Raw genomic sequence first — 72,089 nt, 5'->3', positions numbered from 1 at the left:
TGCTCACCGCTTGTTTTCGCCAATCGAACATGTTCAATTGCATGTTCAATCGTCCAAGTCGGTGCAGTGTGAATTGGACTTACATAGAATGCGTTTTTATGCACTGTGCTGCATTACTGCATGCTCATTGGCTGATTCGGTGCTGCGCACGCTACTTCAGATGTGCATCTACCGCCATCAACCCGGAACTAAAGCTCGATTCAGTTTGATTCTGTGAACCGGCTCAAATGTTTACCAGCTTCAAAGAATGATTCTTTCAAGAGTCGAACATCACTACAACAAACTACTGGAGACACAACAGCAATAGACACCTACGCTGCCGAGCGCTTTAAATGATACGCGCAAATCTAGTTTAAATCAGTACAAAGATATGTTTTCGCTCATAACTTCTGGAGAGAAATAAAGCAGACGTTGGACAAGGAAGGAAGTTTCTAGTGTGCATGTGTGACACACCTGTTCACGAATTATATAAAACTTTGAAAGGCTGTACTTATGCTAAGTGTGTGTGTCAAAACTGAAGCATGCTTTAAGCTTAAAAGAAAACTTTTAGGAATTCTGTAATAAATAAAACTTGAATCCAATAAATTGTCATGATTCTGCCCTCTTGTCATTCTCTTTCTCTACTCATGGGGCAGGATCATGACAGACCCATGTTACATGTGCAGGCACATGGCCTTGTGTTTGGGCTGTGTGCTTGCGGTGTCTCGTTCTCTTGTCCCGCCCCCTTGTTATCCTCGTTTTGTCATTATTGCTTCATCTGTGTCACCTGCTGTCAATGCCTGTGTCTCCCTATTTAGGCCATGTTTACACGGAAACGATCTGAAGAGAAAACGCAAAAGTGGCGTTTCGTTTTCACTTTTTATTCTGCGTTTAGACGAGCGTTATGGGGGGGAAATCTGCGTGCATATGGAGACGCAAAAGTGTTAGAAATGCGATGTAGTATGCACTCCAGGCGGCTAGGTGGCAATGTGAAGCACTGCCACACAACAACAACAAGTCCGTGCGCCTGCGTACAACCTTCCTTCTACTTCTCTCCCTAGTAGCGCGAAATTGAAAAGACTCTTGGACGTTTATCAGAGCTGCTAGGGCAACTTGAACGTCCGACGCAGTCCGACGTATGGAAATAATCCGACATGTTGGTTGTTATTTTCCTGTACTGGCGCATGCCTGTGACGTAAATGCGTACGCGACGAGAGCCGCCATGAGCAGATTTGCGTTTTTACCCGTTTAGACGGAAACGCGACGGTGGAGCGTTTTTAAGATTTCCACTTTGGAGGGTGGTTTCACTTTTTTGCATTTTTAAGCCCCAAAAACGCCGTCGCCGTGTAAACGAAAGGCACATCCGATAAAATATTATTACGTTTTCACCCGGAATCGTTTTCGTATAAACCGGGCCTTAATCCTCTTGTGTTTGCTGTCCTGGGCTGGTTCATTGTCATACATTGTGAGATACTACCTGTGAGTACGCTGTCTTAGTAAATAGTCTTGTATAGGTTTTTATCTTGTATTTGCTGTCTGTTTAAAGTCTAGTCTTTGTCAAGTGTAGTCTAGTTTAGTCATCCCTCGTTCGTCTTGCCTTTGTTTTGCCCCCTCGTGGGTTTTCCTCGTGTTTTCTGTTATCAATAAACGTTGTGTGATTGGATACCGTCTGCACTTGGGTTCATCTGCTATCCTCATAACATAAATATGTTTATTAAGCAGCCTCAGGTAGTTTTACAAGAATAAAGGCCTGTTCACACCAAGAACGATAATTATAATGATAACCCTATTAGCGTCTACACCAGCGCATTGTTCTGTTTATACGAAGCATGCGCTGCAGTTTTATCGCCTGTCGCTTTACATGCTTAAAGTCCCTGTGGTGAAAATCAATTATTAATGTTATTTATATGTCTATGTGGTGTTTTTAATATGCTTTAAGACAAACCATGTGCAAATTCATAAGTCGACAGCATTGCTGAGTATTTCCTCCTTAAAACTGCAGTGAACCAAAGACAGTCTCAAAAACTCGGTTTGACATCGCTGGTGTTTCTGACGTCACAAACGACCTTGTAACCAATCACGTCACGAGAGGGGCACACTTAAGCATATCATTAACTATGACCGCTCTATAGCAAGGGAGTCTCAAGAGAAGCCAGGTTATCCTGGTATATTTTTCTGTTGATATGAAAAATGGGGTACATTTAGCAATATAGCGGGTATATGATGAATATGACGATGTTATTATGAACTATATGCCTTTCTCCACTGACGTTCTCACGAGTTGTTCATCCTGATTGTTAGAAGGCAGACTGAGATGGCCAACGGGAACATGGTTTGTGTAACATTAGCATCTCATTATTAGCTGTTTGATAATGTAGTCAAGAAAAGGCTAATCATATTAATTACCGCTGTGTGTCCAAAGTTGTAGAGAGCGATACATAAAATGCATTACCATTCTGATACATCGACTTGAATACGAGTTGAGCGAGTGGATCTCTGAGCCGCTGTATCTGTGTCGTTATCATTATAGTTGTGCTGTGGACTCAGCTATTATTTTATGTTTAGAAAGAGTTTTAGAACTATATCTTTATCGTTATGGTTATCATCTTTTAAGAGATGTTTATATGAAAAATGCTTTAGCCGTTAGCATCGTATAGAAAAGCTACAAATAGTATATTTCCCACTTCATTCTATGAAAACAATCCACATATCATCATTAAAAGTTGGTTTTTACACTCAGTTGGTTGTTGGAGCAAACTTTGAGTAGTGTAAATAGTAAATTGTTTAAATTGTCATCAACATTTAGCTTTATGCTAAGCTAAAATGCTATTTCTGTGGGGTTTTTTAACGAAATCTGTTTTATACAAAAGCTAATATGTCTTTAAAAACTATATTCTTGCCTGCAAGTTTTCGTCTCATTTTACAGTAAAAATAAAATAAAAATTCCCTCAGCTAGAAACATTTGATTGAGAAGCAAATCCAAATGGATGCAAATGAGTCTGCTAGTCACTCTGAGCAGCACTGGACGAAAGGCAAATTGCAAATGTAAACTTAGTGGCTTCTCTTTCATTCTCTTCTTTCTAGTGGCCAGACCGTGGGCTTTGCATGCCGGCCAAAGATTCCTCGCACCCCTGACAGTGACGCAGGCAGCACTGGCAGGTCTCGCCTGGCCCCCCAGTTCTCCAACAGCGAGCCCCAGCAGAGCGCCAGCCGGCCCGGGTCCACGGGGGGCTCCGGGGGGCGGCCCAGCCAACTGAGTGAGTCATGCACACAACTTCCCCATCAAAATCAACACTCAAATTGTCTCTCAAACAAAACTTGTGTGCATTTATCTTATCTATGTGATCAGCCACCAATCCCACCCATGTTTGAAGACTATTCCTGTGAATCCCTTTTTAATGTAAATCATGTAATGTAAATGGCTACTTGACATTTTGTATGTGTGCAGTATAAGTGCAAACGCCTTTGTTATATACTTTTACTCTCATGTGTACCATATGTTGTGTAACATCATTGCGAGCTCTTATGTATAAAGCAAATACGCCGATGAGAAGCCATTACTCACAGTGATTTTACTATGGTCAAAGTGTGTTAACATTTCCGGTTCAGATTACCCTATAATTCTTTAACGGGCGCATTAAGTGGTTTCCTTAATTTATTAGGTGCGTTAACGATTATTTTAATACTTTTAAGAACTGTTAAGGGAAAAAATTCAATTTGAGAAATGCTGTGTTTTTAGATGCAAAATAAATGCAATCCAGTAACTGGCCTTTACAATATATTGAATGATAAATATTTAAAAGAAAAACAAGCTAAACAGTTTTTCTTTAAATGTAATGTAACATATTTCATTCATTAATTTTATTTTTTATAAAATACTACGGACAAAATGAATCATAATGTGTGTATTTTGTTTAGGAATCAAACTGCACAGGTTGCAATAATGAAAAAGAACCAGATTATAAGATTAATTTGTTCAGATTAGATTACACTGATGGTGCTGAATGTGTTTGGTTCATTAAACAGAGCCGGCTCATAAGAGTCATTCTTTGGTTGTGCTGTACACTTGTGATTCACTGAACTGCCTCATAACACTATATATTAATTACAGTATATATTAACTATTAACTACACACACAAACTTGTTTTTATGTAGACTTTCCATAGACGTAATGATTTTTACTGTTAAAAATACTGTTAAAACTGTATATTTTATCCCCCTACTATACCTCCTCACCACAGAAAACTTTCTGCATTTTTTTATTTTCAAAAAGCATCACTTGTTATGATTTATAAGCAGTTTTGCTCGTGTGGGCCGACCAAATCCCTCCACAATGTCAACATTTACACATTGTACTATATTTGTAAGGACATTTGGTTCTTTCAATGTTGGTTAAACAAGAACACACACACACACACACATACATACATACACACACAAAATTGTTGAAAATAAATATCTTTTTTTTTATTAGTATTGTGATACACAACATTCACTTAAAACTATTTACAAACAGAAAATATGCAATGAAGTTTAAAGTGCCACTTTGTCTGATAGACAAAACCTCTATTTTTCTTGCTAGGTATTTTTTCTCTCTTATTCTGTTCTGGAACAAGTTTAATGGAACAAGTTTAATGCAAATCTAGTAGTTTAGGTTGACCGGTGTTCCCAGAGTGTTTGATTTCAGGAGAAAAAGCTTAGTTTACAAAGGTTTTTTACTGTTTAAGCTCAGTTTTTTTACATGAAGTGATAAATTAAAGTACAATTATGAACAGTAAATAATAGAGTGAAGTAAATTATTGAAGGACAGTCATTGAAGATTATATTAGAAAAAAGAGAAATTTCTATAAATGCAAATATGGAGATATTTGACTTGAGGTAAGGGAACACTTAAAGTGTCTTTATTTATTTACTCTCTCATTCAGTCGTTTGTTCTTGTTTTTGTTGGAACAGATGTCAAGCAGTATGAACCACAGCTGCAGAACAGCTGAGTGTTTTATGACGTCAAAGGACAGTGTGTCTTGGAGATTGACAAAGGCGTCCTTATATTAGATATGTTTGCTTTGTTGGTATGTTGTTTCTTGGGCATTCTGGGTGATTCATACAGTGTTCTGGGTGGTTGCTACTTGCTAGGTGTTTGAGTTGTTGGTAGGTGGTTTCTAGAGAAATATGGTTGATTTATAGTGTTCTGGGTGATTTATAGAGTGGGTGATTTATAGAGTGTTCTGGGTGATTTATAGAGTGTTCTGGGTGGTTGCTATGTGTTTGCGTTGTTGGTATGTTGTTTCTAGGGCATTCTGGGTGATTGATATGGCGTTCTGTGTGGTTGCTAGGTGTTTGGGTCGTTGGTAGGTGGTTTCTATGGCATTCTGGGTGATTGATATGGCGTTCTGTGTGGTTGCTAGGTGTTTGGGTCGTTGGTAGGTGGTTTCTAGAGAAATATGGTTGATTTATAGTGTTCTGGGTGATTTATAGAGTGGGTGATTTATAGAGTGTTCTGGGTGATTTATAGAGTGTTCTGGGTGGTTGCTATGTGTTTGCGTTGTTGGTATGTTGTTTCTAGGGCATTCTGGGTGATTGATATGGCGTTCTGTGTGGTTGCTAGGTGTTTGGGTCGTTGGTAGGTGGTTTCTATGGCATTCTGGGTGATTGATACAGCGTTCTGGGTGGTTGCTAGGTGTTTGAATTGTTGTCAGAACGCTCTATAAATCAACCAGATTTCTCTAGAAACCACTTAACAACAATTTAAACACCTAGCAACCACCCAGAACGCCGTATTAATCACCCAGAATGCCTTAGAAACAACCTACCAACAACCCAAACACATAGCAACCACTCAGAACACTCTATAAATCAACCTGATTTCTCTAGAAACCACCTGAGTGGTTGCTATGTGTTTGGGTTGTTGGTAGGTTGTTTTTAGGTCATTCTGGGTGATTGATAAAGTGTTCTGGGTGGTTGCTAGGTGTTTGGGTCGTTGGTATGTTGTTTCTAGGGCATTCTGGGTGATTGATACGGCGTTTTGGGTGGTTGCTATGTGTTTGAGTTGTTGGTAGTTGGTTTCTAGGGAAATCTGGTTGATTGAGTGTTCTGGGTGGTTGCTATGTGTTTGGGTCATTGGTATGTTGTTTCTATGGCATTCTGGGTGATTGATACGCCGTTCTGGGTGGTTGCTAGGTGTTTGGGTCGTTGGTATGTTGTTTCTAGGGCATTCTGGGTGATTGATACAGCGTTCTGTATCGTTGCTAGGTGTTTGAGTTGGTGGTAGGTGGTTTCTAGAGAAATATGGTTGATTGATAGTGTGTTCTGGGTGGTTGCTAGGTGTTTGGGTCGTTGGTATGTTGTTTCTAGGGCATTCTGGGTGATTGATACGGCGTTCTGGGTGGTTGCTAGGTGTTTGGGTCGTTGGTATGTTGTTTCTAGGGCATTCTGGGTGATTGATATGGTGTTCTGGGTGGTTGCTAGGTGTTTGGATCGTTGGTAGGTTGTTTTTAGGTCATTCTGGGTGATTGATACGGTGTTCTGTGTGGTTGCTAGGTGTTTGGGTCGTTGGTAGGTTGTTTTTAGGTCATTCTGGGTGATTGATACGGTGTTCTGGGTGGTTGCTAGGTGTTTGGGTCGTTGGTAGGTTGTTTTTAGGTCATTCTGGGTGATTGATTGGATGATTGTTGAATTGTTGATTGGTCACTGTTCTGGACGGTTGCCTAGGTATTCTGGATTGTTGCTAGGGTGGTCTGGGTGGTTGCTACAGTGTTTTGGGTGGTTGCTAAGGTGTTCTGGTTTTTGCTAACACATTCAGAGTGATTGATATGGTGTTCTGGGTGTAGGGTGTTTAATTCCTTGCCTTGCGGTTGCTATGGCGGGTTCTGGGTTATTAGGTGTTATTAGGGTGTTCTGGCGGTTGCTTGATTGCTAGGTTGTTGATACTGTGTTTTGGGTGCTTTAGGGTGTTCTTAGTTGTTGCTACAGTGTTTTGGGTTGTTTTTGTAGGTGTTTTGTTAGGGCATTCTGTGTGATTGATAGGGTGTTATGGGTTGCTGGGCAGTTTCTATAGTGTTCTGGGTGATTTATAGGGTTTTTTAGATTGCATCTGCATTCAGTGTTCTGCTAAGGTGTTCTGGCTTGTTGCTAGATGTTTACAGGGTTATTAGTTGGTTGCTAAAGTATTGTGGATGGTTGCCAGGGCGTTGTTGTGTGGTTGCTAAGGTGTTCTGAGTTGTTTTTGTCTTTATTTTAACTTTATTTTAACAGTAGTGGTTATGTGTAACTAACTAAAACCAAAGTAACTTACTAAACCAGTCATTCTGTCTTGACATTACAATGTCATAATTTACTCTTACTGTAAATGCATGTATTATTACTGTATAAAGGTACTGGGTTACACTATTTTACAGTGTCCTTGTTGCAGTGTAATTATACATTTATACATAATTGTTTTAAGTTGTATTAACTATGCAACAGACTTTAATTGCAGTGTTCTCAATATTTATAAGTTAGTAGTACTTAATAAATTAGCAGCGGACAGAAATACTTTTTTATATATATATATATATATATATATATGGCCATATCAAACATTTTATACCCATTCCACTATGAGGTCTATCTTTCAGAAATGAGAATGGAATTAGACTTGCCAATAGTGTATTTGATGGTGACTCCTTCCTGCCTGATGCATTACTGGAAAATCAATTATCCTCGATAATGCACACATGGTCAAAGCTCCACATTATGTTTAGTTCCTGTTAAGGGCTTTAAGATCTTTTTATTGGAAAAAGACAAATTGGAAAAGGGCACTCAGTGTGTCTGTTCCGACCACAATCTGATCAGTTAAGACATCAGGAAATATGGCTATTAAACTAAGAATACAACATAAGATCACTGCTAGAAGCGTGAAGCTCACAAAACCTTTCAAGATCATTTATGGGTCATATTTTGTCTCAAAAATATGGATTTTTTTATTTTTAATCAAATTAATTACATAAAATGCCAATTCAAGTCACAAAATAAACACATACATTTTTATTAAGAAAAGCCCTCAGATAAAAATGATTCAAAGACATTGCATGGTTGTAGCAGATGAAAAAAAATATCATTAAATAGACAATAAAATAAACAAACAAATAGTTCAACTTGGGGAGGGAAAACTGTTGTGGTCCGTTCTGTCATTGTTTCGATTGTAGAAAAAAAATATTATTACCTTTTTTTATATGTACGGGTCAAAAAGCATAATATTTGCGTACATTTGAAGCTCTTTTTTAATGAATTGCATCAAATTTACATTTGATATTGACAAACAAAAATGTTAGCATTTATTTTTATCATTTCAGTCTTTACGCTATGTGCTTTTGTCATTTTATTAGTTTTTTTAATATATATTACTATTTAGGTAAAATTTATTGCATTTCAGTTTTAGTTTTTATTTATTTCCAGTTAATAATGTTTGTGCTTCAACTTATGCTTATTTCAGTTTATTGCCAAGCCAACATTTCAATTCTCAATGACATTAAAACAGTGATAAATTATTTAAATTAAAAAAAAAAATATATATATATATAGTATTTATTGAATTTATAATGATTTAAATAAATGGAAAATAATGAGAATTTTTGGTTTAAAAAAAATAATGCTCTTAAAATAATTCTCTATAATGTAATGTAATTTATTTTATTTGTTGTTTTTGATTTTGGGTATTTCTTATGCATGTTGTATTTCACCGTATGATCCTGATTCCATGCTGTTGTGCATTTACCATAGTATGAAAGACTCTGTATTTGGTATTTAAATAACTGTCTGAAATATGATGATGATTTATCTCTTCACAGCCCCGTCTAGGGGTTTACCCAGAAATCCAATCGTCTTTTACGTTTAATTATGTTCTTATTCTTATCACCTGAAATAATAGATTTAAAGAGATGACAAAATTGCAAAAGAATGCATTAACGACTAATTAAAGTGAATAGTTATAAACATGACACACATGTGTATTATACTCCACACCTTCTTTTCACCTTCCAGGCAGCCAGTTGAACAGAAAGTGAAAAGGGGAAGCTTTCAGCAGAAGCCTATCGGCAGAGGAGCATCCAGCTTCCTGTAACAGCATCCAAATTGCTTATCAGGCCGTGGGCCTGTGGAACAAAGCTGAGGATTGTGGCTCCTAAGGACCTTTCAGCCCCTGCCACAGAGCGCCTCTGTAACACAACACACTTCAGCAATCATCACAACATGTACTTTCATTATCCCACAACCTTCCAAACGCCTGGTGCTCCACGCCGGCTTTGTTACTCGTGAACCTCGACCACCCTCTCTCAGAGGAAGCAGATGTATTTAAAAACATAGAAGAATGAAGGTGTTTTCGGTCAATGTTGATTGTGTTTTCTGTATCGCACTCGTTTGTATCGCAGCTCATGTAACCTTGTTTCAGCTAGCTTGCAGAGTCGTAAAACTTTGAATTCACTTGTAGTTTGTTTTGCATGATTGTGCTGTGTAAAATAGACCTGATGGAGGAAACTAACACAGGTAACTTTGAACAACCAGATTGATGTTTGGATATGTATTTTGCCATTTAAAAATTTGCTTTGCGCTTTAAAGTGTTTTGAAGTCATAGATTGTGAATATTTTTTTACATTAAATATAATACATTTTATATAAAAAGAAAAGTCCTTTTGTGTCATATTATGTCATAATATAACCAGCAATGTAACACACACACACACACTCACTGGACACTTTATTAGGTACACATGTTCAGCTACTCAGTAACGCAAATATTTAATCAGTTAATCACATGCCAGCAACTCAGTCCATTTAGACATGTGGACATTATCAATAAGATCTGCTGAAGTTCAAACAGAGCATAAGATTGGAGAATAAAAGTGATTTAAGTGACTTTGAACGTGGCATGATTGTTGTATTGTTGGAGTACTTCAGAAACTGCTGCTCTACTGGGATTTTCACACACAACCATCTCTAGGGTTTACAGAGAATGGTCCGAAGAAAATATCCAGTGAGCGGCAGTTCTGCGGGAGAAAATGCCTTGTTGATGCCAGAGGTCAGAGGAAAATGACCAGACTGCTTCAGCTGATAGAAAAGTAGCAGAAACTCAAATAAACACTTACAACCGAGGTGCAGAAGAGCATCTCTGAACACACAACACATCAAACCTTGAAGCAGAAGAGCATCTCTAAACACTCAACACATCAAACCTTGAAGCAGAAGAGCATCTCTGAACGCTCAACACGTCCAACCTTGAAGCAGAAGAGCATCTCTGAACACTCAACACACCAAACCTTGAAGCAGAAGAGCATCTCTGAACACTCGACACATCAAACCTTGAAGCAGAAGAGCATCTCTGAACACTCAACACATCAAACCTTGGAGCAGAAGAGCATCTCTGAACACTCAACACGTCCAACCTTGAAGCAGAAGAGCATCTCTGAACGCTCAACACACCAAACCTTGGAGCAGAAGAGCATCTCTGAACACTCAACACGTCCAACCTTGAAGCAGAAGAGCATCTCTGAACGCTCAACACATCAAACCTTGGAGCAGAAGAGCATCTCTGAACACTCAAAACATCCAATCTTGAAGCAGAAGAGCATCTCTGAACGCTCAACACACCAAACCTTGGAGCAGAAGAGCATCTCTGAACGCTCAACACATCAAACCTTGTAGCAGAAGAGCATCTCTGAACGCTCAACACATCAAACCTTGGAGCAGAAGAGCATCTCTGAACACTCAACACATCAAACCTTGAAGGACAAGAGCATCTCTGAACACTCGACACATCAAACCTTGGAGCAGAAGAGCATCTCTGAACGCTCAACACACCAAACCTTGAAGCAGAAGAGCATCTCTGAACGCTCAACACATCCAACCTTGAAGCAGAAGAGCATCTCTGAACGCTCAACACACCAAACCTTGGAGCAGAAGAGCATCTCTGAACACTCAACACACCAAACCTTGAAGCAGAAGAGCATCTCTGAACGCTCAACACATCCAACCTTGAAGCAGAAGAGCATCTCTGAACGCTCAACACACCAAACCTTGGAGCAGAAGAGCATCTCTGAACACTCAACACACCAAACCTTGAAGCAGAAGAGCATCTCTGAACACTCAACACACCAAAACTTGGAGCAGAAGAGCATCTCTGAACGCTCAACACATCAAACCTTGAAGCAGAAGAGCATCTCTGAACACTCAACACATCAAACCTTGGAGCAGAAGAGCATCTCTGAACACTCAACACGTCCAACCTTGAAGCAGAAGAGCATCTCTGAACGCTCAACAGACCAAACCTTGAAGCAGAAGAGCATCTCTGAACACTCAACACACCAAACCTTGGAGCAGAAGAGCATCTCTAAACGCTCAACACATCAAACCTTGAAGCAGAAGAGCATCTCTGAACGCTCAACACATCAAACCTTGGAGCAGAAGAGCATCTCTGAACACTCAACACGTCCAACCTTGAAGCAGAAGAGCATCTCTGAACGCTCAACAGACCAAACCTTGGAGCAGAAGAGCATCTCTGAACGCTCAACACATCAAACCTTGAAGGAGAAGAGCATCTCTGAACACTCGACACATCAAACCTTGAAGCAGAAGAGCATTTCTGAACACTCGACACACCAAACCTTGAAGCAGAAGAGCATCTCTGAACACTCAACACGTCCAACCTTGAAGCAGAAGAGCATCTCTGAACACTCAACACGTCCAAACTTGAACCAGAAGAGCATCTCTGAACACTCGACACATCAAACCTTGAAGCAGAAGAGCATCTCTGAACACTCAACACACCAAACCTTGGAGCAGAAAAGCATCTCTGAACACTCAACACATCCAACCTTAAAGCAGAAAAGCATCTCTGAACACTCAACACACCAAACCTTGGAGCAGAAGAGCATCTCTGAACGCTCAACACATCAAACCCTGAAGCAGAAAAGCATCTCTGAATACTCAACACACCAAACCTTGGAGCAGAAGAGCATCTCTGAACACTCGACACATCAAACCTTGAAGCAGAAGAGCATCTCTGAACACTCAACACACCAAACCTTGGAGCAGAAGAGCATCTCTGAACACTCGACACACCAAACCTTGAACCAGAAGAGCATCTCTGAACACTCGACACATCAAACCTTGAAGCAGAAGAGCATCTCTGAACACTCAACACACCAAACCTTGGAGCAGAAGAGCATCTCTGAACACTCGACACATCAAACCTTGAAGCAGAAGAGCATCTCTGAACACTCAACACATCCAACCTTGAAGCAGAAGAGCATCTCTGAACACTCAACACACCAAACCTTGGAGCAGAAGAGCATCTCTGAACACTCGACACATCCAACCTTGAAGCAGAAAAGCATCTCTGAACACTCAACACACCAAACCTTGAAGCAGAAGAGCATCTCTGAACGCTCAACAGACCAAACCTTGAAGGAGAAGAGCATCTCTGAACACTCGACACATCAAACCTTGAAGGAGAAGAGCATCTCTGAACACTCGACACATCAAACCTTGAAGCAGAAGAGCATCTCTGAACACTCAAAATGTCCAACCTTGAAGCAGAAGAGCATCTCTGAACACACAACACATCAAACCTTGAAGCTGAAGAGCATCTCTGAACGCTCAACACATCAAACCTTGAAGGAGAAGAGCATCTCTGAACACTCGACACATCAAACCTTGAAGCAGAAGAGCATCTCTGAACACTCGACACACCAAACCTTGAAGCAGAAGAGCATCTCTGAACACTCAACACGTCCAACCTTGAAGCAGAAGAGCATCTCTGAACACTCAACACGTCCAACCTTGAAGCAGAAGAGCATCTCTGAACACTCAACACGTCCAAACTTGAACCAGAAGAGCATCTCTGAACACTCGACACATCAAACCTTGGAGCAGAAGAGCATCTCTGAACACTCAACACACCAAACCTTGGAGCAGAAGAGCATCTCTGAACACTCAACACATCAAACCTTGAAGGAGAAGAGCATCTCTGAACACTCGACACATCAAACCTTGAAGCAGAAGAGCATCTCTGAACACTCAACACGTCCAACCTTGAAGCAGAAGAGCATCTCTGAACACTCAACACGTCCAAACTTGAACCAGAAGAGCATCTCTGAACACTCGACACATCAAACCTTGGAGCAGAAGAGCATCTCTGAACACTCAACACACCAAACCTTGGAGCAGAAGAGCATCTCTGAACACTCAACACATCAAACCTTGAAGGAGAAGAGCATCTCTGAACACTCGACACATCAAACCTTGGAGCAGAAGAGCATCTCTGAACACTCAACACATCAAACCTTGAAGGAGAAGAGCATCTCTGAACACTCGACACATCAAACCATGAAGCAGAAGAGCATCTCTGAATGCTCAACACATCAAACCTTGAAGCAGAAGAACATCTCTGAACACTCAACGCATCCAACCTTGAAGCAGAAGAGCTGTGGTTCCCAAACTGGGGTCCGCGCTCACCTGAGGGGGGCACCAGAGTTTGCAGGGGAGAGCTTAAATGCTTTGAGGTCAAATATGGACACAAAAAACCTTTTCATATAGTTTATAAGAATGCACCAAATGATTGGCCATGGATCGGAACCAGTTGATAGTTACTTCCTTTGATTCTAGAGGTGGTCTTTCAGCTCGCCGATCACATAAATGGATCACATTTCCATGACGCAAAAGACATGAGCTTGGCGCGAGGAATATGAATATGGTCTCCACCAGGCTAGATTACAATAATAACGCAGTGAAAAGGTATGTATAATTTCCAACCAATCGCCAATAACTGTAGCTGTACACTGTAACTGTACATCAGCATACATGTGCTGCTCTTCTGAACTCTCTTCTGAACTCTTTCCCTCACAGTGAGAGCGTGTTCTCCTCATTAGAGCTTCAGGTGAAGGGTTGCCAGTTGTAGAGATGCACTGGTCGACAGACCATCAATCAGAACCGGCCAGTTCCCTTTTTTCCCTCAGGTTTGAGAATCACTGGCCTACACATAGTGACACTCCTGTCAGCTCAGAACAGTAAACTGAGGCAACAATTCACACTGACTCACCAAAACTGGACAATAGAAGATTGGAAAAATGTTGCCTGGTCTGATGAGTCTCGATTTCTGCTGCAACATTCAGATGGTCGGGTCAGAATTTGGTGTAAACATCATGAAAGCATGGGTCCATCCTGCCTTATATCAGCGGTTCAGGCTGCTGGTGGTGTAACAGTGTATTGGATATTTTCTTGGCACACTTAGTACCAATTGAGCATTGTTTAATCGCCACAGTCTGAGTATTGTTGCTGACTGTGTCCACCCCTTTATTACCACAGTGTATCATCTTATGACGAATACTTCCAGCAGGATAATGTCGCAAAAGCTCAAATCATCTCAAACTGGTTTCTCGAGGATGACAGTAAGTTTACTAAACTCAAATGGCCTCAACAGTCACCAGATCTCAATCCAGTAGAGCAGCTTTGGGATGTGGTGGAACGGGATATTCCCATCATGGATGAGCAGCCAACAAATCTGCACTTTTGACTGCTTTTTATATTGTTTAAAGATATTAAAGTCCCACTCCGATCATATTTTGAGCTATTTTTTAAACATTCCCAGTGGTCTTTAAATTATGATTATGCCATTTTTAGCCAAAATTACAAAACCTGTGCCGTTTTCTGGGACTTCGCTTCAGCAGAGCGGCAGTTGCTCATTAGCAATTCGCCTCTGCGTTGTGGGCGGAGCCGTTGGCAGGGAGACGCCCCTCCCCCTGCCCGTTGCTGAGAGCTCTGTCTCTCCCGCTAGCTTACACCCCCAATACCGGTGGGGCAACAGTATTATATACACGTTAATTATTATTATCCGAAGTTAATCAAAGTTATCACCGATCACCGATCATTATTTCACTCCAAGACGTCGCGTGTGGAGACGCCCAGTGGAGTTACTACGTCACAACTCCAGTCGATTTTAGCCAGTATTTTAGCGTCTGCTACTGATTCACAGCCATTTGAATGTAGAAATACTCAGAAATACAACTTTGAGCTTATTTTTCTCAAGGTATGTCTTCTAACATCAGAAAAATGCCACAAGAACATGTTAACACCTAGAAAAACATTATTTTCATCGGAGTGGGTCTTTAAAGGCAAAAGGCTTATTGAAGTGTCAAAATTGTTATATTGGTTATGTTGTGTAAAACGTTCCTACCAGACAGTTTTTTTTCCCATAATATTTTTATCTCAACTGGCAGCAGATGAGAAGTCCTACTGTGTGTCACGTCTTTCCCCAGTTGGTCTGAACATCTGCGCAAATCATAACAGTGTTGAAATCTCAAGCGAACACTAACACATGTCTGTAATGCTTCTATTTTGGGTTCATTAATCCACTTTCTGTCTTTTCTTCTCTTATTCCACATATTGAGTTACCCGTTTGCCCTTAAAATATCTTGTTTATGAAGTGACTTTGAGACTAGATTACTGTAATGCTTTATTAGCTGGTTGTCCTGCATCCTCAATAAACAAGCTACAGTTAGTGCAAAATGCAGCTGCTAGAGTTCTTACTAGGTCAAGAAAATATAATCATATAACACCAATTTTATCATCTGGTTACCTATTAAGTTCTGTATCAATTACAAAGTATTACTACTGACCTATAAAGCCCTAAATGGTTTAGCTCCTGTGTATTTAATGGACCTTCTATCGCCCTACAATCCATCGCGTTCTTTAAGATCACTAAATTCGAGGCTTCTAGTCATTCCTAGGATATCTAAGTCCACTAAAGGAGGGAGGGCGTTCTCACATTTAGCTCCTAAACTCTGGAATAGCCTTCCTGATATTGTTCGAGGCTCAGACTTGCTGTCCCAGTTTAAAACTAGATTAAAGACGCATCTCTTTAGCCAGGCATTCACATAATGCTCACCTTTTTATACCACTGTTGAATCAGATCGAATGCATTAATATTATGAACAGCAGCTATGCTAATTATTTCCCATCTGCTTTTCTGCTGTTATCTCAGGACGGTAGTCCCGAGGTAAGTGGCGTTCGTCAGCTCCAGTTTGTATCCAGCCTCTCACGGAGACTTCAGATGCCCCAACACCTGCGATGAGACGACTCGACGCCTGTGAAGAGACGACTCAACGCCGGCAATATGTTATGCCCTAAATTAATACATGATTAACTAACTGTATTTTTTCTATGTACATTTCTGAAATGCACTTTCTGTAAAGCTGCTTTGAAACAATATGTATTGTGAAAAGCGCTATACAAATAAATTTGAATTGAATTGAAAAGTGTGAGTAACAAAAGTACCTGATTTGAATAAATGGTAAGTGAATGTTAAGCAGCCTTCCCTAGAAGAGAGGAAGGTACTAACAATAACTGGCTTGTTTGAGTATAACATCAAAGGTCCACGATGACACTGTCATTTCCTGAAGTAAATGTGAGTGCTTAGAAAACATGCAAAAAGTCCATTCGACATAGTCAAGGAGGGACCTGAACCATACCTAGAGACTTCACTGTGGGCTCTTTTGACATGGGCCAATAATTTTGACACGGGCCGGCAACCATTCAGAACACTGGAGCAAATGTAGAGCAACATGTTAAAATCCATTCAGAGCTAACAGACTGATGGGTTGTTTATAGCAATCACCTAGGACACCCTAGCAAATGCAATGCAACGCTCTTGGCAAACACCAACAACTGAAGTTGAGAGTGGCAGTGAGTTTCAAAGCATACACCACTCATATTTTCTTCAGTAAATGTAGTTTAACTAAAGTGACTAATGTGTTTTATTTGGCAGTGCTTTGCTATCTAACCGTCCACACGTGTAAACCCGACAGTTCTGACGACAGCACTGTTTCTCCAGCTTCCTGCATGGTGCGCTACACAAACTGGGCACAAAAACAGCACTGAAAAACAGGAATTATTTAATCTAACTTCAGCTGTGTCCCACAATCCTCTCTTCCTTTCGTTCTCCCTCCATTTCCTGCTGTATTCTGTCTGTCATGGTCTGTCCATGTGCATCCTGTGCTTCAGGGGGATTTTTCCTGTATCCCCCCACCCCCCACTTTTGACCTGAAAAAGGACCATATTTGGACCACAAGTCCCTCTGTTTCTGTCTCCTAAAACAACAACTCCTTTGCCACCAGTTTTTGGCAGACAAGTGTGCCCTACAGATTATATTGTCCAATATGACCTGCGGCCTCTTGGGAATGAGGAAGTCCAAATGAAAGTTATTTGTTAATGATGGACGAAACTGGGCTTGTCTTAGCAGATCCCAAAGCAAGGTTGCAGAGTTACTAGATCAGGAGATGACAAGTTAGGGTAAGAATGGCAGTGTCCTTTTAGCGGAAACTGTCCTGCTTACGGAGCGCTATGCTCTTTGAAACAGAATTCCTGGTGAGGTTAGACTTGTCCACAGGAGACGAGCCCTCTGGACATGTTTTTATGAGCTCAAGCTGAGCTCGGCATGATGGAGTACCAAACATCTGAATCCTCAGCTGTGTTGTACCTTACATTTGCAGATTTCCTGCAGGCCTTGGCATTGTGACAACCCTACAGACAAAAGCTAGAAAAAAAATTAAGCAGCTGAATCCCTGTTCAACCTGTAATTCTGAACATTTATGTAAAGTATTTATTTAAATATTAAAGTCCCTGTAAAGGCAATTCTAAAAAAAAATTCTAAACCCATTATAAATGTTAGACATGTATTGCTAAAACATATTACAAAGACTGAACTGTGAATTACTGAATTGTGGAGTTAGACCGTTTAACAGTTTTTCACCATTGATATTTTCCGGATTTTTTGGGCGGGGCTAAAACGGGGCTCGATGACGCACTGGAGCCCTTGAGCTCCTGGACACGCCCCTACTTGATGACGCACTGAGGCCACTCAATCGCGACTTACTGTCAGTACTATTAGTTACTACAGCCTACAGTTTGCTAGCTAGCTATGCCTTCGACACGGAAATGCGTAGGCTACTACCTGGATGCGATCATGTACAAAACAGATCGTGTCTTTATTTAAATTTCCTAAAAACGATCACATCAAGAAGAGGTGGATTAATTTTGTGAAGAGCCAACCTTGATGGAGAGCTGAGGATCACCGCCAACACCCGCCTCTGTAGCGATCATTTTACACGGGATAGTTTTATAAACTTTCGTCGGAGACAACTGGGATTCACTGATAATCCGCTGTTACTGGTAAATGGGGCCGAACCGACTATCTCCCGCCTCGGTCTTCATCCTCCCGTCGCGAAAGTATCACCTAATATCAGCGTTAGCAAGATTTTGATAGCTTATTTTATGTACTTGCCGGCCTTTTTGATCATTCAAATTTGTCTGGGTGGCTAATAACACATTTTTCTGTGGTGTGACAAACTCAGAACACATACTTAATTTTGACTTTACAGGGACTTTAATGGCAGTTTCATCTTCCAAAAAAGTGTTATAGTAAGAATGGAATCACAATTTAGGGATTTTCACCCTGCACTTAATCACAGGTTATTATCATTCCAAACCTCGCATTGAACCCCAGGTAAAGGAACATTTCACACTTGTAATCCAGAAGTGGGGTTAGCAATGTTTTTTACCCAGAGTAATGAAACCCAGCTCTGGAGCAGAGTTAGCACCGCTTTTTACCCAGGGTAATGAAACCCTGCTCTGGAGCAGAGTTAGCACCGCTTTTAACCCAGGGTAATGAAACCCTGCTCTGGAGCAGAGTTAGCACCGCTTTTAACCCAGGGTAATGAAACCCTGCTCTGGAGCAGAGTTAGCATCGCTTTTAACCCAGGGTAATGAAACCCTGCTCTGGAGCAGAGTTAGCATCGCTTTTAACCCAGGGTAATGAAACCCTGCTCTGGAGCAGAGTTAGCACCGCTTTTTACCCAGGGTAATGAAACCCTGCTCTGGATGCCAGCCGAACTTAGCCCCGCCCACAACATTTGAGGATGGGAAGTTCAGTCTGGACTTGATCCGTTGTAAAGCAAGTATGCCCGAACCAAAGCTGTTCAGACCAATCAAATTGTCAGGCCCGGCTTTATACGATGATGGACAGATGATCAACAGTAACGTAATCATCACGTCACCAAAGAGAGCTTGGGTTGAATTCATTTACAACAAAGAATGGCTGCCGCTGGAGAATTTAGATCTGTAGATTCAGCCATCGCGTTTGTTATAGAAGATGTAGAAAGCGAATTCATTTTAAAAGAGGAAAGGGAGAACCGCGATCAAGGCATTTGTTGATCCAATTGAGTGCAGAGGCATTTTCTTTCCTGGTTCGGTTGAAACGCCCCATAATCACAGCCCAATGGAGCAGTTTTAGACTCACATTCTGACTAGAATCTGAGTATGACGATGTCAGGCTAATGAAACCCTGCTCTGGAAAAGAGTTAGCACCGCTTTTAACCCAGGGTAATGAAACCCTCCGCTGGAGCAGAGTTAGCACCGCTTTTAACCCAGGGTAATGAAACCCTGCTCTGGAGCAGAGTTAGCACCGCTTTTAACCCAGGGTAATGAAACCCTGCTCTGGAGCAGAGTTAGCATCACTTTTAACCCAGGGTAATGAAACCCTGCTCTGGAGCAGAGTTAGCATCGCTTTTAACCCAGGGTAATGAAACCCTGCTCTGGAGCAGAGTTAGCACCGCTTTTAACCCAGGGTAATGAAACCCTGCTCTGGAGCAGAGTTAGCATCGCTTTTAACCCAGGGTAATGAAACCCTGCTCTGGAGCAGAGTTAGCATCGCTTTTAACCCAGGGTAATGAAACCCTGCTCTGGAGCAGAGTTAGCACCGCTTTTAACCCAGGGTAATGAAACCCTGCTCTGGAGCAGAGTTAGCATCGCTTTTAACCCAGGGTAATGAAACCCTGCTCTGGAGCAGAGTTAGCATCGCTTTTAACCCAGGGTAATGAAACCCTGCTCTGGAGCAGAGTTAGCATCGCTTTTAACCCAGGGTAATGAAACCCTGCTCTGGAGCAGAGTTAGCACCGGTTTTAACCCAGGGTAATGAAACCCTGCTCTGGAGCAGAGTTAGCATCGCTTTTAACCCTGGGTAATGAAACCCTGCTCCGGAAATGAAAGGTTTAGCATAAGTTCTTCCGGGAAGACTCAATTGTTACGTCACTTATTACCTTCTCATCTATCCAATCGTGTTCGAATACTTGTAGTATAAAAGATCAGTACTTACACATGTCTGAGTTCGCAGATGCTGATGCTTTCATTCCCCTCCATCCTCCCCACCTCCACCAGGATGGTCCCTACCTGTACCTCACAGGGGGTCGGCTGCGCCCCTGCCTTCGTCTTCAGGCACGAAATGCAGAGTCCGGACCCTCCGATTGCGAGCTACGGACGGGGCCTACGCCAAAGAACTTTATATCATTATATTGCTTGCTGGGCTGTTAATAAAAGTATAATTGTTACGGTATTTATTCTCCCGAGTCTTTCTGGTTGAACTGAGTTAGCACCGCTTTTTACCCAGGGTAATGAAACCCTGCTCCGGAACTGAGTCAGCACCGCTTTTGCAGTGTTAACCCCGCATCGGTGTGCCAAACTTGTACAATGTGAAACAATGCGGTATTAGAATCTTATTGACTAGATGCTTAGCAACAGACAACCAATCGCATGCCTTATATTCAAGTGTTTTGGACAGTGAAGGAAACACAGCACGTTGTATAAACAGTAATGTACTAATAGTACAGTAATGTAGTATAGTAATCACTGTAAAGCTGCTTATTACTGTAAAGCTACTTTGAAACAATATATTATATAAAGCACTATAAATAGAGGTGACTTGACTTGACTTAATGTCAGCATTAGAGGGGAAATAATATCAAATGGTGACAAAAGGCGTGACAATTGGGGTGAAGAATAGATATTTTCATTCTCACCTTTATAGTCTGAAAAGAGCATTCTGGTGCCGGTTGCATAAACATAGCCATTTTGTTCAGCTTTAGTATGATCCACTAGTCAGGGGCAGTCAGTCTTACTTTTCTGTATGAAATTAGGCCAATCTATGTTTTTATGTAACTGATTTAAAAAAGCTATGAACTAGTCTTGTAAGACTAGTCTTAGCGATTAATGCAACCATCCCCAGGTTAAACTTGATAGTACAGGCGGTAACATATAATATGAGTATTCAAAGCCTTTATGTAAACATACCGTCTCCAGTTACGCACTTCTGTTCCCTAAGATGAGGGAACGAGACATTGCGTTTGCTAATGCTAATGGGGAAACGCATGCCGCGTTCGTCCAGTCAGTGACACTGACACAGCAAATTAGGACGTTAACACAGGGTTTAGAAATGTACAATCATGTTAACCCCAGGTCAATTACCTGCAGTGTGAAATGTAAAGCGAGATAACCCCGGATTCTGTGTAGAATGGCCCAGTGTTAACTGTTTAAAGTGTGAGAAACCCTCTTGTGTTGTTTAAAGACTGGATGTTTAATGGTCAATGAATCATTTCAGTCATACTAATTTACAGCTATCATGTGAAACATATGTGAAATTAATTATTACTGTTTGTCATAAAATGTGTGCATTCTGGGAAAAACAGACAATTCTGCTTTAGATTTAGGCTTTCAGGCTTAATGTTGCTTTGTACCATGACTGCAGGACATCTATATCTCTGAAATATGTGTGTGTGTGTGTGTGTGTGTGTGTGTGTGTGTGTGTGTGTGTGTGTGTGTGTGTGTGTGTGTGTGTGTGTGTGTGTGTGTGTGTGTGTGTGTGTGTGTGTGTGTGTGTGCGCGCGCTTACGTCAGCCAGAGACTGCACAGGAAGGAACAGAGGAAGGCATCCATGTTGTATTAGTGCAAATGCCAAATGTTATCTTCTTCCTTTGTGAAACACAGACCAAAGTCTTCCAGATGACCCAGATGTTCTCACAGCATTGCACTGTGTCTGTAGTTTGTCCACAGATTCTCTCTTACGAGATGGCAACCTCTGCCTCTGTATATAACATCTGTATAATAGAAGAAAGTGTAACAGTTGCCTTGAATCACATGCACCTTGACTATTTTACGCCTTGGGGCGAATTCATATGAATTTGTACAATCTGATTTGCAGATGTTCGTATGATCTGCTTATACCCCACTGATGTTTAGTTTTAGGGGTAGACCTTCATGCCTACTTTATATATACACACACACACACACACTCACCGGACACTTTATTAGGTACACCTGTTCAGCTGCTCATTAACGCAAATATCTAATCAGCCAATCATATTGCAGCAACTCAATGCATTTAGGGAAAATACACGAAACCGATATGCTTAAAACTGAGAAGTTTTTCCTTTGAGTTTTCCTCGTACAGACGACATCATTGTCCAAACGATCCTCATTCACACGGATCCGCGAAAACGACTAAAAACGCTGTATTCTGCTCCAGGCCAGTAGATGGCGATGAAACGCTATAGACTGAACACGTAATACACATGTGCATGACGTCATCGTCTTCAGAGATCCACGTTTTTGCTGTTTACACGGAGACCGTTTTCAAAAACTCGCACTTTGAAACCCATTTTCAAAAGTTTGCCAAAACGGCCAAAACGCATATTTTTTTTTAAACGTTTTTAGTTGAAACCGGTGTCGTGTAAATTGGCATGTAGACATGATCACGATGATCCGGTGAAGTTCAAACTGAGCGAGATGAGTCTCGATTTCTGCTGCAACATTCAGATGGTCGGGCCAGAGTTTGGTACGGTTGTTACAGCAACAACAACAACAAAAATGATGAAGGCAAAATATTCCAAGTGTTAATGTGACCTTCGCATAACGAACAGAAAAAATGGACATCATCCAAGGAACACAAAAGCACCCAAAGAAACGTTTGGAGAAAGTAAAGCCACGTTGGGACGTGTGTGTGTGTGTGTGTGTGTGTGTGTGTGTGTTATCAGTAAAGCACACCGCCGGCTCAGATAAACACGGCTGATGGATTGTCCTCCACCACACTGACATTGAGGGCCCTTCCCCGCGACACTGAGACCTGATCTCAAGCCTGCAATGCACTTCAGTGAAAACACAATGACGCTTGATTTGTAAAATGAATAAAAATCTGATCACTGTTGCATCTTGTACTCTGTTGCTGCCTCTTTCCCATGCCAGGCAGCTCTACGGACACCTGCACAGTGACTCATTATGTGCAGCTGGTTTCCTCATATTGTCTTTCGCCTTTATTTCCATGACTAAACAGCTAAACGCACTTAATGCCCGGAGGTCAATCTTTGCTTTAGCCAAGCCATTGGATGCACTGTTGCCTTGCGTTTAGGGTACTAGAAAAACACGCTTTATGGAGGTTTTTTTCTCATTATATCAAAATATATGATGATCAAAAAAAACAATTTTAGCAGAGAACAGGAACATACAAAAGAGTAAGCATACATCAGATAAAATCAACCACAACTATAATAGCAGGGGACAACAGCAAAAAAAGAAAAGGAAAAAAAGAGAAATAAAAATAAGTACAAAAGAAAGAGAAAGAAAGAGATAGGGCCATTACATCACATAAAAATGTCTTTTGAAGAGATCAAGGGCAGAGCGAATCCTAACAGTCCTTAGCTTTCTTATTACTGATATCTTAAAATAAATTGTTTAATGTGATTTCAGTATCTACAATTTTCCATTTCTTTTAAGAAGAAGTCTCAAAAATGACAAAGTTACTCCAATGTGCCAGAAAAAAAAAATGACGCAGGATTTTGCATCAGAGTAAGTGTATATATAGCCTAACTCGTTTATTATTCTGTTGTTGATTCAACCATTTGGATTTGCACACACACAAAGCCTGGAGGAGGAAGGAGTGTTTGACGCACAACTGCTTGCCAATTTATTGACATAAGTCAATTCATAAATCCAGACCTAAGCATGGTGGATATTAGAGAAATGTTTGTAGTTTTACATCAGACCGCTGGGGTTAAATTTGCACAGGTTCGGATTAAGTAGCTATATAAACACATATCAGATGTAAAATCCACATTTGCATGTCTTTGTTTAGGACTTCCAAGAAAAAAGTTGACCCTTGAGAGTTGTATATAACAAATTGAACTTCTCATCATGTTGAGCTATCTCAGTTGTGCCTGAAGTGAAAGCAAAGATATTTTATTTTCAATGTAAATCACGTAAAGGTTCTGCTGGCTTTGCGCGTGGGCGTGGGCGTGCGCGTGCGCGTGGGCGTGTGCGGTGGGCGGAGTCATCCATGCCCTCATTTGCATCAGAGTCACGCACGCTTTAAAAGAAACGGGCTGCGCTTCGGGGATGTCGTGCTTGCTCTCGCATCTTCATGTGAAACTCCTTGCTTCGGAGTTTTTAATCGTCTTTTGTCGCGTTTCTTTTCTGTCTTTATTGAAACTATGTACCGGATCTAAAGAAACCCTGTCATTCATCTGAAGAACAGCAGACCTGTTTCACATAACATACCCTATAATATACGACAAACTCTCGAAATGTGAGTATTTGTTCGTTAAGTGTTTGTTTGTAACACTTTACAATACGGTTTCATTTGTTATTAGATAACACGAACTAAAACTGAGCAATAGCAGTTATTAATCTTAGTTAATGTTAATTTCATCATTTACTAATATATTAGGCTATTATGTCAAACGTTGTATTTGTTAACATTAGTTAATGCACTGTGAACAACCGAAGTACAATTATATGTTAAATAACATTAACAAAGGTTAATAAATGCTTTAAATCGATATTGCTAGTTTTTGTTAACTGATGCATTAAATTAACCAATTAAACGTTATCGTAAAGTACCGTTTTGTTAATATTCTATTTGGTTACACTTTATTTTAAGGTGTCCGTTTTACAGTGTGATTATACATTTAATTACTGAGTAATATTAATTAACAACTCGCACTTATTTTAGAGTTATGGGTTTGGTTTATGGCTAGTTGTTATAACTAAGAACATGTTACTAACGAGGACACTAAAATAAAGTGTTACCTGCTTTTTTTAGATAAAGGTTTTCTTTAGAAATCGATATTATATTTAGAAAACAATATTAATATTATAAAATTTAGGCTATGGCAACGGAATATGGGTTAGCAACAGCATCTGTGGTTTGCCATAATATTCAAATCACACCTCATTCAGTTGTACTGCAAAATATTATGATATATGTAAATACACTTCATTCAATGATGTTATGACATGTTACATTAACATGTTAAACAGTGACCATTATATGATATTCAAATAACTGATTGACCCATGCCTTATGATGTGTTGTATATAAAAAACATATAATGTTACATCTTGATATATATATACAGGATATAATGTGAAATAAACGTTACACAATTGATTTTTATTGTTACACATTTCAGTCATAGTGGAATTCAAATATTCAGATTACATTATTGTGTTTTTTACATTTTTTAAAACTGAACTATCAAATGATCACATGATTATAAATGTTTTCTCCTTTAATCTGTAATAAGCCTGAAACCCTTTGAAAAAACAAAGACATAATCTAATTTCACGGAAAAGAAACTAAACATTTGTTTATGCCAAGCACTTGATCATATAATACGAGATAACAATATTTCCATTGTTTGGATGTAAAGCTATTTCAATGGAACTCAATATAATTTGCTCATGTTTCAAGGCTTTGAATATTGCTTTATTTGTATGTGTCATTGTTACAGTGTGATTATACATGTAATTACTGAATAATATTAATTAACAACATGCACATTTGGTTTATGGATTTTATAATATTAAAATACTAAATCTAATATAATTAAACGTTCATCTAAAAAAAAAAATGAAGCAGGCAACACTATTTTAGTGTCCTTGTTACATTTGTAACATGTACTTAATGAAGCTATAACAACTTCCCATAACCCAAACCCTAACTCTATAATAAGTGCATGATGTTAATTAATATTACTCAGTAACTCCATGTATAATAACACTGTAACAATGACACCTTTACACTTTATTTGAAGGTGTCATTGTTACAGTGTAATTACATATTTAAGTATTGAGTAATATTAATTAACAACATGTAGGGTTAGGGTTTGGTTGAGGGTTTGTTGCATGTAATTATGCATATGTTATTGCTGTGGTAAGTACATGTAACATATATAACAAGGACACTGCAAAATAAAGTGTTACCAAAACGGTAAAACTTTATAATAAGGTGTTACATTAAGGGTTTGCTTTATGCCGAAGCCGTTTGTCCATTGGAAGGAGATCACAGTTCTCGTTTTCTCGACTCTAGGATGACGACCAGAGAGCGATGGCGGGTTTACAAGCGCGTCAGCCTGATGTTCTTCCTGGCCGTGGTCACGCTCACCGTGGTCCAGAGAGGGAACCTCACCTCGCTGCAGGACCTCCAGGCGGACCGCATCGAGAGGCAGACGCGCATGGAGCTCATGGCGGACGGCGAGCTGCAGAGAAACGCCTCGGTTGCGGGGAAATTCTGGAAGAGCGTGGAGCGGCTCGGGTCCAGCACCGACGGTCCGAGCACAACCCAAAAGCAGAGGCCCACCACATGGGACGTCACCTCCTCCAACTGCAGCATCAACCTCAACTTCTCCTCGTCGGACTGGTTCACGGGTCTCGAAGCCAACTTCAAGCAGTTCCTGGTCTACAGGCACTGCCGCTACTTCCCGATCCTCATGAACCACCCGGAGAAGTGCGCCGGAGACGTGGACCTGCTCATGGTCATCAAGTCGGTCATAACGCAGTACGACCGGCGGGAGGTCATTCGGCAAACTTGGGGCAAAGAACAAGTGATCAACGGAAAACGAATCAAGACCATTTTCCTTCTCGGGGCGTCTTCCAACGTCGAAGAACGGGCGAATCATCAGAAGCTCCTGGAATACGAGGATTACATTTACGGAGACATCCTGCAATGGGACTTCATGGATAGCTTCTTCAACCTGACCCTCAAGGAGATCCACTTCTTGAAATGGTTCTCCACGTACTGTGGAGGAACCCAATACATCTTTAAAGGGGACGACGACGTGTTTGTCAGCGTTCCCAACATCTTGGAGTATCTGGAAGTCAGCAAAGACTTGAAGGACCTCTTTGTTGGAGACGTTCTCTTCAAAGCCAAGCCTATTCGCAAAAAGCAGAACAAGTATTACATCCCGCAGGCCTTGTACAATAAGACGCTGTACCCGCCGTACGCCGGCGGAGGGGGTTTCCTGATGGACGGTCCTTTGGCACGGAAACTCTACGAAGCCTGCGAGACTCTGGAGCTTTATCCCATCGACGACGTGTTCCTGGGAATGTGCCTGGAGGTGCTTCAAGTGACTCCGGTAAAACACGGCGCCTTCAAAACGTTCGGCCTCGTGAAGAACAAAACCAGTCGGCTGAACAGGGAGCCGTGCTTCTTTAAGAGCATGATAGTGGTACATAAGTTGCTCCCGCCGGATCTAATAAACATGTGGAAACTGGTCAACAGTGACTTGATCTGTTCGAAGAAATCGGAGTTCCTATAGTCTGAGACTTTGCTGTCGTTCCTGAATCCGCCATCGGAGGAAAGGAACTGAAGGATCTGCGGAGAGAGGACTTTGAGGCGACTCGAAGATAAAGTACTCCTTTTTTGAGGAGATTTCTGGACAATTCTTTAATTTATGTACCAAATGACATAGTGTGTACTGTGGATAGTGTAAATAATGTGTAAAGAGGTCTTTTTTTGGGGGGGGAACCTTTAGGCTACAGAACCAAAAATGCAAACCATTTACAACCCTCGTTTGACTCGTCTGTGGAACCCAAAATTATTTATAAAAACGCCAAAGTGCTCTAATGTTTTGGACCCCATTGACATTCAATGTATAGACAAGAAAAAGGACATCAATTATGGCAGAATTTTCATTGTTAAGTGAACAATTACTTTAAGTCATACATCAAAGACTAAATGTAATTGTCCCAAATAGAAGGAAACTAGTCTCTACCTCGGCGTTTTTGTTTTAGTCTGCCCCTCTGTGGATGAATGTTACCGTCACGTGTTTTCAGAGTGGATTCCTTACATAATGTATATTACATAATCATTACAAATAACTGTTATTTGTTACTGCAATGGTGTACATTTTTAATATTACATAACATAATTTACATATATCTTGCTGTTCAAGAGGTTGCATCATTTAAAGCGTATCGTTGTGTGCTTTACACATGGGCATTGTTTGATTTGCCCATACTTGAGATGCATTTGGTAGAGGGTTTACTTTAAAACTGTGAAACAGCAAACTGTCTGGTACATGTGCTTGTCGACTGAAGTTATGAAGTACCTCCTTGAATACGGAGGGGGCGGAGTCTGGTGGTGTGTGATATTTAATTGTACTTGAAGGTTACGCAAAACACTTACATTTGTAATCAGAACTACAAGGTCTGATTGTGTAGAATATGACTGAAGGTGAACACGGATTATTATTTGTAAATAAACATTTCTTCAAAAAAATGTGTTTCTAGTTTGATCTTTGAAGTGTCCGAAGTGAACTTGAAGGGGGAAAGTAAGCATTTTTAGTCTTCTTCAAGACTTCAAGTTAAAAAAATTAGCATTAGTTAGAAAATTGGGTAACACTTTAGAATAAGGTTCCTTCGTTAATGAATAACTACACAAGAACCAATGAGTAACACAATATTAACAATCTAGTAACTATTATTAACTAACAAGAAACTCTGATTAACAAACTAGTAAGTAATAGCGCACAGATGAAAGTGGTACTTCACTATTAACTAATTAATAACTACTATTTTTTTAATGCTTCCCAGAGAACTACTGAAAATTTTCATAATTCATGCAAAACTAATCAATAACCAATACAGGACAAATGACAGCACTCCATTAACATTTGAACTGCTACTGTAAACGAATACAAAAGGTTGTTTACATTATCAATTTGTAATAGCATAGCAGACTTATGATTTGGGAAAGCTGTTAATAATTGGCCTATGCTGTCTATTTATCAACTGAATAATTTTAAAGAAATGGATTTTTAAATGCAGTTGTCGGGACCTTACTTGTCCTGAGGCCAATTTTCCGGCATTCCTCTGGACTGGCATTGAATCACTAGAGTCACGGTGAGTCATTCAATGCCATATTGACATATTGAGTCTTCAGCCACCCAAATACCATATACAGGTATTTTATTATTTAACCTACCACCCCAAAAAATATGTTTTTATGTATGTCTCCTAGCTCATATATATATATATATGTGTGTGTGTGTGTGTGTGCGTGTGTGCGTGCGTGTGTGCGTATATCTTGTGATTAGAATATTCTACACTTTATTGGTTTTCTACTGTAAGAATCATGATAACAAACTAGTAATGACTCAAGTGTTACTACATATGGAATTTACTAATTATTTGGATCCGTATTCTAAAGTGAAGATCATGGGAACTAGTTAGTAATGACTAAAGTGTTACTACATACTTCTAAAGAAATTTTCTAAAAGTTTAAAAGTTCACCAAAAATCTCAAACGCTTGAAATGACTTTTGTGTTTGGTTGCACAAATCATGACTAGATCATGTAGTAACACTTGAGTCATTACTAGTTAGATCCCATGATATTCACTTTAGAATACGGATCCAAATAATTAGTCATTCCCATAGAAGTATGTAGGAACACTTGAGTCATTACTAGTTAGTTACCATGAGTCTTACAGTAGTTACTAATGAAAAGCCAAGTGTAGAACTGCATTGGTTATTGATTAGTTTTGCATGAATTATGAAACTTTTTCAGTAGTTCTCTGGGAAGCATTAAAAAAAAGTAGTTATTAATTAGTTAATAGTGAAGTACCACTTTCATCTGTGCGCTATTACTTACTAGTTCGTTAATCAGAGTTTCTTGTCAGTTAATAATAGTTACTGGATTGTTAATATTGTGTTACTCATTTGTTCTTGTGTAGTTATTCATTAACGAAGGAACCGTATTCTAAAGTGTTACCGAAAATTGTATGTATAAGTGTATTTTATTGCATTTCAACAAGTTTGGTTTGATTTTTAAAGTTGTTTTCAAAGCTTCTCATAATGTGTATATTTCAACATAATTCAAATATATCAATATATAATTAAAATATAATAATATATAACATAAGTGTATATAATATTTAGTGCTGTCAAATTGGTTAATCGCGATTAATCACATCTAACTTATATATATATATATGTACGCACAAATATACACTCACCGGCCACTTTATTAGGTACACCTGTCCAACTGCTCGTTAACACTTAATTTCTAAGCAGCCAATCACATGGCGGCAACTCAGTGCATTTAGGCATGTAGACATGGTCAAGACAATCTCCTGCAGTTCAAACCGAGCATCAGTATGGGGAAGAAAGGTGATTTGAGTGACTTTGAACGTGGCATGATTGTTGGTGCCAGAAGGGCTGGTCTGAGTATTTCAGAAACTGCTAATCTACTGGGATTTTCACGCACAACCATCTCTAGGGTTTACAGAGAATGGTCCGAAAAAGAAAAAACATCCAGTGAGCGGCAGTTCTGTGGGCGGAAATGCCTTGTTGATGCCAGAGGTCAGAGGAGAATGGCCAGACTGGTTCGAGCTGATAGAAGGGCAACAGTGACTGAAATAACCACTCGTTACAACCGAGGTATGCAGCAAAGCATTTGTGAAGCCACAACACGCACAACCTTGAGGCGGATGGGCTACAACAGCAGAAGACTCCACCGGGTACCACTCATCTCCACTACAAATAGGAAAAAGAGGCTACAATTTGCAAGAATTCACCAAAATTGAACAGTTGAAGACTGGAAAAATGTTGCCTGGTCTGATGAGTCTCGATTTCTGTTGAGACATTCAGATGTTAGAGTCAGAATTTGGCGTAAACAGAATGAGAACATGGAACCATCATGCCTTGTTACCACTGTGCAGGCTGGTGGTGGTGGTGTAATGGTGTGGGGGATGTTTTCCTGGCACACTTTAGGCCCCTTAGTGCCAATTGGGCATCGTTTAAATGCCACGGCCTACCTGAGCATTGTTTCTGACCATGTCCATCCCTTTATGGCCACCATGTACCCATCCTCTGATGGCTACTTCCACCATGTCACAAAGCTCTAATCATTTCAAATTGGTTTCTTGAACATGACAATGAGTTCACTGTACTAAAATGGCCTCCACAGTCACCAGATCTCAACCCAATAGAGCATCTTTGGGATGTGGTGGAACGGGAGATTCGCATCATGGATGTGCAGCCGACAAATCTGCGGCAACTGTGTGATGCCATCATGTCAATATGGACCAAACTCCCTGAGGAATGCTTCCAGCACCTTGTTGAATCTATGCCACGAAGAATTGAGGCAGTTCTGAAGGCAAAAGGGGGTCCAACCCGTTACTAGCATGGGGTACCTAATAAAGTGGCCGGTGAGTGTACACACACATACATGCACATATACATACATACATACACACCCCCACACACATATATACATGCACACATAGTAATATCAACAATTGCTGTCCATCGTGTCCGATTACGACTTCCTTCGAATTAGATTTCTCCACAGAGTCCTGTTTTTTGCTTGGCGATCCCAGCTGCCTAGTGGGATCTGTTTAAGCTTGAGATTCCTTTTAACTGTGTCTTTGAAGCGCAGCTTTGGCCTGCCTATACCACGGTGCCCGTCTTTGAGCTGGGAGTAGATAATCTGTTTTGGCAGTCGACTATTGTCCATTCTGCTCAGATGGCCAGCCCATCTCAGATTGCGCTGGATTAGTGTTTCGTACATATTAGGTGTGTTGGTTTTGTCTAGTAACTCTTTGTTGGATAAATGGTGCCACCATTTAATGCCTAGAATTTGTCTCAGGTGTCTCATCATGTAGGCATTAAGGTTGTGTGCTTGGGTCATGTAAACTGTCCAAGATTCTGCTCCATATAGAAGAACTGGGAGAACAATTGCACAATATACTGCACATTTGGTCTTTATGGTGAGGTCTTTGTTGGACCAGACTCTTTCTTTTAGTCGGCCGAATGCCTGCGAAGCTTTAGACTTACGTAGGTATAATTCGGCATCTAGTTTGTTGTTGTAGGTGACTATTGCCCCGAGATATTTGAACTCTTTGACCGAGGTTAGATTTTCGCCTCCGATCTGGATGTTGTTTTGGCTACTTTCGTCCGTGCCTGGGGGTGGCTGGAACATTATTTCTGTCTTCTTTATATTTACCATGAGTCCATAGGCCATTGCTGCTGTGGCAAAGCGGGTGATAATATCCTGTATATCCTGATGTGAGTGGGCGACAAAGTATACATAATGTATATAAAACGTTGTTTCCGCTTGGGATTTTGTGAATTTCAAAGTTCTTCATAATCTACACATTTCAACACAAATATTTAAAATATAATAACATATAACATATATTTCAAATATAAAATACACACTATTTTGTCAAAGGTGTGATTTCCAAATTTCAAAGTTTCTCATAACGTATAACGTATACAGTTCAATTTTCAAAAAATATATTTGAATATTGTAAAATATAAACAATATAGTATTGCACATATAAAATGTACAATATATTTAATGTGTAAAAATCATTTAAAAATCACATTTCCACCTTCTGACCCTTAGAAACAAATCCCACAATAGCCTATGATGACATTATTTTGCATATTTTCCTAGAATGAAGATGTACTATAGCAACTAAACAGTGTTAAAGTAGATACAAGTCCAAAACGAGATTGACTAGAATACTAAGATGACTGAAAAAAAATGAAAGTTCACTGTTTATGTTTGTAGGATGGTACACCCAAAAATCAAAAATCAAAACACTTGAAGAACCCACACAAAGGGGAACATCAAGCATCCGGAACAAAAACAAAGCAAACACAAAAACCATATATAAACTGTTGGTCTATAAACTGCTACCTGACAGATAGACGTCTTGGCACTTCACAGCAGAGTATTTGACTTGTATACTGAGATAAGATACTGTAGTATCTTGGTGACTCGGGTAAACTGAGATCACGATATCACAAAGCCAAGTCACATGACTGAGAAATCATACACACATGAAGCAATGCAGCGTTCAGTTACTGAGAGATCTAATCCTTAAAACGGGTTTGGCATGGACCAAATTATTCATTCATTATCCATTGAGAAAATAATATTCAGTCAGTTGTGTCAATACTGGGAAGAGTGGCTTGGCAATGAAGCTCTCTCTGATTCTGATTCTCGTGTGTGTTTGCTTTTTGAGGAGTAGCGATGACATTTATTCAGCAAAAAATGACAGAAATTGATATGTCTATTTCAAATAAGAGTATTCATTTCTTTGAAAACATCTTACTGAACCCAAACATTTGAAAGGGAGTACATATATAATCAGAGAATGACTGTGTGAACCATAGACTTTTTAAAAGCAGAAACAGCCAGCAAAAAAAAAAAAAAAAAATGTAATTATGGTTATAAAAATGAATAATGACAGAACAGAGCTTCAAAGTTCACCTTAATAAAACGAAGAGATATGAAACTTCATTAAACAATCCCTATGGAAGCCCATTACTGCCACATGAGACACAAAACATGCTTAGGTACATCTTATGACATGAAAAGTCATAGTTTTGACATAGCCTACTAAATCGAAATTATGACACAAAGTTATCAGTCATATTTATGTCATACTAAATCATAATAATTGGATTAAAAAGTCGAAACTGACAAAAACTTGCATTATGACATAAAGTCACAATTATGAGACCAAAAAGTCGAAATTGACAAAAAAAAGTCTAAGTAATTATTATAAAAAAAGTCACAATTATGACATACTAAGTCATTATCTCATACCAAATCACAATTATGGGATTAAAAAATTGAAATTGACAAAAAAAATCTAAATTATGACAAAAAGTCAAAATCATAAATCAAATTATGAGATTAAAAAGCCACAATTTTGACATAAAAAGTTTAAATTACTGGTCAAATTATGAGATTAAAAAGTCTAAATTATGACATTCTAGGTCAACATTGTCAAAAATAAATAAATTATGACATAAAAATGTAGAAGTTATTACATAAAAAGTAATAATTATGGCATACTAAGTCATAATTATGTCATACTAAATCATAATTATGGGATTAAAAAGTCATCAAAATTATGACAAAAAAATCCAATTATGATATACGAAATAGGAATTGACATAAATAGTCGAAATTATGACATACTACAGTCATAATTAAGATCAGAAAATTTAAATTAAGACAGTCATAAAAATGGAATTTAAAAACAGAGAAATTATGACTTGCTAAATCTTAATTGACATAGGCTACCAAGTCAAAATTATGAAATTAAAAAGTCGAAATTATAACACACTTAGCCAAATTATGACATAAAAAGGTGAATTTATAACAAAAAGTGAATGTCATAAATGAAAGTCATATTGCATTTCATAATACCAAATGCTTTCTATGATGCCATAGCAATAGCATGGACATAAACATGCCAAGACAAAAAGTCATGACTTTCTAAGTGGCCTAATATAGTAGCCTATTCCACACACACATCTCATTCACCCCGAAACTTATTCACACAGCTGACACGTACATCTGGTGTGAACGTTATTGTGTTATAATCAAAAGATTTTTAAGGGGACAATTTTAATTTACTTAAAGAAAACACTTTTCAAGCAAACATTTCACACACAAAAAAGTGTAGTGCTTGAAACCCAGACCATCACTTATCAGCAGACGCTGCCTGGTTTGATAAATACATAAACCAACCTCAAAACAGCTTGTTTAGGTAAATAAACAGAACTTGTGGGGAAATAAGCTTAATTTACCTTTCAGACAAGCTACAGGGACCGTCTTTAAACGTTCAATGACTGGTTTTTGGCATTATCTATCCCTGCTGTAGTAGCGGAAAGCTGTCGTGTCGTGGTCTACTTTCTCGAGGAGTCTGCCCTCATCTGGACATCTACTAGCATTACAGCAGGATATATGGGCAAGACTGCTCTGAAACACTTCATGACTTCATAACTTAAATTGGCTGTAGAAGACTTTGTATCACTTAGTTCGTAATCGTCGTCACTAAAAGCAAAAAAAAAAAAAAACTAGCGATGTAGTGGAGGAGCGCCCGACCGATTTACCCAGATATCCGCTCTTCGACCAACAGTAGCAGTGGCGCCATCTTGTGTCGCTCTACAAACTAAATAGCATCACCACAGTCCATAGGACACACATATTAGCCCGTCTATGATATTAGCTCGCGTACGGTAAATCATTCACAGTTCACACAACGGACATTAAGTTGTAAAATATTCATAAGAATATATTACAAACAATTTGATTTTAATACGCGTTACTATGGCTAACATGACGCTTTCCGGCAAGTGTTTCTAGTGTAGTCTTCTTAAAAAGGACTCGGTCTCACACAGGATCAGTTTTTTCAGTACTTCTCTAATGTTTTGTCATAGTTGAGAACAAACGTTATTCCAGTAGCATTTAAAGTAAGTTTTACCAACGTTAATTGGCTTTACAGTACTCAATATTAACACAAACCTGATTGACAGGAAAATTGTCACTGATTTATCAAATTTAGGAAAATGTCTAAGAACGGTCTGAATAGAGCTGTAGATCTTATTTGCAACACACACAACTTTCAAAAATCACAACCAAACAGTTTAAAAACCATGTTTAATCAAAATGGTTCTTTACATTATGAAAAATCTGAACTGGAAAAAGAAAAAAACCTCAAGTCACAAAAGCCAAATTTAATGGATATATAAATTTGACATTATCCTCAGAGCTGTTGTCCGACTTCAACATTCGAAACTTTCATATAGATTTATCTCTAATTACTACTAAATAGGTGTCAATTCCATGTATACGTTACAATATGCTTTGCACATTAAAAAGGTACTGCACATTAAACTTGCACCTAAAGGCAACTAAAAAAAAGATGAAATTAAATAAAAATTGAGGGAGAAGAATGGAAAAACACACTAACAAAAGAAACAAAAACAAACCGTAGCATGTACAACATGTACCTAAACCAGCAGAGCATAATTACAACATTCACATTTCATTTTTACGCGGATGGTTGGGACGTCTCAGAACTCTCACAGTTCATGGGGAGCGAGGGGTCGGGGGTCAGGGGTCACTGTACAGTTACTGACGCTTTCTGGAATGTCCTAGAAATGCTCTGACAAAAGTGGATTTAAGCAATGAAAACAGTTCATTCAATTACAGATTTAATCATCAAACTTAATCTTCTTTCCTTGTGGCCTGTCCCCAAATCCACCTCGTCCACCTGAGGGGGAGGAAAAAAAGAAAAAAAAATTTTTTTTTTTAATTTTCATCTTATTTATAATTCAATAGTGGTGTTGCTAAAATGTTCAGAACAGCACACTGCCAAATATGTAGTGACTAACATTAATACAAACTGACAGGGAAAAAGAAATATTAAATGGAATAAAGCTGCAAGCAGCAATGAACAGGTCGCATTGTTATTTTTTCTGTGCAATTTGCCATTTCTAGGTGTCGTACTTTAACTGTCCTTGAGTTTCATATTTGGCGAGTCTCATCTAAAAGGCCTTTGTGAAGATGTTAAGTTTGTTGCAGTCTTACAAAGTTTGTTTCGCCATGAAACGGGAAGCTGTAGTAACTCCAGGTCACTGCCACTCTGTGGCCTCGGGAAAAACGTGAACAAAACCGCAATATGCTTTTAAACCGGTAAATATAGGAGGATTATGATCATGCCACAGTTTCTGCAACCAGTAGGTGGCGCCATGACTCTGAATGTTGGCATGCTTGGCCCCGTTTATACCTGGTATTAAGATGCGCTTTGTTCGTTTTAAGCTTACACCACTTTCAACCACTTCCAGAGGTTGTTGAAAACACATTCGACTGGATTGCTTTGTAGTGTAAACACTCATGTGGTCCAATGTGTTCAAACAGCCACCAAAGACTGTCTACTGACCTAATGCGTTAACATTATGGGAAGAGCACTAGCCAGACGGGATTTAAACTTTGGCTATAGACCCAAGCTAGGCTTGAGGATGAAAAATGTACCAAACACAATGTTCTCTCTCCATTCCTGATTTCTAACACACTCTCACAGCATTCTTGCAGCTGTTCATATGTAAGTTGCGTGAGCTTATTTCATCCATTAGATCAAAAGAGCTGAAAAATCCCATACATTTACCCACCCCTCGAAGAAATCAGGACAGAAGTGGTTGAAAGTGGACTAAAGAGACGGATTAAAACACCAGGTGTGAACGGGAACGTGTCTCGCTCGTTTACGTGATCCGATCGACCGAAATGCATCATAATACCAGCTGTAAACATGAGTCCTGGCCTGAAGACATCCGGGCCCTATCAAACAAGTGAAGTTTGGGGCAGACTGGACCTGGTATGCTTGAGTTACTACAGCTTCCCATTTCATGGCGAAACAAACTTTGTCAGACTGCCATGAAAACTCAAGACCACCACAAACACCTTTAGATGAGACGCACCAAATGTGATGTTGATCGGATTAAAACCCTAGGACAGTTTAAGTACGACACCTAGAAATGGTTAGAGAGGTGAGGGGAACTTATAAACATTGTTGATGGCACTAATCAAGCCAATTTGGTGCTCGGGCCCTTATCATTCATTAGTGTGTTTGTGTCTCGCAAGGAATCAAGTGTTTTGGGTAGTTGACACCTACCTCCTCCTCTCCCTCCTCTGAAGCCTCCTCCGCCGCCGCCTCGTCCTCCTCGTCCGCCCCTGAATCCGCCTCCTCTACCGCCGCCCCCTCGGCCTCCGAAACCCCCGCGTCCGCCTCCTCGTCCTCCAAAGCCTCCTCTGCCGCCGAAGCCCCCGCCTCGGCCGCCCTCGCCCTTGGGCCTGGCGTAGTCCAGAGTCACTCTGCTGCCATCGACCTCTCCGTCATCCATGGCTTCTTTGGCCGATTTGCAGTCTTCTTCACTATCGAAGTCTACGAAACCGAATCTGGGGGAGGAAAACGTATTCAGTAAACATTCACGGGCGAAACCAGCGGCGGTTTCTGGATCGAAATGGCTAAAGATGTCTCACATCAGACATGGGTACTTTCCAATGAAACACCTGGAAACACCTGTTTGAGTGTGACTTTGAATCTACTTCTCGTGCGAATCCATACAACGCCACTGAACTGACAGAGAGGAGCTCATGAGAAGCAAAAACATCGGTTTCTGAGAGAATCAAACACATCCGTACCCTTTTGATGATCCGGTTTCTCTGTCCATGGCGACTCTGGCGCCAACGGCTCCATCAAAAGAGTCTCTCAGAGTCTGATCTGTGGTGTCTTCTGACAAACCTTTGACAAACAGGGTTTTTGTAGGTCCTACAAAGGGTGGAAAAAGCAGTTAGCACTGATTCTTACTAAGCATTTGCAAACAATAAGCTGATAAAACTTTAGTAAGCAGCAAATCTACAAACCAGAGTTTCCTCTTCCTCCTCCACCGCCTCGCTCTCGCTCGCTCTGACTGAACTCTAATCTGATGCTTCTGCCCTCAATATCTGTGTTGTTGCAATTCTCCAGCGCATCCTTGGCATCCTCCACATTATCAAACTCCAAAAATGCATATCTAGAAAAACAAAACATGACATTAGACCAGTCCAAGAAGCTGGAAAAAAAACCCCACCAAAACCACAAGATGCTTTGGATCACACCAAGACAAATGTTCAGATCCAAAATTCAAACATTTTACTTTCTCAATAGACATTAGCAGCCATTCATTGGGGATGTGAAAACTTGCATGCCATCAACACGTCACCACTCCTTTACGGATAGACATTCTTAGCACTGCAAATATGGTGGATTGATTGGCCAGCTTTCTTTAGTGTAAGAGCAGGAGAAAATTAAAAAAAAATAAAAAAAATTATGCTGCTTGATTTGACACTTGTTTGTGTTACAATATTAACTTTTTGTCACGCAAATAGCTTTAGAATTGAACGCACAGCCATTCTGATTATGAAAGCAAGTCTCACACGCACAGGAAATGGATGTTAATGGTGTAGCCTTCCCAAGCATACTCCATTTGATGCGCGCTAGAAAGTTTCACCGTTGTCCAGTGTCTGGGCTATTTTCCTCCAGAAGTTATGAGCGATAAAAATGTCTTTGTATTCTTTTGAACTCAAGTTGCCTGCATCTCAACCTGGTCAATGTGAGCGGTTGCCGCAGTCTCCAGTATTTTGTTGTTGTTTTGTAATCTCTTTAGTTTCGGGCTAGCATTACCACCTTGTGGAACTACTGATTAAGTGGCCTAGAAATCTAGACGCACCCTAGCGGCAGCAAAAATTATTTTGCAGCCAGTGTGGTCTAGCAACTCTCCGTTGGCTTTCGAAGTGGAAAAACCAAACTCTGGTCAGGCCAATCACATCATGTATAGAGTTGGTGGGCGGGCTTAACACAATGACGGCAGAGTTGTGACGGTTCTGAACCGTGATTTCCATAGGTGATTTCCCTCTGCTTGAAATTAGCATCACACTAACTATACACAGACCCTTGTGTATGCGTAAAACCCAGAGTACACTTTGGCATTTAGGTCACATGTCCAGAGCTGCTGCTGTTAAAAGAAAACTGCACATTAGTGGCGCTCACGAAGTAACTAATTTACCAAATAATTGCAAATAGAGGAAGAATCCAGGTTTCAGAAAGGGAAAAATTGCGCAATGCTTTTTGTACCAGAGTAACAGAGGCATCTACAAGCTCCACCTATTGTGTGATACTTCATTATTCAGCCAGTCTGACGTTTTATGCATTACTCGAGACAAATCACTGGAAAATCAGGCCTGATTTTCTTGCCGAACATTAGTGTTTGGTGTGACCGTGCATAAACAGACCTAATAACGTCTATTCCTCTTGATACTGTATCAATATACTCCTACACAGCCTTAAAGACACTACTGAAGCGCTGGACGTACCCCTTCGGCCTGCCGTTGTTCTGGGGTATTCTGATGGACACGGCCTTCTCAAACACACTCTGGAGGGAATCTTCAGTCGCGCTGAACGCCAGATTGTTTACGACAAGGACTTTGTTTGAAGCACCACCGGTTGATTGAGCTAGAAAACAAGACACATTAGCATTAATAAAACCAAAACAAGAACTAAAGACCCCTAGATGGCATCGTTACTCACATCTCCCGCTCTGCCGGCTCTTTTCCCCGGTGAAGTCTACCGTGATCGAGCGGCCCTGAACATCGGCGCCCTGTGCCTCTTCCAGCATCTTCTCGGCGATCTCCTCGGTCTTGAACTCAACGTAGGCGATTCTGTCACCAAAGTGGAGGATGTCAGTCAACCGTTTGCGCGAACAAGTTTTATTTGTCACAACACGAACAGTCACAGCTTAAGCTTACCCTCGGCTTGAACCGTTGCTGCCCATCGGTACTCTAATATCAACAGCCTGGTCAAAGAGTTCCTTCAGGTCGTCTTGCGTTACGGAGTAGGGGAGGTTCTTCACGAATAAAGTGCGTGCATCTCTCTCTGAGGGGAGAAAAACGATAAAACGTTGGCTTCTGGAAACTCAAGTCATCTTATAGCATGGCGACGGATCCAGATCAGTACTTGACCATCGTGGAATCCACATGAGAGTTCAGGTGTTTGATAAGCTGACATCACTTCTAGACTCGGTTGGATTGACGTTCGAAGCCTCAGCTGTAGGACATTACCTTTTTTGCTTTCCTGGGAGTCCTCCTTGCTCCTGGCCCGGTCGAGTTTCAGCGGCTGGCCCATCAGCTTCTTGCCATTGAGGGCCAAAGCCTTCTGCAAATCCTCTTCAGATGAAAAGTCAACGTAGCCAAATTTCCTGCAAAAAGAAATTTGGAAGATTCATTTAAGAGTCAAATCAACATTCGCAATGCCTTCGCTTAACAAATTTGATGATTTAAAAAAAATAAAAATTCTCCTTACTTGGTCCCACCCAGTCGCACATCCTGAATTTCAAGGCCTTCCTTTGAGAAGAACTTGGAGATCGCAGATTTAATTTCATCGAAGTCCTTATTGCAGTTCAAGTTGCCCAAATAGAGACTGAAACCTGAAAGTTTACACCAAAGTTAGTTCACAATTCCACGACAAGGAAATACACCCTTTTCCTTAAACTAGCATCAGAATTGATAAAAAAGGTGACATCACATACATCAGTATTAAGTCCCTTTTGATCATCATATGTAGTTAAATGTGCAAGAACTACAGAGTATAGAGCGCAAGTCTCACCCTCGCCATCAGTTTTAGCTTTCTTAGCAGGCGGTGTTCCCTTCTCTTTTTTAGCCTCCGCTTTCCTCTTCCCTGGAGTGACCGGGGTTTCTGGAGAGCAAAACATGGGAGTTTTAGAAAGGAACGTCTGCCAAGCTCCAAAAACACAATAAAATGTAACAAAAACTTTACGGTCATACCTTCTTCCTCGTCATCATCGTCGTCTTCATCATCATCATCATCTTCGTCGTCATCTTCAGATTCCTCCTTTGCTTTCACCATTCCTGCCTTTTTGGCCTTGGGCGCAGGAGTCGTGTCCATTTCCTCTTCTTCTGAATCTGAGAAAACAATCAAAATCATTTGAGAAAACCATAAAAACCATAAAAACAAAAAAAGTTAACGTAAAAAAAAAACATCAGCTCCACAGTATCATCCAAATCATTCAGTATTAAGTCCCTTGTGGTTCATCATATGTGCAACTTTTTAGATATAAAAAAAAAGTAAAGCCATTCACACACCATCATCTTCGTCGTCATCATCATCATCAGATTCCTCCTTGGCTGCGGGAGCTTTAGCTTTAGCTGCAGGTTTAGCGGCCTTTTTAGGAGGCGGGGTTTCTTCCTCCTCAGATTCATCTAAACAGGAACACAAGTTTAGACCGGGATTCACAACTACGCTGCGTTCAGAGTGAAAATGACTTCATATAAACGTGAAGGCAGGCAGTCTGTGATGCCAGAGTGTTTCGTACCGTCGTCGTCTTCATCGTCGGACTCCTCGGCAGGGGCCGCTTTGGCCGCTGGAGCCGCTTTCTTGGCCGGCGTGGCTTTGGCGGGTGCAGCTTTCTTGGGTGGGGGGGCCTCTTCCTCCGACTCCTCTGCGCAAGACAGGAAATGGTGCAAATGGAGTTGTTAGAAGGTCATATTGTCTTGAAATTACACAACACGAGGGTTGTGCATCGGCACACATTTTACGATACGGTTGATATTCAGATGCAGAATGTAAAACTATTTGGGGGGAGGCTTACGAATAATCTAAACTACTTATACACACATTTATACACTAAATTGTCAAGCACCATGGCCAACAAAGTCATTTTCAAATGTGCTACACATGTACATATAAAAGTTGTACATTACAAATCAATTTTTAAACCATCAATGTTTTAGTATACAAACAATAATGATATAATTGGCTTTTACTCCCAATTTGCTTTTTAAATACACACTTAAACAGCGGCTGTCATAAATGTGCAAATAAATCAAAGAACTCAAGTGTTTAAGTAAAAACAGAATGATTTTTATAGCAGACTAACAAATTTGTTCATTGAACGGCTCTGGGGCAAATATAACGTTACGCGACTTATAGTTTACAACCCGTTTTGACGTCTTCAATAAAGTTAACGTTTATAGTAAGTGGTTCGGTGTATTTGAACATTCCTTCAGATGTTCATTCGTGTTTATTTGGTGCTGTAACTTGCAGTAAAGAGCTGATCAGTCCACATGACTGAGGCGCTACAGCATCACAAAGGCCATTATGAATTTCAGAATAAAATTGACATTTTGAAACCAGAGACTTATATAATCAACAGCATGAAGCTTGTTGCGATTTATTGGGTGGAAGGTGTGCCACAAATAACGGCTAGTGAACTCACATCAAACACTGAACAAATAACGATTCTTGGGATGGAAGAATCGATATCTGCTCTCCAAAATGAGAATAGATTAAACATACTGTTCTTCGCCAGTGTTTTCATACCATCATCATCCTCGTCCTCGTCACTAGACTCCTCAGCGGGCGCTGCTTTCTTAGCCGGGGTCGCTTTAGCAGGCGTGGCCTTCTTCGGGGGGGGAGGAGCTTCCTCTTCTAATGGGAAGAGCAGACTAGTTAGACGTCAGGCTTGGGATTAAAGAGCACTGCAAAGTTGAGAAAAACAGGAAAGATTTCCGTACCTGATTCATCATCATCATCATCGTCGTCATCCTCGCTCTCCTGTTTGGCCGCAGCTTTGCCGTTCTTCACCGCCTTTACCGGAGCTGCGTTTTTCTTTGCTGCGGCTTTGACTGGTGGAGCCTGTTGAAATTAAAGTTGGTTATGAATCATGCTGCAAATAACGTAGCGGTTGCAGATTCCTAGTCAAGTCGTCACCTCTTCCTCATCGTCGCTGTCCTCCTCGCTGGATTCCTCTTCCACATCTTTGGGAGGTGGAGGTGCCTTTTTCTTCAGCGGCGCTTCTTTCTTCGCTGCCTGCAAACATGGACAGAAATCAGAGTTTACGGCAACCATTTGGCAAGTTTGGGGTTAAAGATCTCAAAAGGATTCACAACAACCCACCAAAATAAGAGTTCAGCATAACTTTAAGAAATTGACATTTAATCCTAGTGTAGATGTACGTCTTAATCATAAATTTATAAAAAATAAAATAAAATAGTACACATTTTTGTATTATATTTTTTTTAGTGATTACATTATGAATCAAAAATGTTAGTCAAAAAGCATGTCTAATCAGCTGATTAAATCATTAAAATGGAAATTAAAGCACTTCATAGGACCGCTTTTCATTCAACTTAATGGATTGATAAATTGGAAAGTTTCATTACATTAAATAATTAGAGCTTTTTGATTACTAACATTTAACTGAATCATTAAATCAAAGTAAAGTAAAAGCTGGAGGGAAAGGGATTTCAAAGGGCCCAAAATGTGATTAAAGTCAAGCACACAAAATATGTGCAAACCACAGTGTGTGTTTCCTGCTGAATGAGGTTTCTGTATGAGTATATGTAAAGCGCATCTCACATGCTGGCAGTTTCAGTTTCACTTTAATTTAGGCTCAGCTTTCAAATTAATAATAATAATAGCCCCATTTCATACTGCATTCTCATTCCTAAAAAAGCCAAACACTACTACAGCATAAAAACATATATAGTTATTAAATATGTAAATCCATTAATAGCGTTTGAAATACCAAACATTTGGAGGTTAAACCATTGGTTTAGATTACTGATGAAAAAGAACATTTAAACTTGTAATATTTATGCACTAAACAGAGGTAGACAAGTCAAAAACCCTTTTATACATACAGATGTGTATGCAAATGTATGGTATTTGCCAAACCAAATGATTGGAGGTGCAGCCTAATCAAAAACAATGAAAAATGTGTGTGGGATGCGTACAAAATGAACTAAATTGCCAAAACGTTTTCGTATATTCTGTGGATCTTTTAAATACCACGTGTTTCTCTCGCGAAGCGGATATGTGCATTCAAACGTTTGTGTGGGTAATTAAATTAAACTTAAAAACACACTTAAATACAATACATAAAATTTAAAGTAACAAAAAGAAAGTTAAGTTTGGGTTTGAAAGGACTATTTAAAAGGCAAAGACCTGCGCGTGAAACTCCGCGCGTGAATAAACCCACGTGGGTTCGCGTTACACGTGGAAACCCCACATGCGCGCTAGCAGAAGAGTAAATATATTTTTATTTTCGTATAACACGCAAGAATAAGCAATACTCGCGTCGTGCTCGCATACTATACTCGTGTGAGTCGCGTAAATATGCATGAACAACGCGAGGCGGTTTAATGCAGCGTGTTAAATGTCTGCTCGATCACTTCAAAGAGCCAAAATGGAGGCGTTTAGCATCATGCTGCACATGGCTAACACACGAGTTACAGCAAAACCACGACACGATAAGAGCGCTACAAACATCGTTGACCGGCGCAGAGAGATTTATTTACTCGCTCAACACGTGTAGAAAACGTGTAACATTAAAATCTAACACGTATTGTTAATGAGTATCAGCTGAGGCCTACCAAACGGAGAAGCGTGGTCAGCCCGGGACAACGGGTAAAAAAAAAAACAAAGACGGATTACATATAAATTACCCCGTTTTAGACGTCACGCTTTATCATTAAAACACAATTTGCACTTTAAGTTCACATAGCAACGCTATAAATACCTACAATGGAAATACGTGTGTCGCACATGTGGGCCTTCCCGTTACAAGAAATACAATAAAAAAAAACTAAATTTTCGCATTTTGAGCCCTTCTATGTGGCGCGTTGAATTGTTACAGCATGTTTGCAGAAATCTTACCTTAGCGAGCTTGACCATGACTGAAGTCTGTGTGTGCTGTAAAGCTGGTTTAGCTGTGAGAGTGGCGCAGGTTGGAAGCGTTCAATCACACGTGGTTCTTCTCTCTACAGGACAGAGGAGCGCGAGCGGATTCAGTTTTAGTACGTCCCGCGAACTCCGCCCAGTGACGTCAGCCGTAGTACTCGATTCCGCGAGTCGGTTCGTTTGAACAGTTCGTTTCGATTCAGTGATTCTTTTTCTCAGCAGGTGGCCCATAACATCCTGCGCGCACGGCATAAAAGTGACTGAATAGATAAATAAGGTTGACATTTACATGGACTATTATGTAGTGAATTAAACGGGGGAAAACAGCCCTCTCACCATCCAGCCAATCAATTCCCCCCTGGACGAAACCAAGCCCCGCACAACATGTTTAATGCAAAACAAATACATCATCCCTGCACCACTCAGGGGTTTTCAGACTGGGGTCCGGGGACTCACTGCCTGGGGCCACATGGGAGTGAAAATAATGAATTTATTAAACCCTGAAGGATCTTCGTCAGGCAAACAACAAATAGCCTTCTTGTACAGGTACTTGTAGTTTGCCTGGCTCATCAGTAGCAGTGCAAGTTTTTTTGGATGTGCACATACTACTACTTTGAAATGAAAATAAATAAATAAATAATCTGTGCATATACAGTCTAAAACATTTTAAAATAAAACAAAATATAATAATACAATTTATATATACATAATAATATAATATATACATATATCACATTATAAAATTTTATAAATACAATTTGATTTAAATATAAAATTAATTTGATAAAACTAACTAAATATAGATGGGTTCATATTAAAATATGAAAAGCTGAGTATAAATAAATAAATAAATATAAATAAAGTATAATTAATTAATTCATTAGATTATATATAATTATATATAACTAGCCTGGCTAACGTCAGACCACGTCTCATTGACATTGAGACGTGGTCTGGGAACCACATGTTCATTTTCTCGTATTTGAGGCGTGGTTTACGAATGCCCAGAGCCGTTTATTGGGTGCTACGAATGTCTATCAAATGCGCCTGTACGTAGCTCATAGCCAATCGTTTCAATTATACCAGATGACGTATGTAGAGCGACAGAAATTAGACGAGGGAGAAGACGATGGGTCCGAGATTTATGTCTACTATATATAAACTAATTAGAATAATATCTAAGGCTGCTTTGAAGACAGCGTGAATAAAATCTCGCTGCGCAAAGGCAGTATGGGGAAACCCAGGCTAATATATATAGCTACTATTTGGTAAATAAAATAAATTTTATAAAACTAAATAAATAAAGCTTGATTTAAAGAAGAAAGGCTGTGTAAAAATGTAACAAAAATGAACTAAGTACCTAAATAAATAAATTTCTTAAAACAAATGTTTAAAATAAATAAAATGTAATAAAAACAAAATAAATAAAACTTGATTTAAATACAAAGAAAAGTGGTGTAAAATGTAAAAATAAATAAATAAAAATGAACCAAGTAACTAAATAAAAAACATATAATTATTTAAATAAATAAATAAATAATGTCATTATAGACGCAGAGAAAGCATTCGACAGGCTCGACATGGGATTTTCTGAAGCAGGGTCACCCGCCGGTGGCAGTTCCTCCGCCTGCTCGTCGCCGAGGGCGTTCCCCTGCCGCCGCTCCCCAGGCCTCAGCAAGGAGCCGGCCGCAGAAGGGACGCCCAGCCCGCTCCAGGCGCTGCCAAGCCAGGTGGCAAGCGACAGTGAAAGCCTTCCTGAGCAGGCCGCTCAGGGATGGAGGAGGATGCTCTTTGGGTTGGTCACCGATCCACTCCCTCCCCCCGGGTGAGGACCGGGTGGAGTCTTCGTTTGTGTGTGTGTCTGTTCCACCGCTGGCTCAAAGAAAGAGCAAATTCCTCTGTTCCTGGGTCCCAAGAGGGCAAGTCTGGCGGTGTGCGACCCTGTAAGCCTTGCACCCCTCAGCCCCCTCTTGTTCGCCAGCACGGCAGCTGGGTGCGGTTCGAGGACCCGGTCATCCGCCTTCTCACGCATCCCTGGCCGTCTCGTGGAGACAGGTAAGTGTTGTGCACCACACTCAGACCCTGCTTCGGGCCGCCTTCGGGCCTTCCGAGCCGGGTCCCTGTCCTCCACCTCGCTGCCCCAACTCGGGTACGTCTGTGGTTCCCTGGCCCCTGGCCCACTTCGTAGAAGCCAAAAATGCTTCCCTACCGGTCCAGATGGCCCCAAACTATGCCATCAGACTCGGCTTGCGATTCCTTTTCACTCGGCTTCCACCCAAACTCAGTGATATTCATCACACCTAGGTGTTGAGCAAATATGCTTCTAAAAATAGTGACTTTAGTCACACCTGAGTGTTGATCAGTGCTCCTGTCTTGTGTGCACACGTCGCAGTCTACTGGCGAAGGACGCGATGCAGCCGCTCCCTGCAGCCGATATGAAGGTCGGCTTCTATAAGCCCATACTTCATTGTATCCTAGAGAGGTGGGTCACGACCATCTTGGTCCTGTGTTTATTGAGATGGGCCCTTTTTCAAAAGCCTACGTTCAATTTGTTGCACAGAGATGCATTTCCAAATGCTCCGTCCCCAGATTGGTCTGCAGCGTTCGACCTGAGAGACATGTACTTCAGATCTCTATCCTTCCGCACCTCAGGCCATCCTGTGTTCATGCATTCGAAAGGTGTGAAGTATCAGTACAAAGTCCTACCCTTCAAGTGCTCATGGCCAGTTGGGTCCTCAGGTCAACTGGGAAAGAGTAAAATCGTCCACGGACTGAGGATCTCTTTTCTAGTTTGCAGATGGATTCGGTCCACCGCATCTCTGAAAAAGAGTGTGTGGATGATTAGTGCTGTATAGAAGTGAGGTCCCACTGAAACTCTTCAGAGGCTCCTGGGGCATATGGTAGATGCAGCTGTTCGGCTTCCTCCAAATGAAGACCGCTTCAACACTGACTTCACGGTCGAGTCCAGAGGTGGCCGTGGCAGACTGGAACGCTCCGTGTGAAACCACCCTGGCCTGCCGCCAAACCCTCAGTCCGTAACAGACCTTTTGTTTCTCCGGGCCAACGGTCCCTAGAACGAGTGTCCATCAATACCGGCTGAGGGGCCACGTACAAAGGGCATGCAGTAAAGGAGGTCTGGGCGGCCCTCCGACTGCATTGGCATCCATTGCCTCGAGTTACTCAGCGAATTTGTACTGGTCTGAAAAGACAACAAAAGACAACAGCGTCCGTTGCGCTACGCTTCCCTCGCATATCACAACTCGCCCGCCACCTCCTCTTCTGAGTCAGAAGCTTCTGAGGTCGCTTCGTTCCACTTATTACTTCTGGCCTGCTCAATAGTGCCGCTGACGATCCACACAACAAGCCTATGGCCCAAGTAAAGTGGAGTCTCCGTCCCCAGGCGGTCCAGCTCTTTGGGACCACTTCGGGGCTGCACAGTTACATCTGTTGCCCCTCCGAACTCGTCCCTCCGTCAGTTGTTTTTTCTCCTGTCTGAGTGGACATCCCCCGACACAAAAAAAAACACAAAAAAAACCTCTGTGCACAGCCTGCCCCGGGGCACCCGCAGAAATGCGTTCCCCAGTGAGCCTTCTTGCACTTTACGACTTATCTCTGGTGCTACTGCACTGTAGAGACCTCCCTTGAGCCCTGCAGGCAGTGAGTTAACAATCCTGTTTTTAGAGAAACAGTTCTCCTGCTTGCTTGGTCTCTATCTAGAGCAGTAATTCTTAAACTGATCGCCATCGCCCCCTAGTGGTCTGCGAAAAGATGACCTAAACTAGGCAAGTGTTTACAAAATCGTCACTTATTTAAGAAGATTTTTAATGCACTTGCGAAACTGTGATAACAGTTCTTGCCCTTTCAGTTTTAATAACGTAAAAATGTATCGATGGCTAAACCAAAGAGGAGTCAAAAGAAAAGATCAAGCATCCACTGAAAGCAGCAAGACTACAGCACCACAAAGGCCCACTGAAGCCGGTACCGAGGATACCGAGTCACGGCCACTGGCCACCACACTCCCGCAGACAACCATGTGAGAAAGTTAAGCGAAAATATCACAATGAGTACATAAAGTTTGGATTTTCCTGGACTGGGGATCTTGAGGATCCTAGACCTCACTGTGTTTTGTGTTATGAAATATTGGCTAATGAAGCAATGAAACCATCTAAACTCAAGCGTCACTTTGAGTCTAAGCACAAAGATTGTACAGATAAACCAGTGTCATTTTTTGAGAGAAAACGTGATGAGCTTGAGTGACACATAAGTAAAAACACCTCACAGTTTTTTATGCCTGGTGAAAATGCAAAGGCTACTGAGGCATCATACAAAGTGTCTCTACTCAATGCAAAAACGGGAAAAGCCCATTCAATTGGAGAGACTCTAGTTAAGCCTGCTGCAGAAGTTATGGCAAACGTAATGCTAGGGAAGAAAGCTAGTGATGACATGCACAAAGACTCTGTCCAATGACACTGTCCAGCGACGCATAACTTCAATGTCCAAAAATGTCCAAGAGTAGCTGATCACACAATTACAGTCCCTTCTTTTCTCTTCAGCTGGACGAGTCCACGGACATTGGTAACGAGGCAAACCTTCTGTGTTTTGTGAGATACATCCATGCGCGCTCAGTCCACGAGGATTTTCTCTTCTGTAAATCCCTTCCAACGAACACCACAGGAGAAGCGATCTTTGATGCACTAAATGCCTTCATTGTGCATAACAACATTGACTGGAAATGTTGTGTTGGAGTTTGCACTGATGGTGCAACTGCGATGACAGCCAAACACAAGGACCTGGTAACGCGTGTGCGTAATGTTGCTCCATCCGCTGTGTCAACTCATTGCTGCATTCACAGAGAACAGCTCGCGGGGAAAAAGATGCCAAGTTGCCTTAAAACTGTTTTGGACGAGGCAGTTAAAATAGTCAACTCAATCAAAGGCAAGGCCCTCAACTCGCGTCTTTTTAAAGTCCTGTGTGAAGAAATGGGGAGTGAGCACACAAAACTTCTGTTCCACACTGAAGTGCGCTGGTTATCCCGTGGCAAGGTCCTGTCTCGTCTCTTTGAACTGCGCGATTAAGTAAAATTATTTCTGCACCAAGCTGATGAACTGTATGATCGACTTCATGACTTTATGTGGCTTTCAAAACTAGCCTATCTTCCAGATATTTTCAGCACACTCAATACGCTCAACTTAGCACTGCAAGGAAAAGCGGTCACAGTCTTCACTGTACAGGACAAAATTAAAGGGGCCCGCACCAAATTAAAGCTCTGGTGCGCGCGCATCGATCGCCGTGAATTTGACTGTTTCCCCGCGGACTTTCTTCTCGAAACTGAAGAGACCCTGGGTGACGACACCGTCACAGCCATAAAGGAACATCTACAAGGCCTTCACATGCAGCTGGGAATATACTTTCCAGAGCTAGATGTGGACTTTGAGTGGATCAGAAATCTGTTTGGCGACATCATTGAGCAATGTACCAAGCTCTCAATACAAGAAGGCAATAGTCTTGTGGACATTGCATCAGATGGAGGTCTCAAAATGTCATTCAAACAACAGCTCTTAACAGACTTCTGGGCTCATCCATCCATCCATCTTCTTCCGCTTATCCGGGGCCGGGTCGCGGGGGCAGCAGTCTAAGCAGAGATGCCCAGACTTCCCTCTCCCTGGACACTTCCTCCAGCTCTTCCGGGGGGACACCGAGGCGTTCCCAGGCCAGCCGGGAGACATAGTCTCTCCAGCGTGTCCTAGGTCTTCCCCGGGGTCTCCTCCCAGTGGGACGTGCCCGGAACACCTCCCCGGGAAGGCGTCCAGGAGGCATCCGAAACAGATGCCCGAGCCACCTCAGCTGACCCCTCTCGATGTGGAGGAGCAGCGGCTCTACTCTGAGCTCCTCTCGAGTGACCGAGCTTCTCACCCTATCTCTAAGGGATCGCCCAGCCACCCTGCGGAGAAAGCTCATTTCGGCCGCCTGCATCCGGGATCTTGTCCTTTCGGTCATGACCCAAAGCTCATGACCATAGGTGAGAGTAGGAACGTAGATTGACCGGTAAATCGAGAGCTTTGCCTTACGGCTCAGCTCTTTCTTCACCACAACAGACCGGTACATCGACCGCATTACTGCAGAAGCTGCACCGATCCATCTGTCAATCTCCCGTTCCATCCTTCCCTCACTCGTGAACAAAACCCCAAGATACTTAAACTCCTCCACTTGAGGAAGGATCTCTCCACCAACCTGAAGTGAGAAAGCCGCCCTTTTCCGACTGAGGACCATGGCCTCGGATTTGGAGGCGCTGATTCTCATCCCAGCCGCTTCACACTCGGCTGCAAACCGTCCCAGTGCATGCTGAAGGTCCTGGTGTGAGGGGGCCAACACGACAACATCATCCGCAAAGAGCAGAGACGAAATCGCGTGGTCCCCAAACCTGACACTCTCAGGCCCCTGGCTGCGCCTAGAAATTCTGTCCATAAAAATTATGAACAGAACCGGCGACAAAGGGCAGCCCTGCCGGAGTCCAACATGCACCGGGAAGAAGTCTGACTTACTACCGGCAATGCGAACCAAGCTCCTGCTTCGGTCATACAGGGACCGGACAGCCCTTAGCAAAGGACCCGGGACCCCATACTCCCGGAGCACCCTCCACAGGCCGCCTCGGGGGACACAGTCGAATGCCTTCTCCAAATCCACAAAGCACATGTGGACTGGTTGGGCAAACTCCCATGAACCCTCCAGCACCCTGTAGAGGGTATAGAGCTGGTCCAGTGTTCCACGGCCTGGACGAAAACCGCACTGTTCCTCCTGAATCCGAGGTTCCATTATCGGCCGTATTCTCCTCTCCAGTACCCTGGCATAGACTTTCCCAGGGAGGCTGAGAAGTGTAGTTGGAACACACCCTCCGGTCCCCCTTCTTAAAAAGAGGGACCACCACCCCGGTCTGCCATCCCAGAGGCACTGTCCCCGACCGCCACGCGATGCTGCAGAGGCGTGTCAGCCAAGACAGCCCCACAACATCCAGAGACTTGAGGTACTCAGGGCGGATCTCATCCACCCCCGGTGCCTTGCCACCGAGGAGTTTCTTGACTACCTCGGTGACCTCAGCTAGGGTGATGGACGAGTCCACCTCTGAGCCCCCAGCCTCTGCTTCCTCAATAGAAGACGTGACAGCGGGATTGAGGAGATCCTCGAAGTATTCCTTCCACAGTCCGACGACATCCCCAGTTGAGGTCAACAGCTGCCCACCTCCACTGTTAACAGCATTGGTAGGGCACTGTTTCCCTCCCCTGAGGCGCCGGACAGTTTGCCAGAATCTCTTCGAGGCCAGCCGATAGTCCTTCTCCATGGCCTCACCGAACTCCTCCCAGGCCCGAGTTTTTGCCTCCACAACCACCCGGGCTGCAGTCCGCTTGGCCTGCCGGTACCTGTCAGCTGCCTCAGGAGTCCCACAAGCCAACCAGGCCCGATAGGACTCCTTCTTCAGCTTGACGGCATCCTTTACTTCCGGTGTCCACCACCGGGTTCGGGGATTGCCGCCTCGACAGGCACCGGAGACCTTACGGCCACAGCTCCGAGCCGCCGCTTCGACAATGGAGGCGGAGAACATGGTCCACTCAGACTCAATATCTCCAGCCTCCCTCGGGATCCGGTCGTGGCTCTGCCGGAGGTGGGAGTTGAAGATCTCTCTGACAGGAGATTCGGCCAAACGTTCCCAGCAAACCCTTACAGTACGCTTGGTTCTGCCGTGTCTGTCCAGCTTCCTCCCCCGCCATCGGATCCAACTCACCACCAGGTGGTGATCAGTTGACAGCTCCGCCCCTCTCTTCACCCGAGTGTCCAAGACATACGGCCGCAGGTCAGATGAAACGACCACAAAGTCGATCATCGACCTACGACCTAGGGTGTCCTGGTGCCACGTGCACTGATGGACACCCTTATGCTTGAACATGGTGTTCGTTATGGACAAACTGTAACTAGCACAGAAGTCCAATAACTGAACACCGCTCGGGTTCAGGTCGGGGGGGCGGTTCCTCCCAATCACGCCCCTCCAGGTGTCACTGTCGCTGCCCACGTGAGCGTTGAAGTCCCCCAGTAGAACGACGGAGTCCCCAGCCGGAGCACTTTCCAGCACTCCTCCCAGAGACCCCAAGAAGGCCGGGTACTCTGCACTGCCGTTCGGCCCGTAGGCACACACGACAGTGAGAGACCTATCCCCGACCCGTAGGCGCAGGGAAACGACCCTCTCGTTCACCGGGGTAAACTCCAACACATGGCGGCTGAGCTGGGGGGCTATAAGCAAATCCACACCAGCCCGTCGCCTCTCACCATGGGCAACTCCAGAGTGGTGAAGAGTCCATCCTCTCTCAAGGAGTGTGGTTCCAGAGCCCAAGCCATGCGTAGAGGTGATCCCAACTATCTCTAGTCGGAACCTCTCAACCTCACGCACGATCTCAGGCTCCTTCCCCGCCAGCGAGGTGATGTTCCACGTCCCTAAGTCTAGTTTCCGTGTCCAGGGATCGGGTCGTCGAGGCCCCCACCTTCGACTGCCGCCCGATCCTCTCTGCACCGGCCCCTTACGGCTCTTCCTGCAGGTGGTGAGCCCACGGGAAGGCGGTCCCACGTCGCTCCTTCGGGCTGAGCCCGGCCGGACCCCGTGGGGAGAGGCCCGGCCACCAGGTGCTCGCATACGAGCCCCAACCCCGGGCCTGGCTCCAGGGTGGGGCCCCGGCTGCGCCATACCGGGCGACGTCACAGTCCTTGTATTGTTGTCTATCATAAGTGGTTTTTGAACCGCTCTTAGTCTGACCCATCGCCTAGGACCTGTTTGCCTTGGGAGACCCTACCAGGGGCATATAGCCCCAGACAACATAGCTCCTAGGGTCATTCAGGTACTCAAACCCCTCCACCACGTTAAGGTGGCAGTTCAACTTCTGGGCTCAGCTCCTTGCAGAATCTGCCCTCAAAGTGCTCATGCTATGAAGTTGGATTTTCCACAATGGGCTAGGCTGTTACAGTATGTTTAATTGCAGTTTTTTTCCCACATGTGCAGTTTGTTGTTCATATTAAGCTGCAGCTCATTTCACATTTACTTTTTCAAATGAAATAAAATTCATATAATAATTTCTGATCATATTATTGCATTTGTGATTGAATAATTAGTTTTTGACTTGAAACAGGTGCATATTAAACTTTATTAAATTTAGCTTATCCTTACAATTTTGTTGTTTTTGGGGGCGTGTTAGAGTGGGATTTTGTTAGGTGGTCCTCAGAAAAAAATTGGAAGATAAAGTGGTCCTTGGGCTGAAAAAGTTTGAGAAACACTGATCTAGAGGGTAGGAACTTGCACGCATTTTCGGTCAACTAAACGTGCCTGGAATTCGGGCCGGCTAACTCATGAAATCTGAGAACCCCGGCCTGGATATGTGCCCAAGATTCCTACCTCTCCTACGGGACCAGGTGGATTTGAGCCTGCAAGCGCTGCCCCGGAGGAGGCAGACCCAGCCATGGCTTTTCTCTGTCCATCCGTTCCATTGGGGTTATACGTGAATGCAGAGAATGCAAAGCCTGGACCTCAGACCAGCTCTTGTCTGTTACGGAGACAAGCAGAAGGGAAGGCTGTTTCCAAGCAGAGGTTGGCCACTACATGTAGTTGCCTTCATCTTGATGAGAAAGTTTTCCCAAGGTGCACGTGCCCAACTGGGTGGTGAGCTCCTCCTAAGTGAGAGGGAACCGCTGCTTCCCATGGGCTCCCTTCACATGAAGCCAGTTTCACTGTAAGCCCGGTTCAAAGTGTCGGCTTGCTGCGCCATTCCCCTCCTATGGACTGGATACATGAGCAATTCTTGCTCCAGTAGAGTTCCCCTTATTAGCCGAAGCCTGTCGAGTTCCTCCATACCCCTCGGCAACGGACGTGGCGGAACGTCCGAAGCCAGGCCTATCACTTGTATGCACTGGTGGAACCTGTGTTAGGCGATCCCATATGTGTATTCTTCCATGGTATGGCTCCCTGCGGCGAGCCCGTGTCTTCCCTGTTCGGTTGTTCGTCCCCCCTGTTATAGGCTGGAGTCATCCCAATGACATTCCATATGTTGTACTGCCCGGTCATCCGCCCAGTCCATATGTGTACTCTCCACGTGTTACCTCCCTTCGGGCAGGATGTGGCTTCCGCAGCGTCCCTTCCTTCCATTGATAGGGTACGCTTTCCCAGTGGTCCTGTGGAACAGCAGTGACTTCCCTGGCCTAAGCCCTGTCCCATCTCCGCCTAAAGGTGCGGGGGGATCAGGAGGCTTTTGTCTAGGCACTGGAAGGTGGCAGCACTAGTGGCGTTTTCAATGGTGATCCCATTCAGTCGACGTCGACTGCATCGAATGTGTACGACTGAAAGGGAATGTCTCGGTTACGTATGTAACCCCTGTTCCCTGAAGGAGGGAACGAGGACGTAGTCCCTTCGCCACTATTGCTGGACCACCGCTGACTCCGAGTTACTCTCGGCTCCTCAGCGAAAAAGCAACTAGTGAGTGCACCCACTTCCGTATATATATCCGCGCCGTGGGGGCGGAGTGTGTGATGCAAATCACACACGCCAATTCCATTGGCTCGGTTTCAATAGTACTCGAAGATGACTGGCTCCCTGGCGTGATCCCATTCAGTCGACGTCGACTACGTCTCCGTTCCCTCCTTCAGGGAACGAGGGTTACATACGTAACCGAGACGTTTTCTATTATAATATACTTCTAACCTTTGATACTTTTTTTCAGGATTCGGAGTAAAAAAAAAAAACATAATTTATTTAATATATAAATATGTTGTACCAATATACCTACACTACCAAAGTTTGGGGTCAGTAATATTCTTTCTTTCTTTCTTTAAAAAAATAAATAAAAAATTAATAGGCATTTTTATTCAGCAAGGATGTGCTAAATTTATCAAAAGTGACAGTAAAGAATTTCTATTTTAATTAAATGCTGTTCTTTTGAACTTTTTATTCATCAATGAATCCTGAAAAAAGTATCACAGGTTAAAAAAATCTGTTTCTAACATTGATAATAAATCAGCATATTAGAATGATTTCTAAAAAATCATGTGACTTTGAAGACTGGAGTTATGGCTGTTGAAAATCCAGCTTTGCATCACAGAAATAAATAATATTTTTTAAGTATATTAAAATAGAAAACTATTATTTTAAATTGTAATAACATTTTTCTGCATTTTTGATCAAATAAATGCAGTCTTGATGCGCATAAGAGATTTATTTTAAAAAAAACATAAAAATAGTAATGTGTCCACATTTTTTGACCAGTAGTAGGTTACTGTACTATTATACTTTTGCTGCATAATTATATATATATATATATATATATATATATATATATATATATATATATATATATATATATATATATATACCGGTATATAAAAAAGAAGTCCTTTCACGTCACCATTTCTCGTGTTGTTGTCCACCTACACTTCACAATGTAGGCCTGGGCTTCATTTAACCAACTATGATAGTTTGATCAAATGGTAAACAAACGGTGTATCAATGTAGCTATACAGACTAAATAAAAACTGACTTTAATAGCCTACTACCTACCACTAATGCGACTATTTGTGCTGGTTTTGTGCAGTACTTTGTAGTCAATTAGCATCCATTGTTTAAACGACGCAGATTCGATTCATAAATGTAAATTCGTCTGTCCATCTAATTTTCAAACGATTTATTAATGAATGGAAAATTACCGCTCCACTTTACATTTTCCAATGAAATTTGAACTTGTTGTGCCAGCTAACGATTGGTCGGTGTAGCCTATTATACATGACAAACAGGCTTCAATGAATTAAATATTTTAAAATATGTGATATGTGTATTTTTAATTGAATCGACACCCTACTTTTTATTATGGAGAAAAAAACCTGTTTAAAATTAGTTTGGTTTATTCCTTCCTGCCGTCGAGCCATACTGACTGAAATTAGGCTACTATAGGCTCGAGAGCATCGGTTCCCGAGCAGACGTGAATACCTACGTTTATACTAGTGCATTTTCATTTTAAAACACATAACTTTTGCTACGGTTACGCCTGCCGTCCACACACACTACTCCGGAGTTTTAGACCCTCGTCCGAAAGACACACGCAAGTGAAGCAACCCGCATAGGCTACTTTAGTTTTGTACTCTTGTTAATTATTATCAAATGCATTTTGTTTTATTGACCACAATATTATCATTGATATTTGTTTGAGAAGGGCACTTTTGAGTAATTTTGAATTACGCCCCTGTTATTCCTGATGCGTCCAGTAGGGAGAGGCTGTACAGGTTGAGTTTAAAGGTTTTGAGATTTTCTTAAAAGAAGAAAAAGGGACTTTATATCAGAGGAGAATATTCTTTTTCCAAGATTCTCTTTATTGAGGTTTTTTTGCATAAATACAGAAAAACAAAAACACAATAACAAACAACAGACATCAGAGGACATCATTGCCATTGCCATGCTAAACAAATCAATTATACATTCTCATCAAAGTAATCTATGAAAGTTCGCCACGTTGAATACAATATTTCAGATTTCCTCCTCAACAAATATTTAATTTTTTCCAATTTCAAATGATCCATTATGTCTTTCATTAAAGCAGCACTAAGTAGGAATTCCGTTTTTGTCAAACAGCGCCCCCTAGAGTCGCTGTGGAGTACTTGTACTGTCGTGAATAGCACTCACGCAGAGATGGCTCGCACTCACGGCCGGATCCCCTCCCCCTGTACACCGGAACCTGTTCAGTAGGATGGACGCTGTAACGAGTGGAAATAAGGTATGGCCCCTTTAAGAGCTGCGCGCGCCCAACACCACATGTATACGGCGCAGGGTTATTTCTGTTTGATGCTCATTTTATCCGAATTTTATCAGATCTGTTTTTTGCCGTAAAGCAATTCGTTACCTCGCGAGACCTGACCCGTCTCGCACCCCCCTGCCTGTGAGCCGCAAAACCACCCTTGCAATTTTGGGTTTGAAATATAATGTTCCAATAGGTCGTAATGCGATGACAATTCCAAAACGTATGTGCAAGAGGGCCGGCCCTTGTAAACATCTATCACAAGAAGGACTAATGGAAGGAAACATCTTTGACAACTTTAATTTGGATAAATGCAATCTGTGTAGCACCTTGAACTGCAAAAGACCATGTCTAATACATACAGAGGTGAACATTTCTTTGTGCTTTTGACCACTGATTGTCTGTAATAATCACCCCTCCGTCATTCTGCAAGGCATTTTTCAAATGGTCCAATGTAGGTGTTGTTTCTTCCTGTGTTAGCATATTGTGGATTTTAGCAATTAGCCCTTTTTTAAATGGATCAGACAAAAACACTGTCTCCATTGCGGAGTTTGGAGGCTGATTAGGGAAAGACGGAAATAAGTCCTCAACAAAACTTCGGATCTGTAGGTATTTGAAGAAATCTTTACTTTCCAATTTGTATTTGCTCTGTAATGGTTTGAATGTGGGAAATCTATTTTCAATACATAAATCTTTTATACATCGAATACCCGTATGTTCCCACTGAAGAAATGTGGTGTCTAAGACTGACGGAGGAAATGTGTGATTATTTATCAATGGACTTAAAGCAGATGCGCCTCTCCATCCGTAATGCATTCTCATCTGGGACCAGATTTGAACTGAATGAGAAACTAGTGGGTTCTTAAGTTATTGTTTTGAAATAGGCAAAGCTGAATAAAGTAATGCTTTTAACGAGGAGGGATAACAGCTTTCATTCTCCATCCTACTCCAATGTATGTCCTGAGTGGACAACCAAAACGACATTGAGCGGATATTACATGACCAGTAACGTCGAAAACAGGGTAATCCCATTCCTCCCAGATAAGTTGGTCTTTCCAAGAACACTTTCTTGATTCTTGGAGTTTTTCCATTCCATATAAAATATGACATGAGGGAATCTAGTTTATTAAAAAATGCCTTGGCTATCCAAATAGGAATACATTGGAAGAACAGAAACTTCATTCTGATAATATTTATTCGACTTGCTAATGAAAGTGGTAGTTTCATCCATGTATCCTTTTTCGTTTGATCATATAATTTCAAATAGTTGTGCTTAAAGAGGCCGTAATGTTCCTGCGTAATATTTATCCCAAGATATTTAAATTCAGTTGGGATTGAAAAGGGAAATATATTAAACACTTTAGTATTCATACGGGCTTTAGAATTAATTGGGAATAAGGTACTTTTTGATAAGTTCAATTTGTAACCTGATACTGCTCCAAATTCCTTCAAAATTTCCATTATCACAGGAACAGATTTAACAGGGTTTGAAATGAAAAGTAACAGATCGTCCGCGTACAAAGAAACTTTATGTTCCGTTTTCCCTCTTTTAATCCCGATGTACTCCTCCGTTGCACGTAATAAAAGAGCCAGGGGTTCAAGGCTATTGCAAAAAGTAATGGCGAGAGCGGGCAGCCCTGTCTAGTCGAGCGGCTGAGAGGGAAATCATTTGAATGCACATTGTTAGTCCGCACAGAAGCCTGGGGTTGGGCATATAATAATTTTACCAAAGATATAATTTTTGAGCCAAATCCAAACTTTGACAGGGTCGAAAAGAGATAATCCCATTCGACCCTGTCAAAAGCTTTTTCCGCATCCAAGGAGAGTAAAATTTCACTTTTTGTCCAGAGTGTGAATTATATTTAGTAATCTTCTAATATTAAAAAACAACGGATAAATCCAGTTTGGTCCTGTGAAATGATTGTCGGCAAGATTGTTTCCAGTCGTGTAGCTACAATTTTTGCAAGTTGTCCACATTGAGTAAGCTCACCGGGGTCTAAGGGGTCTTTGTCTTTTTTATGAGTAAGAGATGTAAGGCTTCATTAACAGCAACATCGAGATCTGCTCTTTAAAGGCTTTGTAAAACTCTGGAGTGTAGCCGTCTGGACCAGGCGCTTTAGAGTTGTGCATAGCTTGTTCAATTTCCTGTTTTGTTATGGATTTTTCCAGTTGTTCTAGATTTTCTAAACTAATTGTTGGAATAGACATTTTGTCAAAAATCATATCTATGAGTGTGGGGTTCTTCTTAGATTCTGAAGTGTATAGTTTTTTTAATAAACAAATGTAAATGTATCATTTATCTCCTGTTGGTCTCTAGTAACTCGGCCTGAATCCGTGCGGATTTCCTCTAATCATCCTTGATGCTGCTTGTTTTTTAATTTGTTGAGCCAAAATCCCCTTGTTCATAATATCTATGCCTTGCTTTGATCAAAATTTTAACCGTTATTGTAGTGTATATTAATTCCAGTTCAGAGCCAGCTTTTTCTTATGCAGAATGACTGAGGGATAGATGAATGTTGTCTATCCGTTTCTGTTATTTCTTCTTTTAGTTGAGTTTCTCTTTCCCGTTGTTGCTTGTTTTTCAGGCTTTTCCATGAAATGACTTGGCCTCTAATATATGCCTTTAGTGCCTCGCAGAGAGTGGATTTTGTTACATCAGGAGTGTCATTGAATGATAAATACAAATGTATGTGTTTTTTAATTTCCTCTATAGTATGCTGTTATCAAACCTCCAGATCCTCGATGTTTGATTATATCCAAAGGCTAAATGCAAAGTTAGAGGACTATGATCTGACAACATTAGTGTTTCATAATTGCTATAAATGTTTCATTTGTTGAAGATGGTTGTTACCATCTATTAAATAGTAATCTATTCTGGTAAGTCTGATGAAATGGGGAGTAATAAGAATGATGATGTGTGTTGGGGTGCAGGGTTCTCCATGGATCTATTATTTTATAAGTATTCATGAATTTCTTAACACTTTTTGCCATTTTAGTCGTATTAACCGGTCTAGGTGATGACTTATCCAGGTCAGAATCAAGCACTGAATTAAAATCTCCCCCAATTATCAGTTGTTGAGAGTCCATGTCGGGTATTTTTGATAACAATGAGTTTATAAATTGTTCGTCATCAACGTTGGGCGCATATACGTTAACTAATGTGATCAAATTATGATAAAGTTTACCAGTGACAATGATGAATCTGCCTTGAGAGTCCGTTATTATCTTTGAAGCGATAAACGGTACTGTTTTTTTAATTAATATTGCTGTACCCCTACTCTTTGCACCAAAGTTAGAATGAAATATCTGTCCAATCCATTTATTGCGTAATCTGTTGTGATCTTGATTTTTCAAGTGTGTTTCTTGTAGAAAGCCGATATCCATATCTATTTTTTTTCAAATGTGCTGCTAAAATATTACACCGTTTTATAAGCCCTTTGCAATTCCAAGTCACAAATCTGACCAAGTTGTGCGGAGTTGTTTTAGCCAACATGGTGTTAACCTTGGTCATATTTAAGTAATGCATGGCCGTGAAAACTATCTTGTACGATATCTTCTGAAGTAGAACAAAGTCTGAACAATTGAACTTTTTCAACATCCCTAAACTAAACGCGCTAGGGTAAAAACAAAGAACAAAAATTATCTTCATAAAGATCCCTAAATTCCTAAACCCTAAGTCCATGGACACTTGACTTACCACTTAACTCCTAAAGTTGTATACTACTTGTATATGTTTATGTAATTTTTTTTTTCTTTTTTCTCTCTTCATTTTGTGTGGTGTATGTCCTGTTGTTGGGCCTAGAGCCTGTAATAAAGTTTTATATATATACTCCTGGGTCAGATCACTTGTAGTTGTGGCCCACACTTATTGAATAAATGTAAACAGAAATCAAATCTAGTATAGTATTTAAATTTCACTCCTCACCCCCCTTCCCTAAACGTGAAATTTAAATCAGATTGTTGTCTAATACGCGTAAAAAAAGAAAAGAAAAAAAAAGTAAATAAATAAATAAATAATAATAATAATTAACCAACCTTGTTATAAACAAAACCTGATGGGTAGGAGAATAAACAAATAAAATAGAATAAAATAAATATACGTATACATATACCTACATGTATATACACACACACACACACACACACACCTCCAGCTAATCCACCCGTCAACACATCATTTTTCTTCCCCCTACTTTTCTTTCTGTCAAATCAACCTTTCTCCAATATCTTCTAAAAACCATGTGTTACAGGCAAAAGAGAAGTGTCTTTTAATGTGTTTTCTTTGGTGGCATCACAATTGTATGTTGAAAGGGATACTCAAATACCTTTAATCCTCTACTACCTGTGCAGTTGGGGCCAACTGGGATTTGATAAAGTTTTCAGCTGCCCGCGGGTCAGTGAACGAATGTTTGGTGTTGTCCATCGTTATGATCAACTTTCTAGGGTAGTACAGACTGTAGGGTATTCCAGCGTTGGGTAGTTTCACCTTAACCGGGTTAAAAGAAGCTCGCAGCTTGCTGACCTCTGGACTCATATCCGGAAAAATATGTACCGGTGATCCTTTGTAGAATAGCTCCTGGACAGCTGCAGGATCTTCTCCCTGTCGGTGTGGTGATGTAGACGAGCTATCCTCGCTCTCGGGCGCTCTCCTGCTCGGGGCTTAGGGGCCAGGCTTCGATGCGCTCGATCTATCAGAATTGGTGATTCATAGTTTTCTTCGCGGAGCACTTTTGAAAAAAAAAAAAAACTCCGCTATGAAGCGGCTTGGGTTCCCTGCCTCTATATCTTCGCTAATTCCCACCACACGTAGGTTTCGCCTGCGACTTCTGTTCTCCAGGTCCATGTATTTTTCCTGCAGTTTATTGTAGTCTTTCTGTAAGGTTGCGTGTGCTTTGTCCATGGCGGATATTTTGTCCGAAACATTTCATTTCATTTCATTTCATTTCATTTCATTTATTTTTCTATTCTCTTTTCATGGTAATGCAACACAAAATAGCCTACCACAAGAACAACCTAACAAATCCAACAAACACAACAAAAGTACATTCATGACAAAAAGAACAGAATTAGGATGATGAAAAAAAATCTTATAAACTCCTACCCCATTAATCCTACAAAAACAAGATTCACAAATTAGATGACCTCACCGACATAAAATGACAAACACCAAGAAAATAAAAGGAAATATATACACACATATACACATACAGACTATAGCCCAGACCAGATATAATCTACTTTCAATTATAACACATTTTTTTCTCTCTTTGTTTATTATTATTATTGTTATTATTATTATCTATTAATACTAATTCTGCTTACATAATACTAAACAAACAAAAACAACAAAGATGTATAATGACAGGTCCAACAACCAAAATAACAACGGAAACATAATTGTTGTAATCATTTTATTAGTTTTCACATTCATCTTTATATAAATGAAGTATCTTTTGTTTATAATTATTTTTAAATTGTAAGATATTTGAACAACATTTTAGATCATTTTCTAGAAGATTCCATCTTTTCACACCAGAAACTGAAACGCACATTTGTTTGAGGGTATTTCCAGCAAAAGGTTGTTTGAAATCATTATTTCTTCTGTTTGTCTCACTATTTAAAGTAAAAAGGGTTTAACAGTCCATGCGGTAACAGGCAGTGTTTAGCTTTATGAACAACTAACAAAGTTTGTAAAGAAACCAAATCCTTCAATTTGAGTAGTCCTGACTCCAGAAACAGTCCTGTAGTGTGTTCTCTTGGAGCAACTCCATGGATTATTCTTAAAGCCCTTTTTTGCAAAATAAATAAAGGCACTAAATTTGTAAAATAAGAATTCCCCCAAATCTCCAAACAATACATCAAATATGGCAAAATAAAAGAACAATAGGATTCTCATTGCCTTATAATTTAACATAAACTTTACTTTACTCATAACGGCAATGTTTCTACAAATTGTATTTCTTACATAAGCTATATGTGACTTCCATTTAAATTTTTCATCAATGAGTACTCCTAAAAACCTAAATTCTGACACTCTCTCAATAGTTATTCCATTAAAACTCAAACTAACATTTTCAGAACATTTTTGATTTGTAAACAACATAAATTTTGTTTTACTTAAATTTAATGACAGTCTATTTTTATTAAACCATTTCTGAAGTAGGACCAATTCTTGTTCAATAGTTTTCATTAATACGTTTAAGTTTTTCCCCGATGCAAAAAATTTGTATCGTCTGCAAAAAGAACAAAACGTAAAATCTTTGATTCGTCACAGAGATCATTAATATATAAAGAAAATAATTTAGGCCCCAGCACAGAACCTTGAGGGACTCCACACTGTATGAGTTCCAACTTAGATTCATGGCCTATACATATTGTTGTCTATTTGCTAAATAACTAATAATCCAATTTAATACTACACCTCTAATTCCATATGTCTGTTATTTAGATATCAATATACCATGATCAAGAGTGTCGAAGGCCTTTTTAAGATCAATAAAAACACCAATCGTATGATTTTTATTCTCCAATTCTGTAGTAATATCTTCTGTGATTTTCATCAAAGCCATAGTTGTTGAGCGGGTGCTTCGAAACCCAAACTGATTATCGTGTATCAAAGAATATTTTTCAAGAAATCAATCAAATTTTTTAACAAAAAGCTTCTCAAGAATTTTTGAAAATTGGGAAAGCAAAGATATAGGCCTGTAATTTGTGAGACTATGCCTATCACCAGATTTAAATAAGGGAATAATTTTAGCCACCTTCATTTTTTTCTGGAAAGAAACCTGTATTAAAAGACAAATTTATTATATATTTTAATGGTCTACTAATGCAACTTATAGTTTCTTTGACAATATACATATCTAAGCCATCACTATCGCATGAATATTTACTTTTTAATTTAGATACAGTAGAAACAATTTCATTCTCACTAACTTCATCAAGAAAAAGAGGTTGCATAACTCTGCTGTCACCTATCCAGCTTTTATTTTCATTATGTAGTGGTATAGTTTTGGCAAGATTTGGACCAACATTGCAGAAAAATGAATTAAATTCATCAGCCATTTTTCCACCACTTATCTCGAGATCACATCACAGAGAGATCTTTCCATCTCTTTCTGTGTGTCTGCCGTTCCAGTGTGGGCTCTAGTGTTTCTATTTTCTGTGTAAGTTCGTTTCGGAGCGTGTTAATGTCTGCTTTAGCTTCCTCCAGTAGCAATGTGATGTCTTTGCGTATATCTTGATGCATAATCTCGATTTCCGCTTTAATAACGTTCTTTAAATTTTTGCGGTAGGCGCGCGTAGTTCGCTTCGAAATATTCCCACAGAGAGAGCGTTTCTTCTTCCGCCATTTCGGAATTCCCATAATGCACTGTGAGAGTCGTGACCAGAAGATGGCGCTGCAGCTGAATCATCCATCCATCCATTTTCCAAACCGCTAGTCCAATGTGGCTACAGCGTAGTATCATACAGGTATAAATTGCTTTTTTAATTGATTATTAGATTGTTTAATCATGGTTTATATAGTTTCCATGAAAGAGTTCAAGATAAATCTTTTCATTACTACTGGAGCTGTCAGTTTGCTCCGTACTAAATGATTATTAAACGGTACAAACCATGCAAAAGCTGCCGCCCTTCTGGCTCACTAAGTGTCCGAATTCACTCACTCGTTTTCATTCACTGCTTCAAGTGGACTATATTAGTGGACTAATGAAGAGAATAGTGAATGAGGGTAGTGGTAGGGGTCGTTTTTGATTTTGCAACACAGCCCAGGTCTTTCTAGGCATAGAAACAGGCAGGCAGGAGTTAAACTCTGCAGGACAGTGTTCCTCCATAGTCAGCTGCAAATATGGGTAACAAAAGGTTTCTCAGTGGTTTACAGTATCAGATGTTAAAAACATACTAAAAGTTTATCAAAGTCTGACTCCAAGAAAGGCCCCATTTTCAACATGGCGGCCGTCAGGTCCTTAAAATGACCATTGCTCCTTTGTATTCCTCCTAGACCAGGAATACTGGTGCCTAATACATGTTTTGGCCATGTAATATTATAATTAGCATATTTGCTTGATAGATAAGTGATTACAAGTAGGCCTACAATTATATATTAAAGCAATTGGTTACATGCATATTTATGTGGAAAAAAAGTGCAATTTCCCTTAAGTAATTGCATATTTCTCCTTTCTCATATCGTTTTGCCTAGTGTTGGTGGTTTCTGTGGTTCATAACCATTCTTTTGATTCCAATAAAGAATAAGTTCATTAGAACTGTGCGGCACTGTAAAATTAGTCAAAACAGGGCTGCCACGGCAAGGCTCAGTACCGCAAACCCCTTTTATTTTTTTGTGTTAAATTTTTTTATATTATTTTTTATAATGCGGTTTGGTTTTTTTTGCCCTCAGTTTTTTATATTTTTTAATACTTTTCTTTTTTTATACATACCTTTTTCTATTTTCTTCAGTTGTGTCCTCTTATTCTGGTTTATTTTTTTATACTTTTTTGCACTGTGACCTTGATTTACCATTAGTCGTCACACTCTTCCTCCCATATAGAGGTGGATTATAGTGATTCTCACAACTCCCAACTTGACATGGTCCACAAGCATGGTAGTCCATATGCTCTGCAACTGCACTGTTGTGTTTCGGCAGGCAGTTGTGCAATTACAGTGGATCATCTGCAGGAGGCTTTCTGGGGCAGCAGTCTTACGGGTCATGACTGGCAGAAACCGGTTGTCCATCAGTTCCCATCCCCAATCCACCGTGTTCATGTCACCTTCCTTTCCAATCCACACCATGATCTGGAGGTAAACTCTTTGGCAGTGGCATTTGGTTGAGGACTCAGTTGGGCGTTCTGGGGTAACAAATGATTTGGCAGTAACGCTTTACTTGCTAAAAAGATAGCGCAAAGAGGCTAGTGAACCGGTACTCTTTCCGCCAAACAACCCTGCCATTGCCTTGGTCCCATGGTCCTCTATGGCATCCCTTGCTTGATGTGGGAGCAGAAACACATTTGCACAGGACCGGATCGTTGATTCACCATTCACAAGTTTCTGGAATGCTGTTTGTTTGCCAACACTAAAAATACGTGAAGTTGTATCACATCCTGTGAAGGCGTGAATAAACAGCAACTGGGAACACAAGTCACCACCCAGGACTTGTTTCATCTCACTGATGTTGAACACTTTAGTAGGTTTGGACTTGTCTGAACGAAAATAGAGGCCTCTATTGTTCGTCCCAGCATAGTAGAGGAGAAGAATGAGCAAGTCTCTCCCCTATCAAGGTTGTGTGCTGATGTTCTGAGGCCATGACTGCAGCTTTGACAATGTCCACTGTTGATAACAGTGCAGCCCTTCTTCTCCAGCTCCTCGGTCATAAGATTGATAAGTCCTTGTTTGCTGCAAGATCTGCAAAAGGAAATCATCCTTTCTTCCCACAAACGCAGTCTCTGCATTGAAGTTAACGATGGGGTGAGTGTTTTCACCACGTCTCTGATGCATATTGTCTTTGATGGAAGGACCTTCGCTATAACCATCAAAAACGACTGTTGCTTTACCATAATGGCGTATGGTAAAGTCTGCTTAAGTTTCCCTTTTTCCATGCCAAGTGGTGAACCAGGGACCCACCGTCAAGGACATAATGCTCAGTTGGTGGGATGAAATCCAGGACAGTTTTGTTAGATTTCTTGCTTGAGAACTGCCTCACTGTTTATGATCAAAGTTATACAACTCCAATTTAAGTTACTTTTGGATGCAATAACTTTTACATTGAATGTCAAGTCTGTGTTTTAGCAAAAAAAAGAGTATGTGTCCAAAAACAGGTCCTGAGTTACATGACATCGTTTACATCTCTGGTTCACCCCAAACAAAGATAAAACCTTACAGTATCTCACAAAATCATGTATTCCATAAGTATGTAATCATGACAGTGCAATTTAGACAAGTCCAATAGATTCACAGACCCAGAAAACATGGGGTTAGACGCCAAGATTACTTGGCTAGGTCAAATAATGAAGGAGTTAGGATATTTTAAGGGCTTCCTGCACATTTTATTTATTTTACCTTTATTTTACCAGGATAATCTCTCTGAGATTAAAAATCTCTTTCACAGGAGTGTCCTGGCCGAGAATGGACAGCAGTTACAATCACAAACTTACAAATCAAAACAACAAGTCCCGTGCTGGTAAGACATCTTGGACGCCATCTTGAAAATTACACCTTTCTAGTGTTCAAACTTTGGTAAACTTTTAGTATGTTATTAAGGACACCTAATACTACAAAAAACAGCCGAGAAACCTTTTGTTAGAATCTTTTTAGGGTTTGGTGTTTTTTCCCCCCATATATGCAGCCGCATAACCACATAGAAACATGCTAATCGCCCCCCCCCCCCCCCCCCCCCCCCCAAAAAATAACGCACAGGCTTTGTGGCAATGAGGAGATTATCAATGACCACAAGATGGCATCATTGCGTTTTAAACTGCAGTTGAATCATGTTTCCCAGGACTTCAGTAAAGGTGCAGATCTGATCAAGCCATTCTTCACTTATTCTGTATGTTTGTACACTTGGGTTGTTTACGGTACCAATATCTGGGTTAAACATATTGGGTCACTTTGTTGGGTTATGAAACCCAATGGTTTCCACAAAAATATGATAATAATCATAAATGTTTCTTGAGCATCAAATCATCATAATAGAATGATTTCTGAAGGATCATGTGACACTGAAGACTGGAGTAATGATGCTGAAAATTCAGCTTTGATCACAGGAATAAATTACATTTTATAGTAGGCTATATTGAGAAAACAGCTATTTTAAGTAAGTAAACTTTATTTATACAGCACCTATTACAGATAGAAATCACAAAGTGCTTTACAAAGTGCAACAATTTAAATAAAAGAACAATAAAACACATAGACTATCAGAGCTTAAAACAAAACGTAAAACTTAAAAGCCCAATCAACTAAAAGCTTGTCTAAATAAAAGTGTCTTCAGCTGCTTTTTAAAAGAATCAACAGATTGGACCACACAGGAGTACGGGGTCAGCAGGTCTGTGATGTCCATGCAGTCAAAACTCAAATTTCACAATCAACTCTGACTGGAAGCCAGTGTGGATGAAACCGGTGTAATGTGTGTCCTTCTGTTGGTTCCTGTTAAAAGCCTGGCGGCAGCGTTTTGCACCATTTGGAGATGACTCAGAGAAGATCTGTTAAAACAAGTAAAAATACAATTTAAAAGACAATTACAATCTAAACGAGCAGAAATAAAGGCATGAATAATCATCTCCATGTTAATGCTCACAATTTAGAAATATTTCTCAAATGATAGAAACAGTTTCTGACCAACTGTTTGATTTGAGGTAGTTTTTGATCTGGAGCAATAATTAAGGTTTCAGTCTTTTTTTGTATTCATTTGTAGTAGTTATTGTTTAACCAGTCTCTTAATGCAAGGCATTCAGTTGACTTAATTAACTCTGACTCTTTGAATGAACAGTACTACTGAATGTCATCAGCATAAAAGTGATCAGACACACTTTTAAAATGACAAATTATTTCACTAAGAGGGCTAATATGCAAAAAGACAAAATAGGACCTAAAACCGAGCCCTGAGGAACTCCACATGACAGAGGGGACATTTCATACACAATATTTCACAATATTACTGTTTTTACTGTAGTTTTGATAAAGTAAATGCGGCCTTGGTGAGCAGAAGAGACTTATTTCAAAATCTTGCCAGCCCCAAACCTTTAAACAGCATATATACAGTATATATATCTTTCAATTTTGAATGACTACAAAAGGCATAGAAATTACTAATACCCTCTAAAAGGGTTTCTTGTTTAAAATGGCTAGGGTTTAAACAGTATAATTACAAATATTTATTTTTGATATATTCTCTCTGCTTGAATCTTGCTCTCCCAGGTTCTTTGGTTAATTCAATGATCAGACGTTGCGTTTCTCTTAATTTTTTTAACTGGATTATCTGTCACAGCGTCCCTTGCTTTCCTTTGCAATAAATAGACCCAAATGACCCAGTGTGAGTCATAGGAAACCGGCTTTCAAGGACAAAACACAGTTTTTTTTTCTTTCCTTGTGTAATTCTCCTTTAAAAGCACTCTACATATATATACTGCATTAATTCGGTGTAATAAATCTGGTATTTTACCCACTAAGTGGGTCAAACTTAATCGTGGCAAGCAATGCTCTTAAACTCCCTTTTGCCATTTTGGATTTAGATAAAATTCTGCAAAATGCTTCCCTTATGTTTCAGAGATTTATCTGAACGGTGTGTCCAAGCCTCAGTCCTGCCCTCTGATGCTCCTCCTTATTCAGTCTAGTGGTTTTATTAATCAAATCTTCAATTTAGAGGGCGTAGTCTTTTATGGCCCCCATAGGCTGTGCACTTTATGGACTTACACTGGACTCAACTACCGTGAAGTCCACGGCTGTGTCCCAAATCCCACCCCCTTAAATATATGGCACTATTTGAGGGAACAGCCATTAGTAGTGTCTGAAACCATAGTGGACATTATCAAGTGCACTCATTAAATCCCATAATGCACCACAATAACGAGTGTTCGGGGCAAATTCCAAACAGCATTTCTGCTCCCTTGAAGGGCCCTTCGGGAAGGGGACGCCATTGGGTTTTCCAAACGAAAGTGAACAACTGGATCCCTTCACGAAGTGCCCTTCCACGAGGCCATTAGCGAAGGGTACATGCGATGGTCACTTCAAGGAAGCAATTTGATCATTTATGGTCATGTGGCCCAGCGAATATAGCCCACTTGTGGTTCATTTTAAAGCTATAGATGGCGGGAGAGTTCAAGCTAATTTACAAACAGAGCAATTCAAGTTTTTTTTTTTTTTTTTTTTTTTTTCGTGATATTACACACATTTTTGTCATGTTATGTTTAGATAAGTTTTGTAGGTAATAAACTTGTAACGTAATGCAGGGTCCAAAGATAGACGGCAAGTTTTAAAGTTGAGAGCAGAGAAATACACTCCCACACACATAACACATATTTTAAAAACTTTTTATATATATATATATATATATAAAATGTACATTTATTCGCAACAGTTATGTTAACAGCAATAATAAGACATTTCTGTCGTAAGAACAGCTGATGGACACCGTTGTGCGTTGTCATGGGAACATTCCCAGGTGAAGATAATGAGGAAATTACGTTGTCTTTCGTTGCTCCCTTCACCAAGTGCTTTCCAAACAGCTACATAATGTAATTGCACACACACAAGTGCCGTGCTCCCTCCAAAGTCCCCACTTCAGGGGCTCTGCCCTACGAAGGGAGTAGGGCATAGGGATGCTCACTTGCGTTTGGAATTTGCGCTCAACGGCTAGAGATTTCCCACAATGCACTGTGAGAGTCGCGCTTGCGCACTGAATGAATTCCCGCGTCTGACCAGAAGATGGCGCCGCAGCCGAACCATCCATCCATTTATAGGTACAAATTCCTTTTTAAAATGATTATTAAACTGTTTGATTAAGGTTTATAGATAGTTTCCATGACAGAGTTCGGGATAAATATTTTCAACTTACTATTGGAGCTGCAAGTTTCACATGATTATTAAACATCAAGCATAAATGCAAAAGTTGCAGCCCTTCCGGCACTCAAGTGTCCGAATTCACTCGTTTTCATTCACTCCTTCAAGTGGACTATATTAGTGGAGTAATGTAGGCAATAGTGGATGAGGGTGAAGGGGGCGATTTCGACGCGGCCCATGAGACCACCATTTGCTCCTTTTAGGTGTCAGTGTTTCTAGTAGAAATATCCAAACATCCTCAAACAAGATGCATTTTAGACCGACAGCATTTCCGGCAATATTTTCAGTAAGCTAAATTGGCATTTAAAAACAAAACAACAAAATTTAATGTGGTTTATGCTTAAAACTAGAGAAAATACTTTCTTAATTGTTATCTGAAAACAATTAGTATTACTTTAAACAATAACACAATTTTGATTCTCAGATAAATTGATCTTGTTTCAATGATGTTTAAATCATTTTTACATGAAGAAGTCAAAAATACTGATTAAGAATTTTCTTTTGGACAAGGATTTCTG

General features: G+C 40.8%; 3 protein-coding genes and 1 non-coding gene across 11 annotated transcripts in view; 2 read left to right on the top strand and 2 right to left on the bottom strand.

The window, feature by feature from the left end:
• The window catches only part of LOC130093010 (lisH domain-containing protein ARMC9), a 43,437-nt gene extending 33,780 nt beyond the window's left edge, over positions 1-9,657 (top strand). Inside the window, exons 24-25 of the mRNA XM_056260531.1 lie at positions 3,064-3,236; positions 8,999-9,657. Of these exons, the coding sequence (XP_056116506.1) occupies positions 3,064-3,236; positions 8,999-9,021 (196 nt within the window). The 3' untranslated portion in view covers positions 9,022-9,657. The remainder of the gene's footprint in view (positions 1-3,063; positions 3,237-8,998) is intronic.
• Positions 9,658-24,254: 14,597 nt separating this feature from the next.
• b3gnt7 (UDP-GlcNAc:betaGal beta-1,3-N-acetylglucosaminyltransferase 7) lies at positions 24,255-27,952 on the top strand. Its single transcript, XM_056260528.1, has 2 exons — positions 24,255-24,410; positions 26,196-27,952. Coding segments are annotated over exons 1-2 (1,230 nt in total). The 5' UTR covers positions 24,255-24,408; the 3' UTR covers positions 27,424-27,952.
• Positions 27,953-35,557: 7,605 nt separating this feature from the next.
• Positions 35,558-45,346, bottom strand: ncl (nucleolin). Of its 8 annotated transcripts, none has more exons than XM_056260516.1 (17): positions 45,188-45,346; positions 43,241-43,339; positions 43,045-43,168; positions 42,827-42,958; positions 41,844-41,969; positions 41,614-41,730; positions 41,296-41,433; positions 41,117-41,206; positions 40,814-40,937; positions 40,573-40,709; positions 40,261-40,387; positions 40,043-40,173; positions 39,829-39,967; positions 38,341-38,489; positions 38,119-38,245; positions 37,589-37,872; positions 35,558-36,190 (listed from the first exon to the last, which is right to left on the bottom strand). In XM_056260516.1, exons 1-17 carry the CDS (start codon positions 45,203-45,205, stop codon positions 36,132-36,134), a joined length of 2,121 nt encoding a protein of 706 aa, XP_056116491.1. In that variant the 5' UTR covers positions 45,206-45,346; the 3' UTR covers positions 35,558-36,131. The 8 variants fall into 8 exon arrangements, with proteins under 8 accessions (XP_056116491.1, XP_056116493.1, XP_056116494.1 ...); XM_056260518.1 differs by having other exon boundaries at positions 41,296-41,427; XM_056260519.1 differs by having other exon boundaries at positions 42,851-42,958.
• Positions 37,946-38,080, bottom strand: LOC130094697 (small nucleolar RNA SNORA75). The gene has a single exon (XR_008807997.1). It is a non-coding gene; the product is annotated as a small nucleolar RNA SNORA75 (small nucleolar RNA).
• Positions 45,347-72,089: the final 26,743 nt, after the last annotated feature.

This window comes from Rhinichthys klamathensis, unplaced genomic scaffold (genome assembly GCF_029890125.1).
Source record: "Rhinichthys klamathensis goyatoka isolate OS25496 unplaced genomic scaffold, OSU_Roscu_1.1 h1tg000009l_1, whole genome shotgun sequence".
In the NCBI taxonomy this organism is placed as follows: Eukaryota; Metazoa; Chordata; class Actinopteri; order Cypriniformes; family Leuciscidae; genus Rhinichthys; species Rhinichthys klamathensis.
This window is presented reverse-complemented; position numbering and strand designations above follow the sequence as displayed.

Excerpts from the sequence above, each read along its gene's own strand:
- ncl (XM_056260516.1), bottom strand. Across the intron at positions 41,970-42,826 it reads GAAAACACTGGCGAAGAACA|AGGAGTCGGAGGAAGAGGCC; the intron begins GTATGTTTAATC and ends TGTCTTGCGCAG. Across the intron at positions 40,710-40,813 it reads GTGCGACTGGGTGGGACCAA|GAAATTTGGCTACGTTGACT; the intron begins GTAAGGAGAATT and ends TTCTTTTTGCAG.